Genomic DNA, 71,658 nt, shown 5'->3' with positions numbered 1-71,658 from the left:
GCTTCGTTATGTCAAACTAAAACATCATGGAAATTGAGTTTTTCAAGCCTGACGTTTCTTCAGAATAATCCTTCCAGAGCGGTAATTGTTCGTCCGGAGTGTCTCCTTTTCACTGTGAGATTTAACAAGCTATTCTGTGAATGTCAGGTTGTCAATAACCTGTAGTTGTAGTATTAATGGGGCAACATAAAGGATCAAGCTCAAGTTATTTTAGATTTTTATTCGCCACACTCGCAGTATTGCACTAGCGAGGGCAAAGCCCTTTGGTCCAGGTACGAGTGGTGAAGTCAGTCACGATCCTTGAGATCATAATTTACTATATGAACATCATATAGTGTTTAATTAAAAATACTTATGACAGATTGAGATATATTCTTGTTTCTTAGAGAAGTAGGGTTGTTTTCTCGTAGACTTCCATACAATCAACCAGAGGAGTCGCCCCCTGATGGACATTAGAGAGAATGCAAGTTTAAGGCACTTCAGCATCGGCTTCATTTCCCAGAACCGGAGGTTGCCGTCTGTACCCAAAGGATGTAGCTTACAATTTCAATCAATTGCCCCAATGAGATTGAACTTTTGGGTTCTGAATGATGGTCATGATCCCTAGAGGGGGATTTCTAATGTGTTTTCATGTTAGCATTTAGCTTAAAGCTAAACAGTGCTAAATACAGATATAGACTCTTACTCTTCTTTTTAACAAATATTACAAAGCCAGATTACTAAACCAGAAATAACTTTAAAACATGTTTTGTCTGTGTAGGGGCCTTAATAAATACAGAGCCCCATACCACTCCAGTGTCATCCACAAACACATAAAAAAGCTGTAAAGTTACTTAAGGTGTCACCATTATATGGGTGTAAAATGCCTTCATTAAAACAAACATGGCAAGTGCAATAACTTTGTTGAGTAACACCTGAGAATGCAAATGTGACAGTATGTCTTTTTTTGCTTGTTTTAATGGGATTTGTTTGTCCCACAAGCCTTATCCTTTAAATGCATCCATTAATGCATTGTATTTGACACTAAAACCAACTAAAAATAAGCAAAATGTTCACTTTTTGTAAAAATAAACACACTCACTCTATATATTCTGATCATGCCCACTGCCACTCAGTCTTTGATAAGGTCAGGACCCTTTGCCTCCCCCTCAATGTTTCCGCACTTCCACGATGATCAGCATGCTAATAGAGCTAATTGCCATTTCTGGTTTGGGATTAGCATTCAGAGGAAAGGACTGGCCAGCAGGGCTGACAGCTGTGAGGGCTAAAGCTAACGCTAGCTCCGATGTTCCAAGTATTTCAGTTAGAGACCAACAGTTAGAGACCAACAGCAGCTCATAAAGACCACCAGACACATTTCACCAACTACTGTCTGTTTGTCGGTCAGTCCTATTGGATGGACTGTAATGAGATTTGGTTGACATTCGTGTTCCCCAGAGGATGAATCCTGATGAATTTGCTGATCCCTGATTTTTCCTTGAGCACCATCAGCAGGTTGAGAAGATAGTTGTTTTTAAGCCAAATATCCTCATAACTACTGAATGGATTGGCATAAATAAATGTTGTACAGACATTCATGTTCCCCAGACAATGTACCCTAATGACTTTGGTGATACATTTTGATGTGTCCAATACTTTAGTAGTCACTCTGCTTTACATAAAAAATAAATAATAGAAAAATATTATATATATATTGATAATATAAATCGTTATATTCTGTAGATATTCTTCATTTCATTATTATTATTATAATATACTGATAAACAGGTGTGGGTGTTGTAGTGCTGAGGCGTGTGAACCTTGAGGAACAGACCAGCGGATGTTTCTCAGACAATTCTTACAGACAACATTTGTTAAGCTGACCTCGCACAACCTGAACTCTTATAGACATTAGGGAAGCAGACTGGTCGTTGTGCATCCCAGCCTTGTGAGAAAAGATGAGGACACGATTCTCCTCCTTCTAGACGGGTTAGAGCCAATTAAATGTTAGATGTTCATGACGGAAAACCGCGTATTAAAGAGTCGAACATCCGGCTGTTCGGGGTGTTTTGGATGGTCAAATAAATTCAGAGAACAAGAGAAGTTGTTTGGCTAAGTTCTTCCGGATATATATATATATATATATATATATATATATATATATATATATATATATACCCCATAAGAACCCGGACCCATTTCTCCTTCAAGGAACATTATGGGGGACATAGTACAGAGTAAATAGACCACATAGAACACATTTCTGACATTGTTTTCAAAATAGTGTAAAATATTTGAAATGCTACATATATGTCACATTGGGCGTTAATGGTAAAACACAATATATATTAATAACTAAATAATTATAACATGATTTTTTTTTTTTTTACATTTGTTTTAATATGCTTTGGATTGAACAATATAAAATATGTTAGCTAAATATCATTGAATCAGCCAAATTAACTGAGCAGATCATAATTATTTTTAGGTTACGATGTGTTTATATCAGTTTCTTCAAGAAATGTCCTCACAGCAGGTTCAACACATTAAAGGACATGTTAATTAAGCATTATATAATTATAAACAGGTAAATCTTACCTTTAACAATGAAAAACAAGCTTTTTAAATTGAGCACTTCCTTCAGATATGTTACAACCTGGATCAGCCATCTTGGAAAGGTTGTTACGGGAACATAACATCACATGACCCTGTCACATGACCCACCAAGATGTTCAGTAGGTGTCACTTAGGCACTTCATGAGTTAAATCAAGGATAAAGATGTGGAACTTTCCAGAACATTTAAAGGACGTGCGATACCTGTGTCACCATGAGTCCTTATGGGATACACATTCAACACATAGCTTAAATTGGATTGATATCAGCTTAATAGAAAATAAATTACATCTGAGGAATCAGGAGTTTTTCAAAGATATTCTCAAGGTAGTTGTAGAGTCATTGGTAGTCATGGGATGTGTGAGATCTTTTGAGAAACGCTGTGAAGATGAGGCTTAATTGCTTTTCTTTGAACCTGATTCACAGACATGGGCTCTTATAGGTGTCCTCGTCAACGGGGAATAGAGGGCTGTGATATAAATACTTCACGGTACAGCGTGAGTCATGATTTATATTATACCTGAAGTTCGACAAGAGGGAGTACCATTAATGAGTCCCCTGCTGCCCCAGAAGAATCTTTCACTACACGGGATAAACAAGAAAGATTAATCAAAACGAAGCAACTGTAAAGCTACAGTGCAAGATGCAATAGTTTCCCTTTCCTTTGTGGGTGACAGCATAAGTTCATTTGTGCGTTACGCATGTTTCATTGTTGTTAATATTGTTAGTATCACACTGGCAAACATGGTTTAAATGGGCTTTTAACCCCTAAGTGCAGCGCAAGAACAAAAGTTGCTGGTGTGCGTTACAATGAGCAGCAACATGCATTATTGAGCTGAGATAATTTAATGAGATTGTGGAAGAACAGAAGTGATCTATATGGCATCAGATATAATGAACATGTGTGTCAATGCAGTCAGATGACTCCAAGAGTTGAATCCTAATGGTGGCCGAGGTGTGGTCAAATTCTAATTGTATGGATTATTTAATTGATGGTGAGAGCGGTAAAAGAAATGGACAGATAAATGGATATAGAAGATCATAAACATTTGTTATTATATAAATAAATGCAAAAAAACATCCAAAACAAGACAGAGAGTGTTTGACTGAGAAAGAAAAAGAGAGATTAATTAGGGATGCATAGCCCAGATGACGGTTCAGATATATCTTCTAGTTTTAATGAAGGTTGGTAAAACCAGTTGTTTTTTTGTCTCACCTAATCAGACAACAATTCAGTGTGAACTCCTCATTACTGGATATCAAACCACAGATCAGAATGGAGCTACAGACGAAACAGTATTTGGGGAACGTCACTGATACGTGGGTGTAATCTGCAAGCCTGGTTCAAGGATTAAGTATAAATAGGGATTCATAGGATCTAAATTGGCATACATTTGCAGAAAAGTTGAGTTTAACACTCTCTGTCACTTATTTGAAATACCTGTTAGAAGAGTTGGAGGTATGATGTGAAGCAAAGAGTCAAAGACACACTCATGTCCGTCTGTAAATATGAAGCTACAGCGACGCAATAGTTTGCTTAGCTTAGCTAACTGGCAGCTAGCATGGCTCTGTCGAAAAGTTTAAAGTAATCCCCCTACAAGCAACTCTAAAGCTAAACAATGAAGACAGTATCTTATTTGTTTAATCGGTCCACAAAATTAAGTTTAAAAACAGTCATGTTTTGGCTAGCTGGTTTCCAGTTTCCAACCTTCAAGCTAAGTTACGCTAACTAATGCTTAGCTATAGCTTCAAACGTAAGGAACATACATGACAGTGGTATAAACAGTTAAGTAGGACGACGTACTGAGAGTCAGTTTCCCGTCTGACACTAAAATGGTATTTTTCAGACACAAATCAGGAGAAAATGTGTTTGTTCGAGACCTTTCTCGGTCTCAGAAACACTCTCTTGCAAGATCTGGCGACTAACCAACGCCTTCGCTAGCTCACTTTTGTAATGCGAAATAGCCGATGGCTATGCAAATATCACATTTTCAAATATCACATTTTCACAAATGAAAATACAAGTACATTATTCTATCATCCAACACTTCCAAGCAAAGTGGGGGAAGGGAGGATGCAGGAAGTGTGAACCATTTCAAACCATTGGCGAAGCTCGTGAAGTGTCATCTTTGGTCTCCTTCAGGAACAAGAACGCAATGAATCTTATTTCTAATGCCAAACTATTACTTTGAAAATGGATTTTTAGAGATTCCTCGAAAAACAAAGCGCCTAGAAGTCATCCTCTTTTACCTCTTATTTGTAATTGTTCTATTTTCATTTACCAAAAGAAATACAAAACAACAGCTGGCGATCATTTTTAAGAAACTAACACTAAGCTGTGAGCTCGCTGGCAATTTATCTTATTTAAATCATACACGGATATAGTTAAATATAGGCTAAACACATCAGTCAAACACTGAGGAAACGAGCAGGAAAGAGGATAATACCTGCTCCGCTTCCCCTTTGTAGTTTTCGGTGATTGCGGTCGACAGGCCGACAAGCTTAATGTCCCCGTGTCACGGGGAGATTTCCCATTCTCTACACGTTGTGCTAATATGACATGCCACTTTGGGTTTCAGACATATTTTTCGGTCTTATTAAAGTTCTCGGCTGAAGCCTTTTAGGACATAATGGTGAGAGCAATTAAAAGTCACATTCCCAGTCTATTGGAGGAGAAGGTCTCCCCGAGGTGTCTGAGCTACTGTACTTCTAACATTCACCACGGCTTCCACAATAATAGTAGTACTTCTTCTACTACTTCTACTACTTCAAGCTGAGTGCATGAACGACAACATCATGCAAATGTGTCTTCACAGTATGAGGAAATATGACATTTATATTCATGCATAAATAGAGATTATTATGCCATTATGTAGCTAGCCTGGCTGGAGATAGCTTGTGTATGTTCACGCTCAGTCTGAAGGAAAACAGCTTCACAGGGAATGAATAACTTCTCCATGAATCTTGATTGTTCCAATGTGTTCAGTCTCTAAATAAATATAAAGTCTAAATAAAGTCTGCATGTGCTTTTGTCTTCATATTCAGAAGTTGAGTAATTCAGAGACTCCAGAAGTGAGCAGTTTCTGCACACAAAGAGAAGCACTGCACAACAAAAACATGTATGTGTCCGTACAAACACGCACATGCACACGCACACACACTCAAACGATTGGTGACAGCTCTGACCTTCCCAATGACAGCGGCCTAACACCTGCTACATTCAGTGCCTTGTTGGGTCAATTAATGAGCAGGAAAAAATGGGGAATATAAAAAAGGGTAGGAGGTTCCATCAGTCAGCAATTACAGCAAGTGCTTACGTGCATGTTTTGTACTTTTAATGACATGCAGATCTATATCGCCTTTCTACGCGGAACTCACAGTTTCGGTTTTGTTTGTAAAGCCGGACGCAATCCCAGAATCCCCAGAGGAGAATTATCAATTCTTACCAATTCTGTGGCATCTGGCTGGTGAAAAATAAATATACTAAGTATATTTAATTGTAGCATACTTATATACTGATTTCCCTAAAATGTATACTTGAAGCCCTACTAATCATAAGTATACTTAAAGAGTGGTATTTTGGAACAACTTATTTTGTACTTAATATATTTTATTTTTGATTAAGCACAACTTGAAGAATATTTACTATATTTGTTGTCACTCTCTGTGTGTGTGTGTGTGTGTGTGTGTGTGTGTGTGTGTGTGTGTGTGTGTGTGTGTGTGTGTGTGTGTGTTCTCCTCTCCCGGATGTTTTAGTCAAAACTAAACTCAAGCCACAACAAAGTTGCCATGAGGTGGTGGTGGTGGTCCCCATCTTTCTTTCTTTCTCCTTAGCTCAGTAATAAATGCCAAAAGAAATTGTCCTCTGAAGGCGATGGTGGTAACTAAAAGATAAATCAATGGAAACGTCCACCTAGTTTGTCCCCGCAGAGCGAGGTAACTGTCGGTTTGGTTAAAACGGACACAGAACGGAAAGAAGATTCTCACAAGTAAATAATGACTCGAGGACGTACGTCTTATTAGCAAATCAGGAGCAAAATCAGTTGATTAAAGTGCACGTTTGAGACGTTCCTTTGACACAAAAATCGTGATGACAAATTTTGGAGGTAGTTGTACAGTTCAGGTAATTGGGAGTATCTGTCTGTCCCTCTCTCTCACACACACGCACACACGCACACACACACACACACACACACACACACACACACACACACACACACACACACACACACACACACACACAAATGCAAACAATGCTGTGCAACAAAATGAGCAATCTTGTTATCATTTTCAGGCCTATTCATTTATTCATGAATTGGCTCCTTAAGGGGGCTACGGGACGAGCGGTTCATCAACGATGAATCCTTTAATAGAGAAAACCCTGCTGAGAGCAGAGGAGTGACGGAGGTGTGTGTGTGTGTGTGTGTGTGTGTGTGTGGAGACAGCAGGTAATTTTGCTGAGGGCCATTTCTGGTTATGTAGGACTCAGCAAGTGGAGAGGAGTTAGATGAGAAGAAGAAGTGCAAAGGCATGGGGGAGTTTAAGGAGGCTTATTTTTAGATGTTTAAATGTGTGAAGTACACAGATATCGCTCACGAGTCATTTTTTTATGATTTCACACAGCAAACAGATGTGTGCATCTGGAAAAGCAATCCTTTGCAACTTGCTTGTGACAGCGGAGACAGTGTCTTATTTTTGTTTAGTGGTCTTCTGCCTAAATTGGCCTCACGACAAAGAATTTCCGTGCAGATTCCTGCTCCTTATTAATGCATTTTAAGTGTATTCTTCTGCACATTTCTCGGAGCTGTATGTATAACGGTGCTACATTAAAGGAAATCACCTTGCCTACTTGGTGCATGGGAGAGGAGGACAGGCGGCAGAGAAGCAGGGATTGTTTGTGTGGAGGAAAAAGAAGGTGTGACTCCCCTCTCACTCCGCTGATTACAGATGGAGAGGACTCTGTGGAGTTCTGCTGCAAGTTCCTGCTGCCTCAGTGTTGAGTGTGCCTAATGCTCTCTCCTCTCCATTACAGCCCACAGACACACAGACACACACTCACTCACACACACACACGAAACAACAACCCCTTGCTATCTTTATCTCTTAAATACTCTCCTGCATATGTCACACTGCCTCCAAACAATATGAGATCCAGCCCGGCCGTTCTCTTCGTAGATAATGTAATATGTGTGGTGGCAATGTCTGTCAGCAAAACCCTGTTAATGAATAGTTACATGTGAGCAGACCATACGCTAACGGTGAAAACCCTCAATTACTGCCCGTGTATGAGGAGAGGGACACTTTCTCCTGCGGAGGCTGAGCTCCAGATCACTGAATGCTTGCATAGATGATTCTCTTAAAATCCTAGATGTATGGACGATGTCTGCTGTGTGTGTGTGACCGTGTGTGTGCGTGTGTGTGTGTTTGTGCAGTATGTTACATCTCTGCTTAAACACACAACTTCCTCCTGCAGCCTGTAGAAGACCAAAGGGCTGAAAGTTAATTAAAGGCACATTTTCATCCACGGGGAAGGCACAGTTACATGCCTGATATATAAAGCAGTCACATATGACGTCGATTTGATTCCCTGGTCACAAACCTCACAGCCATCAAGGGGATTAGATTGTCTTCTTTATCAAAGCAATCTGCAGATTCAAAAGAGCGGATTCTAACGCGAAATCAAGGTGTGTGTTTCGCTTTCAAATATCCACAAAGGGGATATATCTGAAATGATTCAGCGGACAATCAAGATCTCTTTTATTCCGCCCGTGCTGGTCATGGCGAGCATCTAAAACCCAATCTGAGCTGAGATCAGCTGTACATCCACATGAGCTCAGTTACACCTGCAGCCGCTCCGTGATCTGCAAACAGATCTCTCCCTGTGTTTGATCAAGCAAATGCATGGACACAGTGACATATGAGAGTTGAGTTATCATTTTTTTATTAATTCAATTTGAAACCATACGGACAAGTTTTGAATTCATGAAAACTGCGACCTTAAACTGGTAATCTGAACCTTATGTTAGCGGCGTTACGTTAGCGGCCTTACGTTAGCGGCCTTACGTTAGCGGCCTTACGTTAGCGGCGTTAAGTTAGCGGCCTTCCGTTAGCGGCCTTTCGTTTGCGCCACTACGTTTGCGGCGTTACGTTTGCGGCGTTACGTTTGCGGCGTTACGTTTGCGGCGTTACGTTTGCGGCGTTACGTTAGCGGCCTTACGTTAGCGGCCTTACGTTAGCGGCCTTACGTTAGCGGCGTTACATTAGCGGCGTTACATTAGCGGCGTTACGTTAGCGGCGTTACGTTAGCGGCGTTACGTTAGCGGCGTTACGTTAGCGGCGTTACGTTAGCGGCGTTACGTTAACGGCGTTACGTTAGCGGCCTTACGTTAGCAGCGTTACATTAGCGGCGTTACGTTAGCGGCGTTACGTTAGCGGCGTTACGTTAACGGCGTTGCGTTAATGCCGTTCAAGGTTTAGAGTAAAATAACAGAAGTTATGTGACAAATAAATCAGCATAGATTTCTGGTTACACGCAAGATACAAACCGTTGTCTCCTGTGTGAAAAAAAAGGTGGGTAAACATTTTTTTACTCAACCTTCCACCCGGTCCTCCTTACGACACAGCGTTTGTTGCTTTTTATGCTTCCTGAATAGATTTTGTGGTATATATATCGTATAACTATATATACGATATATATATACACAAATTTAAGATCATTCCTTTCCTTAGGTGAAGCTACGAATTGTATGTGAGAACAGCCTGAATATTATTGAGCTTTGAATCTTTGAGTCCTGAGTCGTGTGTCGTGTCACAAAGTGGATAAAACATAAACTTTCTATTGCATTTGTATCCAAATCCGGTATTGTTCCTATTTGTGGAGTCAAAACTGGGGGTGTCGATCGTGTTCGTACTGTTCATTCAGAGGTTAAGGGTGTCTTTAGAGAACCCATTTGGGGCTGGTGAGTCAGCACGACTGTCAGCCTCGTTGTTTCTCAGCTCCATCAGTGTGGCAGGGCGGCAGGACGGTGACAGCGGCGTCTGACAGGGAGCGCAGAGACGAGGAGGACGGAGCAGAGGGCTCGAGACCGGTCACACAAGAGCATGAAATCTAGACCTTTCCTCTTTGTTAGACCAGTAAACAACAGAGGACAGTGTGTGTATTGTATGTCAGGGGCATGACAAATATGTTACAACTACAAGCATTTTCTAATGGCCATGCAGTCGCTCTTAAAGGGACAGTACACCCCACAATCTGAAATATGTATTCTTCCTCTTACTTGTGGTGCTATTTATCAATCTAGATTGTTTTGGTGTTAGTTGCCTAGTTTTGGAGATATGGTTGATCGTGAAAAGAAAACAAGTGCCATATAGTTCCATTATATTGGAGAATAGGAAGACATCTCTATGTTTGATTTCTCCAAAATTAGAAAAAGTCCCACAATTAGATTGATTAATAACACTACAGGTAAGAAGGGACATTTGCATTTTTTTATTTTGCGGTGAACTGTCCCTTTAAGGTGACTAAAAGTTAGAAAAAAAGACTCAACTTCTGATTTGGTGATTTTCTCTATTTCACTCATTCCTTGAAGATAATTACGTGCTTTGAAACCCATCATCTCAACTCTCTTCTCTTAACGAAAGTCCATCAGAGTTCTGACAGCAGACTGAGAATCAATCTCCGCGGCCTCGGAGAAAGACTTGGAAGTCTCTCATCTTTGGGCACTGGACCCGATCGCAAAGCTATTATCTGTGAAAGCACGTAAACTGCAGAGAAGAAACTGTCCTGAACTTTACAGACAAAGTCCATATTCTCCTTCAATAAAAACCTAGTTTAACAACACAAAAATGAAAAACCCCAGTTTGGAAGCAGGAGGAAAAAATGATGAAGGAGGTAAAACATGAAAGGAATATTAAAAGGTCCTTTTGACAGATTCAGGATTTATCTTTAATGTGACATTTGAACCGTTTTCCTCATGGGAGTAACTGCATCCTGCATAGACAGGGGTATAGGTCAGCCACAAGTAAACAAGACACCACAGACATAATTGATTTTGAGCATCAGTTTGAGCCAAACGATTGATCCCGGTGCTATTTAAAAAAATAAAAAAAGATAGAAAACCCCATTCATAACATCAATCTCGTGAAACTGTGTGTGTTGCTTTATGAGCGCGTCTGTGGAAAGCTGCTAGAGCGAACAATAAGGAAGCCACCCACACTACAATCACCACACCATTATGTCTTCTTTCCGTGGCTCTTTTAGGGAAATCAGCTTACTTTATGTGCAGCTCAATAGTGTTTCAGGAGCCACAAAGGACCTGAGTAGAAATGATTTTGTGATTCAGTTGACTCACACGTGATGCGATCCCACCTGTCCCACTTTTGTCAGTCTTCCTCCTCTTAACTTCCTGTTGCCCATCTCATTCGCCCGGACAAAGCCTCTGAATTAATCAGCCTTTATTATGAGTAGCCATCTTGAAATAATGCTGTTTCGCACATTCAGGTGCGATCCGACGTCCTGAATATGCAGATGATTGAGAAAAAGACTCGTCCTGTTCTGATTTTTTGTTTTGTTTGTGTCAACAAATCAACAAATCTCATGAAAATCCACAATGAGCTGATCTTACTTCCTGTGTCGCTTGCTAAGACTTGATGTAGTTTATTCCTTTGTGCCATGGACTTCCAGTGATGTCCCAAAGCCCTGGGTGAGATATTCCTTCATTAAGATGGGCACTTGTTTACTTTGAGGCCTCTCATTCTCTAGGTGGTGAGGTCCAGCAGCACCAGGTCCAAGTTACCTATTCTACATGCAAACTATACATGAATAATATCTATGAATAAAAATCTACGCCCGCCTCTCAAATCCCACTAGCTGCCAAAGCAAACAAGTTAACAACCGATAAAGGCATATGAAGTAAAAACTGTACGACCATGTTTTCCAAGCATGGAGGAAGAAGTGAAAGAGAAGAGAAGACAAAAAGTGGGCAATGAATGTCTGGTTTCGTCACAATATGACCAGAGATGTGATCTAAAAGGTGATGGTGCTAGATGAGAAGTTAGGGAGTCACCAAAGTTATTACAATTCCTCCCGAGGGGAACGTGCACGTCTGAAACAAATTTCATGGCAATTCAATCCAACATTTGTTGGTAAATTTAACTCAAAACCACAAATGTAAACCATATCGTTGCGTTAGAGGAAAAGGTCCGGAGATCCCCAACTATTCATTCATCGAACTCGTCAGCTGTTTTTAAAGTTTTACTAGGAACCAATGGGTTTGCCTATTGGGTGCCACAGAAGATGGAAGGTATTGAACAATGGACCATTTAGTTTTGGTGTTTTCATGGGATTTGTTGACAGTAAGAAAATATGGAATAACACCACTTATCCTTTAACGCTGTAAAACAGGGAGAACAGAGTGGTGGTCCTTACTGCAAACACTCGTCAATTACATGAGTCAAACATCCATTGATGGAGGACCATTACGTTATTCCATTTGTCGAATATCAAATTTCAAGGAAAATGTTGCTAATGACTAGCTCGCTAATGCCTTTGACATGAAAACATATTGTTTCACTCACAGCGAGGCATTTCGGATGAATATTCTCCGGCCCGTGTCTGACTTCCGAGGACACGCAACTCCATTGGCATCTAACGGAAGTTCAATCGACACAAAACTTGATTCTCCGCCCCTCTTGGATCAACTCTTTGCAGTCTGACCTTTCCAACCTCTCCAAACATCGCAGAGACGCAACGGTGTATCTTCATGGGGACAATTAGGTTGGTGCAACAGATGACCCTGTCGGTGCTGCTCTTTACTGTTAAACAACGTCTGATGGGTTACAACCATAACGTGGTCTAAATTCAGATGAAAGGACGAGAGCAAACGAAATGGCAGCGAGTCTATACTGAACACAACCGCATTAGCAAAGATAAAGCATGAGAACAATATAGTTGTGACCTAATGGGTTGTGCTTTTGTTGGAACCTAACGTAATGAAAACAACGTTATTAGTACTGATGCGGGCGCGTCTCTCTCTACAGCAAATGAAGACGTGGGGTATTGTTTTTCGGCTGAAGCTTCACCAAAACTGACAGAGCAGACGGCATCTTCCCATCCTGTCTCCTGGGAAAAGGTCAATAGTGGGAATCACCACCTGCTGCTGCAGTCGCATACCTCTGTGAGCCAATTCACCGCCCAGGTGGTCTCTCCAAGAATGAGACACCGTGAACGGCAGGATAAAACTCTTGTATGTGTGTCTATGCATGCTAAAAAAATTTTTTTAAAGAAAGTTACAAGACAAGATGATAATTCAGTCTTGAATCAATGGTGCAGTATTATTTTCATCGAGCGAGTTAAGATTTCCCCTGAGAGAGCAGAACTCATTATTCAAGTTGTTCGGAGATTCATTTTCGCTTCTTGGATTGGTTTCACATCTTTTCTGGGCTTTCTTTGATTGTCTCTGTCATTCTTCAGCTTATCTAGCCTGATAAATCGTGACCCTCTAAACCCGAGCAGGCAACAACCTCCGGGTCTGAAAAGTGAAGCCAATGCTGAAGTTCCTTAAACTAGCATTCTCTCTTCTGACCACCAGGGGGCGACTCCTATGGTTGTATAGAAGTATATGCTTCATGTGTTAAAGCTGCATTCTCTTTTCTGACCACCAGGGGGCGACTCCTTTGGTTGTATAGAAGTATATGCTTCATGTGTTAAAGCTGCATTCTCTCTTCTGACCACCAGGGGGCGACTCCTCTGGTTGTATAGAAGTATATGCTTCATGTGTTAAAGCTGCATTATCTCTACTGGCCACCAGGGGGGCGACTCCTCTAGTTGTATAGAAGTCTATAGAAAATTACTCTTCTTCTCTCTTGATTTATTCCCTCAGTAAACATTGTAAACATGAGTTTATGTCTCAATCTCTGGTTTCAATTCCTCTTCAATACAGCATGATGTTCATTTAGTACATTATGGTCCATTTTGAGTCCAATAGACCACAAAGCAGGGTACGCTTTAGGGCGGGGCTACAAGGTGATTGACAGGTCTCTACCAAGGTGTTGTCCGGTCTGGGTGTTTTCACTTCATGAAAGTTAATTGTAAACGTTTTAGTCGCCTAAAAATGTCTCATTCAGTGTTTCAGTTGTACTTTATAGCTCCACCCTTTCGTGTTTCTTCTGGCTGCAGACAGAAAAAGCTGCTCGGACTCAGTTCTTAAGAGTCAATTCCCAGTTTTGTCTTGTCAAAGCAAGTCTAAAGTCGAGTCACACATCCTCATGAGCAAATTGCAAGTCTTGTAGTTGTTAGTGATATAGTGTTATCTGTCTTACTGATTTAATACAACTGTGTCCATTTCTAGTAATTTACTTTAATTATGTGTTTAAGTTCATTCATATGTTGTTATTCCCGTGTTTGAGTACAAATACTGACTGTGAAGGGAGGAAAGTATTGCATTGACCCTTTAGAAGAGAGCACTGTCTCTTTAAGAGAGAAGTTAGGAAGACGTGCCATATGGAGGCCGAAGACGAAAACATGTGCTTGTGTTTAACCGTGGATTTGTTTTTAATAAAAGTTGCAAACCAAAAAAAGGACAGTTTGTTTCAAGGGTGCAACAGTATTGGGATGGGAGATAGTTGGGAGCCACCGCGCCAACTTTGCACCGAGGCATAAGCGAACTAAGCGGCTTCTGAAGACCCCAACCAGAGGGCCCCAACCAGAGGGCCCCAACCAGAGGGCCCCCAGGAGCGTTTGAAATATCCCACAAGAGAGCTTAAAACAAACCAGGCGGCCATATACGCCAAGTCGTGTACACAAGGGCTCACAAGTCAGGGACACCTGAAACCACCTTAAAGTCTTCCACTGCTGGCCGACCGTTATTATTTACGGAGCGATATTGTTTAAGCATCCCAGTTAGATGATGTGAAACTCACATTAAATAAATAAATAAATCCTGCTCTTTTTTTAAAGCATACAAGTCTGGACTCGTCATAAAACCAAGAAGTGAGTGGTGTAACTCTCGCTCCTCTGGTCTCCTGCAAAGTACGTCGATGAGCTCCAACATGCCCACAAACAGTGCTGCCCGTGAAGTCGTGCACACCTCTCTCCCCACCACTATATCACGTTGTCTGGGTTTGGATGACGCCGCCTCTCTGCTTCACACCAGTCTCTCTCCCTCGAGGACGGACACTTGTGGAGTTTCACATTGTTCTTGTAATTATTGAGCATTAAAACAAAGCTTTCTGTGCCCTCAACAGTCCCTTTATAATCTTTTAATCTGGCTGCCCTTTATGATTCATGCTAGCGATTACTGATGAGGTGAACGCAAACTCATGACAGGTATTGTGGGGACATTTTAACCTGGAGGAGAGCAAGCTGGTTTTGGAACATCTTGGGATTTTGCAGCAAGACCTGAAGGATGTGACTGCATGGGGAGGAGGGTCCTATCACCATGGCAACCAGACCAGAATAAACCGCAGAGAATAGACGTGTAGTAGCGGTCGCGGTAGCAGTGACAGCAACATAAATTGCCTCATGAACTTTGAAGTTGGCTCATGAAGGCGATTTTTGACGGGCTTTTATTTTGTTATTCAACATCAGAATGTCTTGATTGTCTCTGAGTGACATCTTGAGGTCGTCAACTATTCATCTGAAGTGGAATTAATTTGTAACTATAGGTCATTTCATTAAAATTCGGTCTGAAATTTGACATAAATTGACTAATGAAATTATTTGATGCTAGCTCGCTCATGAAGCAGATTGTGAAGGGCTTTTATTTTGTAATTCAACATCAGAATGTCTTGATTGTAAGTGACATATTGAGGTGGTCTACTATTAATCTGAAGTGAAATTACTTTTGTAACTATAGTTCATGTTCTTTCTAATCTGAAATTAGACATAAATTGCCTCATGAACTGATTTGAAGTTGGCTCATGAAGGAGATTTTGACGGGCTTTTATTTTGTAATTCAACATCAGAATGCCTTGATTGTCTCTGACATCTGGAGGTATTCTACTATTAATCTGAAGTGGAATTAGATTGTAACTGTAGGTCATTTCATTTAAAATTCATCTGAAATTAGACAGATTTTGACAGGCTTTCATTTTGTAGACATAAATTGACGGTTTTGACGGGCTTTTATTTTGTAATTCAACATCAGAACATCTTGATTGTCTCTGAGTGACATCTTGGGGTGGTCTACTATTAATATGAAGTGGAATTAGTTTGTAACTAGGTAAAAATAAATAAATATCACCATGAAACTTCCCTAGGGTACTGACATTTTTAATTGAGTTTTTTGGACGTCTTCTTACAAGGACTAGTTCCATTTAGCTCTCCATTTTATTTTCACAATTCGTCTGAATCTCCAGTCCATTAATCCAAACGGCTGAATGAGAACAGATGTGATTCAGCTAAAGCTTCATGTCTCTGAACAGAAATATTTAAAAGCCTCCTTGTGTTTTTTTTTTTTGGGACACGATGCAATAAAAACGACATAACTGCTCCATCCTGTGCAGGGAGACATGACGACGAGGAAGAAAACAGCATTTGCATGTTGTGGAATTTACATTGGGTGATTATTTATACTTTTAATATGCTTTTCAGCTGCCAACAATCCCCCCTATTAGATTAAGTGAGCTGAAGGATGCTCACAGAGGTTCTGTGTGCGCCTGGTTACCGACACAAGATGGATGGTTCACACGTAACGGCTAAACACTTCACCCTGCAGTTCTTCTATGTGCTGATAGTGATAACCTCAATAATGTCTAAAGTTAAGTATTGAGTACAGGGACCGACTGAAGACACAGAAACCTTGACGAATAAATGAGAATATGAGAGCCTTGATAAACATCACATCTCTCATTTGGCAATATTTCTCAATGTTTTTTTATGCTATCAAACAAAAAAGACAAAAACTAAATATGATTGATGTTAGTTAGATATGATAATGATAATGCAGGGTCTCAGAAATGAAATCAGATTTTATTTGGCCACTTGGGGGCAGCAGATTCCTACAAACTTACTGAAGGTGACATATTTTTTATTTTATATTCACGGAGCTCAGAAAAAACTAAATTAAGGTCGTACATTGATGAGAACAAAATATTGGATATTCTCTGAAATTAAGTTTTAAGATAATGAAGTCGTAAATTTAAGAAAAAAGTGCATGTGAGGCCTCAAAGATGAATAAACACGTTTTCTTTCTATGTTCTTTCCTTGTTCTTTTATGAACATAAATAAATACTAATATTGTAGTAGAAGACAGGAACTCTCAGCGACTCCAGCTTTCTCAAGACAACTTTTATTACCTTTTAAACTACCATTGGCTGCCCGCTGACTTTTCTGTGTGTGTGTGTGTGTGTGTGTGTGTGTGTGTGTGTGTGTGTGTGTGTGTGTGTGTGTGTGTGTGTGTGTGTGTGTGTGTGAGAGAGAGAGTACGTCACTGCCTTGCACTGCTCGGTGAATTTTTGCATCAGGTAAGCTCGTATGAAATATCTGCATTCATTGCTGCTTGTTCTTAAGTTTTAATGAAGCGTGTCTTACGGCGCCTTACAGCTCGTTTGCGGGGTTAGCCAGCTGTGGATTTTATTCCTTCAATCACGAAAACACAGCAGCGGTCGTTGCAGACACACCTGGAGAGGATCTGCACTCTACTGAGTACACATTTCTTTCTTTTTACTCCATTTCTTTTTGGAAAACAGGGGTTTTAGAACTCAATTAGAGACCAAATAGATGGATAAAATGGCGATTTTCTTTCCCTTCCTTGAAATATTTTCCTTTTCATCACTCCTGAAGGACTGAAATATTTAAAGTCTCACATCTGCCATTTCAGCCGGTCGTGAGGCTGAAAGATCAGTTCAATCTAGCAGGATTACGGCGGGTCCCAGACACTACCTGGCGGTGATGGAGGGCTGCGAAGGCGAGGGAGGACAGACACGCAGGCAGAGAGAGCGAGCGTGATGATAAGTGAGTTGTAGCATGTGGTTGTAGTGCACTAATCACGGTCTCCGGCTGCGGAAACACACCGGCGCCTCACAGGTTATTGAGAGATAATGGGATTCTCAGGGCAACAGACACACAGCTAAAGATAGATGAAATTTGAAAATAAATTATGCAAAATACTCAATCTCTCTTTCTTGCTGTGTGTGTTTGGGCCCATGTGTGTGTGTGTGTATACTGTGACTACCACTAACTGTTCTGAGTGATGAAAAATGAGGAAATAAGGCATTAGTCATAACATCTGAACGGAAAACAAAGCCAGCTTTCAGAAGACTGATTTTAGATTCCTGAGGGATTTTCTGATCTCGAACGACACTCATGACCGCAACTTCTGGATTTGGCACTTTTGAGAATATGCAAAAAGGGAATATCCAGTAGTACGAGGAGAGCTTTACTTGCGGCCTTTATTTAAAAAATAGTTTTTGAAATCTTCCTCTTTTTTTTTGCAGGGTTTGTTGTCACTTGATGCCACGCCCCCTGGACCGCCGTTCTGGAGGTGCCGTGTGCAGCGTCGTCCCCGCTGGGACGGATCGAGGTCCTCAGACAGTTGTTATTTGTACAAACAGCTGAAGGGGGTTTCTGTCAAATCCCCCACTGTGTGAGCCCTCTAAGGGCCTTTTTTGATATTTACCTTCAGCGTATTGTTGGTGCATATTCACTCTGTGACGCATGTGCACCTGTCCGTCATCCCTCATCCTTTCTGACGGTTTTAATTATTTGCGTAAAGTGTGAACGATCACCTCGGCTCACTTCGCACTCTTTTGTGTGGAGTTATACAACAACAGAGAAATATGACAGCAGTTTGAATGAAGGTCTGCTGCATGATTTGTCTTTTAAAATATTACAAAAATGCATCTATTGAAAAGGGTGGACAGAAGTAAGAAATGCATTCGAAACCCGAATCAGAACAAATATTTGATGTGGAAAGAATCGCTCATGAGCGGCTTTGAATCTCGGCACGACGCTAACATTAGCATGCAAAACAACGCCAACTAGCTGGCCACCGGTCCCTCTTCCTGACCTGTGACACACACACACACACACACACACACACACACACACACACACTTCCAGCCAGCCGTCTCCCTGTAAGCTGTCACTCATTCCCCTCTGCGGTGACCCCTGTCAGGCCCGTGTCACTTCCCGGGGTCAGGGTTATCACGCCATCCACACGCACTCACTCTTATTTATTTGTTGGTGTCGTTTCCCGGCGGCTGCCTTCATCCTCTCCTCTCGGACGCCTCGTCTTTTAACCCGCCACCTCTGGCTGTTTCGCCCCCGAAGTGTCAGTGAACACGGAGGTGTTTGATTCCACCTGTCTGAAGAGAACAATCTCCACTTCCATTGAGTTTCACTGAACTTTTGTGAGATACTTTTTTTTCTGAACTCATCTGTTTTTATGCAACCAGAGCATCATTCATTCTGAGCACTGGGAGAAAATATTGGAGAATTATTGTGCCGTAAGTCATGAGAGGATGTGTGATCTCAGAGCTGAGAGTCATCGCTCAGCCCTGCAGCTCACGGCAGTTTTTAAACAGTCCAAACATCATGGCTGCTAAAGATTGTTTATTGAAAACAGCTATAATACATATTTTTTAATGGGTCAGATGACCACATGTACAGATAATATTCAGGACTTCACAGTTCCCCTCAGTTCTACTGAGTGTTTCAACATCATTCAGCTCTTAATTTGGGTTGAAAATACGTTTGATTGCTGTTTCTGACCCAGAGTCAACTTTCTTTCTTTTTTAGACCAACGGTATAATTACTAGTCGGCTCCTAGAGAGCTTTATCAACTGAGTGTCAAATATATTTAACGCGGCACTCGCTGAAATAACTCATTCTGTAGTTTTCCTCATCCGGAGAAGAAGCTCTTGAACCCCACACTGCAGAGACCTGCTCAGCACCAACCGACAGACGGGCAAAGTGAGCAACTCATGGTGGACATTGTGGAGCTTTTAACAGCTGAAGAGACAGATGTTTCACAAAGGAGTGGAGCCCCAAATCAGAGCTAAAAGGACCCAAGAGGAATGATGATAACAGTGGTGCAGGGATGACGTGTTTTTGGAGGTCAACCCCGGACGTGAGGAAAAAAAGAAAATGGGATTTTTTTTCCATTTGATTTTGGATTAATGCAGAAAATATACTCTGTGGCAAACAGCTTCTTCATAAAGATCCTCATTTCAGTCGGCCTGATGACGCTTTGTAGTCTCATTTAGCCACAGGTGGCTAAATGTCCACAAGAGGGGTATCTACTGACGGATTTCCTATCGTAAAAAATAAAATGTTAAAATTTCTGAACTTGTGTTCAGACCAAAATCACATAAAAAACATTGACCATGAGGCGAGGAAACCGGAAGTGCAAAACTACCGACTCATTTCCTGTTTCGTATGACTCATTCCTGCAGCTCTCTATGTTGCTGAGTGTGAATAAGCAACAGTTTAACCACATCAACTTCATAAAGTGATACTATGTGTGAAGAACTTGTTGCATCGTCCCAAAACGGCAAAAAAACAACTACAATTATTTGTTTTTTTAAATGGTTAATGCCGTTTAAATATCTGAAAGCCACTACGTGACGGAGACGAGGACCAGATGTTTCTGTTTCATATTCATCTCATCTGCAGCAGATGTTTGAGCTCTCGACCTACTTCAGTGAGTCACAAGAAATGGAACATATCACAAAAACTAAATCACATCCCAGGTGATGAAAGAGAGAATTTAACAAGAATGCAATAATGTGAATTCTTTGTCTTGTTTTTGTTGCAGGAGCCAGTTTCCTCTGAAACAAGTTTCATCTGAATGTCTGAACCCGTGTCTCCGGTTCAGTGTTGTGTGAGACGCTCATGGTGATATTACACTGCGGTGGGGTTTTTATTCCCCTTCACAGCTTTGACTTCTACGTACTGAAGCAGAGAGGATTACCTGCAGCCGGCAGGGATCATTAGGCGCCATTAAGCTCCGTCTCATGAGCGGCACACACCTGGGAGGAAGGAAACGGGATCGGAGGCTTGTGTCACTCGGTCTCTGCGTCACCGGATTCACTCACACTAACATCTTTTTATTTGGGATCCGGTTCGGTTAACTCTGGGTTTTTAGAGCAGTTTGACACAGTTGCTCAGTCAGCAATGATTTGTGTTTGTTTGGAGAAACAATGACTGTATTACAACTCTATATCTGAAGATATTTGCTTTTACATTGTTGCACTGTTTGACATGCATGGAGGTGTATTGTGTTGGCCTGTTGCTTCCCGGTGTGATTGCCTGTTGGTGCATGGCGCTTAGAAAGAAGATGATGTACTTTTTCATGCAAATAAACACTACAGATGACTATAATGAAGTTAAAGGATTATATTTACAATTTCTGATGGTTTACACTGACTTCGGGGTGGTTGAAATACATGTTTTGGGTGGTGAAAATAAAATAGTCTGTAGTCTTGCATACAAGCTGCTATAATAAAACAAAACGACAACGATCTCTATCGGCAAACGGTATCGGCGGCAAATAAAAAGAAAGCTCTGAAGACGTGCATTTCAGAAACTTCTCTACACTGAAGAAGTTCACCAAGACTTAAAAAAAAAAGGTGTATAATTCACAGGAGCAAGAGTAAACAGAGGACGGAGGCTAATGAGTCTCATTATTTCCTCGCAGCGCACAGGGTGTATACTTAACCTCTCCTCTTCCTCAGTACATGAGCTCCTTCATCCTGACCGCAACACTAATTGTTATGATTTCCCAGCTAGACAGCTTTTCTTTTGTTTTGGTGCAGGATGAGTGAGAGTGAATCAAGAGAAAGGAGGTCGTATTTTAAATCACAGATATACACAACCTCAGTGCTACACAGCGGTCATCCCATCTACATATATCTACATATACATATCTACACATCTCACATCTTCAGTATCAGGACGCCATCGGAGAGATTCAAAAGATTTCACTCAGCTGCATGCTGGACTTTTTTAACTGCTTAAAATCCACCATTCATATCTTCCCAGACAATAATCTGGTTCCTTTGAGTCGTTACACTCAATATTTAAAGTATCACACACTCGTTCTGAAGGAAACGGACACAGAGTTCCTCTTGTGCTCTGTCTAATTTCATTTGATCCAAATGGACATTGCTATTATCTTCATAATCTGTTGTATTTTCTTCAGATGGCATTTATTACATAACTAATAATGTTTTGAGAAGAAAAACGTTTTGTAATGATGGTTGTTTATTCTTGGGGTCTCCAGAGAGTCATCCTTGTATGTTAAATATGTTAGTAGAATGAGGATTAAGAGATGTTACACATTAATTTAGTTAAATAAAAGTTAAAAAGTTAATATTCTCAATATTTATTCAATTTAATTTGAATGTCAAACAGAAATCTCTACGTTTCCTCACAAAGGAAACAGGACACATCATATTAAAGCTAAAGATGAGCGACAGATTTATGACAAATATGCACAAATAAAAAAGATGCGTCATAAATCCCACTGTATACTCATTTCCACCGTGGTATTTATGTTTTAATGCTCTGCAGGAGTCTAAAACCTATTGAAGTATTGGACATGACAGCTCAGTGGAAGCAGTAATTACACTTCATTCACGCCGAGATTCCACACTGACTGAATGTTTCCCTGAAGAGAGCAGAAATACTCACACAGGATGATCTGAAGGAAAGGGGACTTCTTTGTACAACTTTAACCTCTTCACAGTGTGTTTTCTGTTCAGTTCAGAGCCTTAAAAATGTCTTATTCAGCATTCGGTTATAGCTCGCTCCACCGCTGCTGGTTCCCTAAAACCATGGGGTGACGTCCCGGTGACACTTTAACAGTCTCTGGTCACCGGAGGAAAAGCAGAGATGCAACTGAAACAAAGACGACTGCGTCCCGGTACGGTGAGGCCGGCTCTGGGACACTTAATGGAACTGAGCAACTCAATGTGTTTCACTGGTTATACAGTGAAAAGTCAAAATGTCTCCATGTAAAGGTCCATTGATGCCTGATAGCTGCACAGATCATTAACCCCATAAACAACTAATTGTGGTGAAACTACTGAGGTTCTTTGTGTGTTTCAATGTGATAAAAAAAAAATACTGTTCTGCTTTATGTTGTAGAGAACAAATACTGACACAAATATGTCAAGTATGCATATTTCTACAACCTTTGTTAGTGATATGGTAATACATGTAAGTATTCATCAGAGTTCCTTATATACAATTTAGTAAACTTCAAGAGACTAATGTGACAACATTATTTGTCAATAATTTCACCTTTACGAAGGGTGGCGCCCCACAAATTGATTTAATTTAAATCCAAGGCTGTTATTCATTATAATCAATCATTATTTGTGACTATTACTATTTGATAGCCAATGTAATGTCGTTTTCAGGTACTGCAGTGGTGACCCAGTATCATATATACCTATTGATAACAACTAGACCTGCTCAACAGAAACCATAAAATGTTCCAATATGGTCAACTATCGAAACAGTTGTCGATTAATTGTCTGATAATTGACTAATCCATCATTCATCATCAGTTCTCATTGTAAATATTAAAGCAACCAGTAACTCCAGCTGCCAGTTGGAGTTTGATAGTTTTTCTGTCTGCTTTATAAAACTCACCAAGTCCAAATGTATTGTCTCACTACAACGTGTGACGCTCCTCTCACACGTTCAGCCGTGTTGCATTGTCAAAGAAGCGGATGCTCCTCTCACTTCTCCCTCCTGTGACGTCACCGCAGGGTGCTTCTGCATCTCTCTGCAGCCCAGTGGAGACGCACTCAGAAACTCACACCACTTATTTTGTCTGAGGAGCAAACATCTTTTAGTGTATTGTAAAAAATAAAAAATAAATGAATAAAATTAAATGGAAAAAATGAAAGATGATTAAACTTTAATAGAACATGCATGATACAACTTCGGTCTCCGTTCATAAATGCACATTATCTGTGAAGTTATGCATCGTGTATATAGTGCCTGCTGCTTCTCTCACACTCAGCTTGTTTGTTGTTTTAAATCACAACCCCCCCACATCGGGCAATCATTCACCAAATCCAGTTGCGCACGACTCGGTGACATCAGCGGGGACGAGGGATCCTGAGAACCTGTGACGCGAGTGACCGGCGAGTATAAAAGCTGACACGGGAAGTGATCTGCTCATTCCTCCAGACCTGGTCCATGCGGGTGCTGCTGCAGGCTGAGAGCAACTACGTCACCAGAGTCTGAGGAAGAGGAGAGCTCGGCTACTGACAGGTGAGGCTGGCGCACTTTAGTGTTTACTTTACTTTACTGCATCACATATGGATGGTGCAATGCATTAATTATTATACGGCCTTTGTGTTAATTTAGTTTGGGAAGTTTTTAGGGCAGCTTGGCGCTTAGTTTACATCTTTTTTTTTCTGTAAAACTGGTTTAAATTGCTGCTGCAGTGAAATGCAGATTTACTTTTTATAACAACCCTAACTGGTCATAATTGAATGTGACAGGCTCTCAAATTGCACTGAGCAAATGATTAATCTTTTATCTGATATATTTGGTATCGACCATACTCTGTTTCTTCATCAGAGGACCAACTACATGACCATGAAGTCGACCTGCCTGCTCGCCTTGGCTTTTCTCGTGGTCTGCAACGTCACCGTGTCTGGAGGACAGGGCCTCCCCGCTGGAGAGGAGACGGACGGGAGGACCATCGATGACATCCTCCTCCAGAGAGCAGAAAGCCTTCTGCTACGGTCCATTCTCAAAAAGATACAGGACGAAGACGGCAGAAACGGTGCGTAAAGTGTGTGTGTGTGTGTGTGTGTGTGTGTGTGTGTGTGTGTGTGTGTGTGTGTGTGTGTGTGTGTGTGTGTGTGTGTGTGTGTGTTGGATCAGTTGGACAGGCAACGGGTGATTTGATGCAAAATGGTGACATAAAGTATAGTTTCTCAGTCATTAAATTACATTCTCCGATGCCATGAGATTGATAACAGGGCAATTTGTCTCGATTTTAAGTTGAAAGTATTTAAAGTGAAAACATGTTCTAGAGTTTGGGGCTTAAGGCTTATACATGTGGGTGTTTCCAGTTATACAATTACAAGTAATCATACAAAACCTTATTTTTAAAACAAGAAAATGGAAAAGAATCTTCCTCCAATTCCATACGATGCAGAGGAGATGGATCACCCAAAACTCGTGTGTGCGCAATTTACGCACGGCACGTCCAAACTCGGGAAGCGGGGATATTTATAATAGACTTGCTACTTGAAGTAATCTAAATACTGATTTCCTTTCTCCAGAGGGATCTTCCTCTCAGGCAGAATGGGTGACCAAACGACAGCATCCCGGTAAGAGGTACGGAGAGGACTTGGAGAAGCGGCAGCATCCGGGGAGGAGAGAAGAAGAAGAGGAGGATGATGATGAACAGTACCTGGATGTTGAAAAGAGACAGCACCCGGGGAAGCGCGAGGAAGAAACGCACTCGTTCCCGGAGCTGCAGAAGAGGCAGCACCCGGGGAAGCGCTTCGCGGTGGGACGCGTTTCTGAAAACCCCGGGACGCTCCTGAGGGAACTTTCAAAGCGCCAGCATCCGGGGAAGCGCTACCTGGTGACGCACAGCAAGCGCCAGCACCCAGGTAAGCGCGACGGGGACTGGGACGCGGACGGAGAGGGAGACGACGACGACCTGGCGGACTTGGAAAAGCGGCAGCACCCCGGGAAACGGTTTTGGGATACCTTCAGTCCGGATTTAGCCACAAACAGTCCGTGTGACGTATCGGACCCTACGAGCTGCAGCAAGTCCAGTTTGCTGCTCGACTTTTTAGACAACATTACCAAGAGCCACGCCGAGGAGAAGCGACAACACCCGGGGAAAAGGTTCGCGCCCGAGGAGGACTTAGAGGAAGGAGAGTAGGGTCAGCGCTCAAGTCCGGTGTGTGCTGCTGTGTTGTAAACAAATAAACGTGTAAATGAAGTGACCACACAATGAATTATTAAAAACGAAAAAAGAATTTACACCATTTAATCTGTATCATCGTCGCAAAAAGAAAAAAACACATGTATCTGCTGTTTGTTTTGTTTGGAGAGCTTGTGCGTAATTGTCCTCCAAACTGATTGTATTGGGTTTCGTGCCCTATATCTTGATTTAATTCACTGACATTATTTCGTGTGTATTCCGTTGATTAGGCTACTTGAATGAAAGCATGAGTCTGCTGGCTTGTCGCCTCTGTGAGGCGGCGCGCGCTCTTCAGCCCGGCGGCGTCATGCTGGAAATATGATCGATGGAAGTGGCCGACAGTTTACAGCTTTTGATTTGTGTTTTCATTATTTTCTACTTATGTATAATATAATTAATACCACCGCAAAATAAAATGTCTGATTATTTTTCTATACGTATTATTGCATGGATTAATGATTTAACTTATAACGTTAGGAAGCCTTTGCCTTAAAGTCAACCGCCAATGGTTTTGTTGGACAATAAAACGCATTGGTAGTATTGGTTTGCTTCAGCAGTAATTCGTGCACTATTAAAGTCTATTAAACTGTTTATCCAACCCAGCAGGTCTAATTAGTGTGGAGTCCAACAAAGCAGTCACTCGTGATGTGATTCAATAGACAGAGTGTGACAGGTATCTCCTCTCCTCGCTTTAATTGGGCTCATTGCATCAGAGCAGCTGCCCGCGGGCCGGATCAATATGCAGAATATTCATCAAGAGCGTGAGCTACAGAGTGATGGAGACTTCGTGGTGGAGAAGCCCGATTGAGGTGCGCGCGCAGCTTTCAACTCCAGCTGCATAATGTGCTTCAGAGGATTCAACAGGATCAATCAGGAGGGAAAGATGCACATTGTCTGCACTGGATGAGACATTTAGATGAAGAATAAATAGACTTATCGCATGCACAAAAATATTTGAGACAACTTGAATTGCCTCGAGAAATATTTATATGTAATTTAGCTGAAAAGTGTGTGGCTAATATTTCGGTGAAGCTGTAGAAAGTGTCTTTAAAAAGAGACACAACAGTGACAGCAGTGGCAGGCCGTGGATTTTTTACCTGTGCATTCAGTGGATCAAGTGTTTAACAGCTGGGCACCAAAATAAATAATACATGAGCAAATAAAACCACACAACCAATAGCATATTCATAATCCTGAACAGACAATATTAATTTCTAAATGGTCAATATATCAACATAGCTAATAAACGATAATTTGATCACATAAAAAGGATTGAGGTCATGTCCATATATTGAACGATGAGTCGATTATTATTTCGACCGCTCATCACAAGTTGTCCTATTTATCTTTACACAGTTTCATTTGAAAGAGTTTTATCATCCTATCCAGGATGTTATGATACAAAGGCAAAAGTCAGAGAAAATGATTTACATTAAACACAATTTTACATAGAAAAGATTATAGCTATTCAATCATTTTTACATTCATGTTCTTGACCCACAAGATTGAGAATGGTTGAGCCTGTCCAGCCAATTATACTTTAATTTGCTCATGACTGACTAATAGGCGGCCTCAGCGGCATAAATGAGCTTTGGGCCCAGTTGACCTCAAGGCTTTAATACTACACGTGGCATCTTGATTGTGTTTTACCAAAAAGCCCCAGAAACAGAGCTGTGGGCTAAAATATAAAATTTATAAAACTATAAACAACCGAGGTTGGTCGAACGGTCTGATGACGAGGCCACTCTGCAACACAAAGCTTTTATTATTTCTGGTCACATAATCCTGAACAAATTTGCTACTAGTGAAATTATCCCAAACCAGCTGACGCGAGGTGAACTTATTAAAGCCGCGGCGCTGCTTCTGGCACTATATAAATGTCACTATAGCCGACATATAGGCCCCTTTTCCCAGAGCAGCCATGTTGACATGTCGCAGCAGAGTAAACACAGGGGCCATTGATCACATTGATTATGGTCCTGTTTAATTTAGTGTCACAGCCATTCCAGTGAGCCAGCATGTAAAATACCTTAAAGGGCTCTGGAATGGAACAGGACCCTAATTAATGTAATTAATTACACCTGTGTGTGTTGGTGTTGCCCTGCAATGGCACCTCGATAAGGCTGTTTCACTGAGACTGGAATCTTGAAGGTCACTCATTGGCCTAAACAGCAGACAGGAAACACAATTATGTACTGAGGCAGCGGTCCAGTGTCGTCATGGCAGCGTCAGCAGGTGAGGAAACTACTTCCGGGATGGACTTCCGGGAGTTTCTGATCGGGACGATACTGACGGAAGTTAGAAGTGAAATAAAAGATGGAGGGAAGTGATAATAAAAGTTGAGGAGTAAACATTAATAATAATAATTATAATAATAATAGAGTATGGAAGTGTATCTCTATTTATTTTGTAGGAAACGTTGCGGAGGGAGTCACGAATGTGAAGTACCGCGCCGCCTGCAGGTGAGGTGCGGTACTGCAGCGGGAAATGTCAGCGCAGAAGAAGAAAGTGGAGGCAAAAAGATGGGAAGGTGCAGTCAGGTAATTAATGACAATGTAATAGAGAAAATCTAATGACCTTTATTGCAAGATTAAGGATTTAGTTCGTATTAAAAGCAGTGGTTCACCAATTTGAGCTGACTTGGGAGATAATCTGCAGCCAAATTTAAGAAACGTATGTTTTAACTTTTTATGTTATTTAATCTCTTTCGTAATACAGTGCTTTTCCTTCAAAGGGCAAGGAAGGGAGGAGGGGGATGGTGGAAGGAACTTGTTAATCAAGATTTATAGAGCACTGGGTAAAGGTCAGGAATATGTTGTGGTATATGTAAATCAAGATGGTGATCATAGATTATTCTAATAGGCCTACGTGTGGATGGATGGACAGGTTGCTGATAGATTAAGTCGCAGAAATGGAGAACTCGTAGAATGTCTGTAGAGTCAAAGCAAAGAGATTTAGACAGTTTAATTGTGAAGACTGCCTAAATAGCAGAAGTGTGGAGTGTGATTAAGAGGATGGGCGGGAACAGAAGAGAAAAGGAGTCTGAAGCAGAAGTAAGTCGGGTCAAGACTAAAATTATGGTGAAAGCATTTGATAGCAACATAGTTCAAGATGTCTGACTGAAGAAGGAGGGAGAGGGAGAATTAACCCAGAGAGACAGCACCATGCAGGAGCATCAGTTAGGAGGAGGCCAGGGCTCCAATAATGCTTGGTGCTCAAACACAGTCGATGGACAATGTTTGGCAAGATGTCGGCCATGTTATCCGCCCAGAGAATCGTTTCCAATGTTTCCAATTGTGATGCAAATTTCCAGAATGACTTACATGAATATACTACTGGTTTTGTTTATCATGCATGCGTTTGTTGTGAGCTCCCACTGAATTTCATTGTGCATCCCTGTGTTGCATCATGACAATACATGATCCTTGAATCCTTGTTGTTATCCAGTGAATTATCTATTTAGTTTAGAAAAGACCTTTGTATTCAGAATCAGAATCAGCTTTATTGGCCATGTGTGTTTACACATACATGGAATTTGACTCTGGTTTCACTTAGCTCTTCGTACTTATATACATACACAATATACAATAAACAAATAAATATAAAAAAGACAAAAAAGACATTACAGACAAAAAGACAATTAAGACAACAGTAGTCAGAGTAGTGAAAATACTGCAGATGGAGGTGTGTCTGATTAAGTGTTCAAATAATTGCCGACATCTCATGGAAAAAGACCAAATTTATCACATTATGATGACAATTTTTGAAGATTCATGAACAATGGTTCAGTTAGTTAATTAATTAAAGCCAACAAAAGCATGAAAGGAGGCTTTCATGTTTCCTAAAATGATTTAATATCTAGTCCGCATCCCGAAGCAGAAGGTGGCCGAAATGCACAAAACACAGGTGTTGCTAATCCACCGTTAAAATCATATGTTTGACCAAAAGAAGGAAAATACTAAAACATGTTTTGTTGAGAACTAGGCGGGTCCGGTTCCTACGCGTTTCGCGTCGTTTGTCCCTCGTCTCTTCCCGTACCGGCCGAATGCTAACCACATGATCAGGCAGGGCTGCTGCTGCTGCTGCTGCAGCTGGTGTTGTCGAGCTGTCAAAGAGGATCATAACTGTCAACCACGCAGCTATTATCGGATTCATTTGTAAGTACAGCAAATAGTGTTGATTATTCCGCGAGTTTTTGTTAGAGAAGTTTGACGTTATTCGCTCCTCCGTGTTTTTCAACAACACGGTGAGAGAAATAACGAGAGCGGCTGTTAGCATTCTAGCTGCTAACATTAACGTTACATAAATACTCAACAGCAGAACTTAAGCCGCCGGGTGGTTAATACACAAATATCGCATATTTTAATTAAAAGTAAAGGGTCCGAAGGGTAAACAACACGTGGTTCCCCGGACTGAGAGGAGGGTTAAGTGTGTAAAACACAGACGTCACCTGGGAAAAGGAAACAATTGAACTTCATTTATTTGAGATCGAGAAAGCATATCCAACGTCAAGTCACTGGGATCGTTGTAAAATAGATGTGTGCAACTTACAGAACTGTGTGCAGTGATATTAATATGTTAGCTAGACTTTAAAATAATGCAGCTCTCTGTTGTGGACCAGATTTGAGTTACATGTGAACCCTTTAGGAGCAATATTCAACAATCATTAGCTTCAATATGTGCAGTAAAATTAACATGTTAGCTAGACTGTTGTGGACTAGATTTGAGTTACATTTTAACCCTTTAGGAGCAATATTCAACAACCTTTAGCTTCAATATGTGCAGGTGTAATACACCAAGTAAGACATAATATCTCTGCTTCACAATCCTCTCTAATTTAGTGTCTCTATCACACATTGACTTGTATTCCTTCTTACTTTAATCCCCTAAAAGTCACATTATTGAGTTTGCATGAGGGTGAAAGAGTATGCTTTTAAATCTGTGTTTTGGGGGACATGATCGTAAAAACATTTCTAGGAATTCATTCGTGAAATATGTGTCGCCTCAATCTGCTTCCCAGGGTTTCCTCTGGTGCGATGGAGCCGTCTTTGTGGGGGTCACACGCCCCGTGACATGCGGACCGCAGCGAGACTCTCCCACACTGCATCTCTTCCCCCCACTGAACTCAGCCCGCCATCGTCATGGCCTCCAGTTATCCGCCCCCCTTTGAGGGCACCGGTGAAGTGAAGGAGGGCTTCCTGTGCCCGCTGTGCCTGAAGGACCTGCAGTCCTTCTACCAGCTGCAGGACCACTACGAGGAGGAGCACTCTGGGGACGACCGCCACGTGAGGGGACAGCTCAAAAGTGAGTCGCTCACAGCTACGGGGCAATTTGAGTTGCAAAACAGAGTCTTAAGACTAAAAATAACTTTATATGGTCTCGTAAAAAGACAGTGTGGCCTTCTTTAAAGCAGTTTAAGGGGTACAAATTGATGTAGATACAATGGCACTGCAGTGTTTGACTTGGTGGAAATTGTTGCCAGGATGAATTGGCAACATTTTCTGCTGCAGGGAGGGAAAGTAGATGATACCGATGAACTGCAGAGGAAGAGTCCGGTTTGAAAACGGAGGGGGGAGGGGGGGGTTGCTCTCTGATTTGTTCTTGTTGCCTTGGAGGTTTACATGTTTTCTTTGTGCACAGGTTTGGTTCAGAAGGCAAAGAAAGCCAAAGACAAGCTGCTGAAAAGGGATGGAGACGACCGACCGGACACCGGCAGCTATGAGTCCTTTTACTACGGAGGAGTGGACCCCTACATGTGGGAGCCTCAGGAACTGGGTGAGACTGTGAAATAAACCGGCATACCTTTTGTTATTTGCTGGTATAGTTTGTCATATAATTTTGGATAGAAACCAGACAAGTATTGATAGAATTTACGAAGACACGCTGAACACTGATGATGGCTTCCTTTCCTCTTTGCTTTTGTAGGAGCAACCAAAAGTCACCTGGACTACTTTAAGAAACACCGGGCTGCTCGGATCGATCACTACGTCATCGAGGTCAACAAGCTCATCATCAGACTGGAAAAGGTTCGCTTCCAACAGCGCAAACCATGAATCTCCTCCTCCTGAAATTACACTTATAACTGCCAACTCATTTGCCATGAAATCTGTCTTTTTTTTTAGCTGACGTCGTTCGACAGAATCAGCTCCGATGCTGCCAGAATCAGAGGTTTGTGTTTCCATCACGACTCCTCCTCCTCTCACTGCAGGTCAATGAGTTCACTATGAATGAATGAGCCTTTTCCTCCTCCTCTTTTATAGCCATCGAGAAGTCAGTGGTGTCGTGGGTGAACGACTCGGACGTCCCGTTCTGTCCCGACTGTGGAAACAAGTTCAACATCCGGAACAGGCGGCACCACTGTCGCCTCTGTGGGTCCATCATGTGCAGGAAGTGCATGGAGTTTGTCCCCTTACCGATGGCTCGTACGTATGAAGCTAAAAAACCTCATCGCATATCAAGTTTTGCCGTCCGTGTCTCAATACGGCGAAACACGTGCCTTTTCTGTGCTCACAGAAAAGCTGATTAACGGGACGCGAGAAGCCCTGTGTGTACCCGGAAGCCCCGTTCATTACCCGTCCCCACCAGTTGTTGGCGGCGGCGGGATGGGCTCCAGAAGAGGCAGCATCAGCAGCCTGAGCAGCGTTACGTCCATGCTGGAGGAAAAGGACGACGAGAAGATCCGCTGCTGCCGCCACTGCATGGACACGCTGCTGAAGACGCAGCAGAAGCTGGAGGAGAAGGACCACATGCCGGATGTAGTGAAACTCTACGAGGTCGGCACAGCAAACTATTGGTTCAAATGATCAAGAGAATCTATACATTTTACAGTCCGTCCCTTCTTCTGTTCCCACTCGTGGCGCCGGTGATTCTGTGTTTTGGTTTTCAAGCTGCCGTTGAGTTTACACTGTCGCATCCTTCCCGTCATTCAGTGTTTTGTCTTTTGGGGTTTCCTGTTGTTCAACTCGCTCAAAACTTGTTCTTCCTGCCAGCGGCTGAGGATGTGCATGGAGAAGGTGGATGAAAAGGCTCCAGAATACATCAGGATGGCCGACTCGCTGAAGTAAGACCCGTTAAAAAGCGTTTATTTGGGAAGCATCTTCTGATGCGAGGGAAATAATCGTGGCTGTCTGACCTCACAGTGCCGGAGAAACCACGTACAACCTCGACACTGCCGGCGGACTGAGACTGGAGGTGATGAAATACTACGAACTGATCGATGCCCTGAGGTAGATGCCGGTGCTAATTGACAGAGATGTCATTATCGAGCCAAAGTCTGTCATGTTTGTCGATATATGGAGTTTTTAAGCTCAACTGGAGTTCTGTGTTTTCTTCTCAGTAAGAAGATTTTAACACTAAAAGCAAAAGACGATCCACCGCCGCATCCAAAGGCCCTGCAGCTGCAGAGGATGATCCGTTACACGGCCACGCTGTTCGTCCAGGTGAAGTCAGAACGCTGCTGCATACGTCTCTCCAATTTGATCCTTTCCTTCCCTGAGCTCACTCATTCTCCGTGTCCTCCTCGTTTCAGGAGAAGCTGTTGGGCCTCATGTCTTTACCCACGAAGGCTAAATACGAAGAGCTGAAAGAAAAGAGAAAACTGGACCAAGAGAAGCGACTCCAACAGGAGAGACTGGTGAGATTGTTGTACAGCTCGTTCTCTTCATCCTTTACCATTCAGAACTTGTCACTAAATGTGTACGTCATCTCATTTCAACAGGTATCCCAGGAGACCCTGAAGAAGAGGCAGGAGTCTGAGAAAAGCCGCCCGGCTCCCAGCTCCAACGGAGAGCTGCCGCGGGCCCCGCGGGCGCCGCACATGACCAAAGCCGGCGGGTGGTTGCCCTCGGCGGACTCCGTCCACACGCGCAGCGAGCTGGAGGACCCCCTCCTGCAGCAGATCGAGAACATCCAGTCGTTCCTCCGGCAGGCGCGGGAGGCCCAGAGGATGGACGAGGTGGCCATGCTGGAGGAGAACCTGCGTCAGCTGCAGGACGAGTACGACCAGCAGCAGACCAGCCTGGCCATCGCGCTCTCCCAGAAGCTGGCCCAGGAGGCGAGCCTGCAGCAGGGGGAGCTGGATCGCCTGGAGGCCCGGGAGAGGGCGGAGAGCGAGGAGAGGGAGCACTGGGGCCCCGCGGTGGCCAGCGCTCAGCCTCCCATCAGCTGGGAGGGGTCTCTGGATGTCAGTCCGGCGGGCGGCTTCAACGGAGAGGAGGACTCCGACGCGGGGGAACTGACTCCGAAAGCCGAGAGCAGCCCGGCCTCTGCCAGAGCGTTCCCGGCTCTCACGAGCCAGGAGGAGTCGCCGCCGAGGTTGAGGAGCTTAGGTGGTCACGTGACGCCCCCCGGCGGCGAAGCGCAGAACAGCGCCTCCCTCAACCCTTTCGATGAAGAGGACTCCACTCCCACGGAGGAGGATCCGTCCAATCCCTTCTTCGAGGACATAAAGAAGGAACACAAAAAGGTCGGCGGCGAGAAGAAAGAGTACAACCCCTTCGACGAAGAGGAGGAAGAGGAGGCGGTCGAGGCCGCGTCCGGAAACCCCTTTGACGACAGCGACGCGGCCGCCGGGAACCCGTTCCTGGAGGCCTCTGGGAACTCCTCGGGAGCTTCGACCAACCCCTTCGACGTGGACGACGTGGCGGAGGACTTGCCCGACGTGGACATGATCGAGGAGGAGCTGCTGCTGCAGCAGATCGACAACATCCGGGCGTACATCTTCGACGCCAAGCTCAGCGGCCGCCTCGACGAGGTGGAGCTCCTGTCGGCGAACCTCAGAGAGCTCCAGCACACCTTACAAGAGCAGAAGAAGAAGAAGAAGAAGCACTGACCCCGCCCACAAACCCCACCCCCACTACTACCTGCTACTTACCAAGTCCTGCAAGGCTAGCTCACTTTACATGAATAATGTAAACCCACTTGGTTTTAATCTGGGCGTGGTCGGCCGCGCCACACAAAGACTTCGTAAATCCCAAAATTAAATATGTACTAAAGCTCAGCAGACTGGAGTGACTCCCTTAATTTCCTAAACCACTCGTCCTGTACAGGGTCGCTCTCAGAGGGCTGGAGGCTATTTCAGCATGCACAGTTTTTAAGCACTTGCAAGAAAAAAGGTCTGTCTGTACAGTTTGCATGTTGCTGTAGATATCAGCCCTGTTGTATCAGGAAGAACAAACTGAACGGCATTCAAAATATTCTTTTTTTTTTTTATATATATATAAATGGGACATGTCTGATTGTTTGCTTCGAGTCTGGCTGTGGAAGTCATCGTAGCCTCACGCGGTCCACACACGTCTTCAGTACTTTCCAGAATGTTTAAAATGTTCAAACTTGCAGTCTTTAGCTGTCGTGGATGCTGACTCAAGTGACATCACGTGAGGAAATTCTTCAGACTTTGATGTGTGAAATGAGGTAATTGAAGCTCAAAAGAACCAAACCTGCCCCAAAATACCCATCTGGTCATTTAATCAGACGCAAATTGAATTTAGACTTTTACGACCAGCCTGTGATCGTTCAGTAAAGTTGTTATTTATCTAAATGTCATCACAGACTTAAATTATGAAAATCGGTCACATGACTTTCTCCCCTCGTCGTTGCAAAAAAAACACAATCTGTGACCACTTTGTGTCACAGATTGAAGACACAGACTCCGAGCTTTGTCGTTGCTCCCGTTGTGTGACTTTCGCTCGTGACTATGACGTTGTTATCGGAGGCTTTTAATCCTTAATCATACTATAAATAACCACGTGAATAAGTGTTACTGTTCATTTCTGTTTCAGTGAAAGTTTCTTTTTCTGTAAAACTGGATTTAAATGTTAACCCCGTCTCTCTGCTCCTACTGGAGCAAATCCACTTCATCATTTATTTTGTGCATCTCGTCTGTGTCACGTTGCTTTTTTAGATTTTTTTTTTTTTTTTTTTTTTTTACAGCATTGAACCAAGTGAACAAAACACTTCCCCTTCAGGGTCGTGATCCCATCGTTGACAGAGGCACTACAGATCCAAGCGAGCACTCGCGGTTGCACGACTCTAATTCTGTTAGCGGCCGCGCCCGTCTTCCTGCTTTCTTTTTATACATTTGGACCGAGTTCAGTGCCGTCGGCCGAGAGCTAAAGCGTGTAATTAATTCAGCAGTTTAAACCAAGAAGTCCATTCATCCAGCCAGCATTCACCACGGACGTATAAACGCCGTCTGCGTCTTCAGATAAGGCACCAGAATCCACGTCCCCATTTCTAAAGATCAACTAAGTCCTCGGGGTCAACGCAGCTTTTTAAACATGTTTTTGTCAGATTAATCAGCCACTACGTTACTGCCAGCAAGTATTATCGCAGTGCTACTAAGACATGTCAGTGCTTCTGCAGCCAGTCCGAATGTCCTTAATTGTCTTCACAGACAAAAAGCAGTATTTGTCTGTTGATCTCTCACTAATATTTGGTGTCAAATAGAAGCGAAAACGTGGGACACTAAATGTTGTGTGAGTTTGAAAGACTCCAGGAGCTTCTTCATGTGTACTAGCGGTTGACTTTTTTTTTTTTTTTTTAGGTAATTTGCTAAAACATTTTTGATGCACAACATTCTCATCTCTGCACCAATAAAAAATAAAATAAAAAGTTGTCTCTGTAAAACGTTTCTCGCTCTTTTGTGGTTATGCTTACTTAAGGTTGTTCACACAGCGACGACTGCAGCCGCACAGGCAGGCAAATCCGTTTTATTTGAATGTTTACATTGCAGTGTTGACCCTTTGCTCGACGTGAAACTCTTCCCGATGGGAGGATTCTTCTTCACGAGGCCGGAGAGCCCGAACAACGTCGTGTTGGTGGTTTCCTGCTGCTCGGGGTTCAATGGAGCGCCTCAGTCCAGCCAGCGACAGCCGGATGCATTCAGTCACTCGGATCTCCAGCTACCTTTTCTTTTGCGATGCCGTAGTCCTTTTTTGTGCAATCGTACAAAATCAAAACGTGGTCCGGTGAATGTACAGTGCTCAGCTCTCCTCCTCGGCTTCTCACTCCTGCGCCGCCGCCGCCATCCGGGCTCGGTATTTCCCCGTCATCTCCTTGGGCAGCGGCGTGCTGCCGGGACACGGCACCTGGCCGTCCACCTGGCAGATGCACTCCCTCAGGCAGTACTTCTTGGGCCCGAAGTTGGCGGGGTTGGAGGCCTGCATCTTGGCCTGAGCCTCGGCTTGTAACACGTCTCTGAAAAAGAGAGCGGATGCAATCAGTATCTGGTCTAATGTGTATCTGGTCAATATATACATCTAGTATCTGGTATAATATATACATCTAGTATCTGGTCTAATACATACATCTAGTATCTGGTCTAATATATACATCTAGTATCTGGTCTAATATATACATCTAGTATCTGGTCTAATATATACATCTAGTATCTGGTCTAATATGGTGACACTCTAGATTTGGTGACTTGTGGAGCGTGTGTTGCCATCAACTTTCATAAAAAAAAAAAAAAAGCTGTAATAATATTGAAAACTGTCTCGTACTCTTGCTATTTTCTCAAGATTACCAACCTTTAATGTTATTACGAACATTAATTTCCTACTTTGAGGTCTTCCTACTTTTTGTTCTTTTTAGTGCTCTTGTTCTTTTAAGTGCTCTTATAACGTCCATCAGAAATACATTTATTTAATATATCAAATATATATATCAAATATATAAAATATATATATATTTATTTTAAAAGAATATATATATATATTATATAAATATTTTTAAAATATATATATATATATATATATATATATATTATATAAATATAAAAATATATATATATATATATATATATATATATATATATATATATATATATATATATATATATATATATCAAATGGCCTCCACAGTCACCACATCTCAATCCAACAGAGCCCCTTTGGGATGTGGTGGAACAGGAGATTTGCATCATGTATCACGTCTATATGGACCCAAATATTATGAGTTGTGTTACAGCTTTCATAATTACTCTGATGGAATTGACGTGTGATCTCTGAATTGAAATCTATCAACATAACTAGTCAAAAGTATCTAAACCAGGAGACTCTGAATATTTTAGAATATCTTACTCTGATTTGCCCAAAATCATCTTCACGTGTTGTGAAATTTGTTTGTGGTCCTTCCCTTCCACATCCATCAGAACTTGCTCCCCATCATCTGCAAAGGAGAGAGAACATATCAGCCCAGGCTTATTACAATACACAACAATAATATTAATGATGGTAATATTAATGCAGGTCAAACGAGCACAGGAGAAGTTTCGCCTTCTTGGTTTTCTGCCAGAAATCTCCTTTTGGTTTCGGCTTCAACCCTACTTTCAATAAATATCCGGTTTGGGGTTAAAATTAACCTCCAGGCAGAAACACCTGATGGAAAACTTCTCCTGTTTGCATCAAACAGCGAGAGAATAACAAACCCAGGTAGAACTTCAGGAACGGTGACGGTGTCATATTTTTGAACATCATTATTTGGAGCCACTGGTTTTTGTACTGAATCTGAGGAATATTGAAGAACACAAACTTTCTGCAAAAAAAAAACAAAGAACAAGTAAACATTTAAAAACAGGTGGTCTGAATTTATTTAGTTTAGTTTGGTTCTGAATGGACCAGACTGTGAGCGTTTCATTTACACTATTCCATATTATTGTGTCATTATTAGTTGTAATAGTTATTATATATAGTTAAACTGAAAAAATAAGTCCACATTACTCAGGATTTTTTAACATTGTTTTATGTATCTTCTGTAACAGCTATAGTTGCAAAATATTGATCCCGTACTTTAAAGATTCACAGATGTATGCATGTCCACTACAGCCGCCTGTGTTAAGTGGTGTTTTTGCGAGAAAACAAACAGATGCTGGTTCTTGTGCATGAAATTAGAAGTGACATAAAGAAAAAAAGGCTTAAATCTGAAGATAAAATCAACTAAACAAAGTGAAGCTGAAGTGATTGGCGGATCGATCTATTAGTCAATTAACAGGAAATTAACTGCCATCTATTTTAATAATAAATGCATTGCTTATGCAAAAATATCTCTGTTTCCAACTTCTGTAATCTCTGAAATATTGCTGCTTTAAAAATAAGTCGACCTGGGCTCCGGAGAAATTATAATGTGCATATTTCACAATTTTATTTAGCAAACAATTAGCTGATCTAAGGACTAATGATCACTAACAAATGGAAAAAAACTGAACATGTCAACACTAATGACTGAGCTCAATAACCAGCTATACATTAAAATACATCAACGGGTCTAAAACGACAGTTAAACGACGAGGAGCAACCACATTGACCACGAGTGTTATCGTCTCCATTCTTTAAGCGTCTTCTAGAGAGTAACCATCACATTTACATATCTACTGTAACCGATAAGGTTTCGCTCGCTTGGAGCATCCGGGTCCTCTGACCTTGCTCCGTCGCTCAGCTCTCCCTGCGTGTTGTAGTTCACCGTCATGATCTTCACTCGGTTCTTGAAGATGATGTCTCCCTTCTGGAGGTACTCCAGAGTCCTCCGGATGGGGAACCGTCCTTTCATCGGCATCTTGCAGTCCCTTTTAGTTCGTTATTTACGAACCACCACACCGCGGGAGTCCAGCAACAGGGAGAGGCGCTTTCTGATGACGTCACATGAGCGACCAGGAGGCTGGCAGCGTTTGACAACTTGACAAGTACGAACAAAACAGTGCATACTTACATGTATTATTATTAATACAAAATTAAAAATAAAATATATATATATTCTAACTCAAGTTGATCAAAATCAAAATCAAATGCAAAAATAACAAATAAAACTAAAATAAACCTTTAAAAATGAAAATGCGTTTCCTTCTTTATTTATCATATTTACCAGTGTAACATTGTAGAAAATATGCAAATGAAAAACTAAACTAACAAATATATAATATATAATATTTAATTAATATAAATAGTAAAAAATCCAATTCATAGATTTTAGTTATATTTTATTTAAACTGCTTGAAATTGTTTTGTTGTTGTTTGTTTTCTCTTTTTTATTAAACAGCAATATATATATTATATATATATATATATATATATATATATTTGTATTTTTATTGCTATATATATATATAAAACAATAAAAACACAAATAAATTACAATACATAAATTATAAATAATACACAATATAATAAATTAATTCAATTTAAATCAAAAGTTAGTACAGTCAAGTTCAACAAACATAATCCAATTGTATAATTTACATTACTCTGAAATGGGCAAATCTGGATACGTCACTTTTTAAATTAAATGATATTAGTGTATTAATGAATGTACTTTCCTGGATGTACATAATACAGTGAGTGCTTTGAGAGAATGAGGTGTTTATAGACTCAGTTTCTACTCTACAAATTAAATAGATATTTGTTGTGGTGTGTAAAGCTTTATTTACATGAGAGGATTCTGATTCATATCTCATAGTTTCACTTTAGCTATAATATACAGGTTATTACAGGTATTAACCATCGCTCAGACGCTTCCAGCATGAAGAGACTCAGTCGTGTCGTATTTCATACGTAATTGTTTATTTCTTCAATAGCGCGCGGCCTCGGAGAAGCCGGCCTCGGCGACTGGAAGGCCGATACAGGAGCTCAGTCGTTATTACATCTTGTTTTATATCGTCATCGGTGTGAGGTAGAAATGTGGGGCTGCGACAAAACTTGAGCAAAACATGAGTGTTGTTTCTCGATCTCAACGCTTGAAGAAAATGCAGAAAACCAAAGTACATTTACATCGTATAAAATCTCAAAACATAGGATACTCAACCCACAAAGCTGACGTTTTCTGCTCTAATATCCTCTAATGCGTTAGCTGCTCATGATTAATATTTTAAAGCCACGACATTTAAATTAACATTTTTTCATACAGCATTTAATAAAATGCACTTAAGCAACTCCGTCATGCATTGCGATGCACTATAAAATTGATAACAATGCTCCTTATTAGGGCAGACAGCGACAAGATTATAAAACCCGGCTTAAAAACATCATGCACTCATTTTAATGAAACTACATGTACAAAGGTTATTTCACAACAGTGCCTTTACAAACAGTCTGTGTGGGTTTTAAACCCCCAAATATAACAAGTGACATATAATTCACGAGACATAATCCTTGTTGACGTCTTTACATTCCCGTCATCATTCGTGTTGCTGCGGATGCGTATTCTGAACCGTCGACGCTTCCCGAGAGAATCGTGTTTGTTTTAAAAAGTACTTTAAGTACACTTAGTATGCAACGAGCAAATTTGTTCACAACAAATTAAAGTTTTTAGAAAACACACAAGACACAAAGTTTTAGTCAGCATGAACACAAAGCTGATTGATGTGCACTTAGTAGAGGACAAACACAAGTACAAAAACGGTAGCATGGCTACACATACGCAACATTTATGAACACAAAATCTTGAAGATAATCTCGTTCCTTAACAGAAATAAACGACATGGATAAATACACGATATATAAAATGCGGATACTGGGGGGGACAGAAGGAAATAACATATAATTGATTGTCGTAAAAAGGGAAAGTGATGAAGCGATTGCACGGGTTATATTAGCAACATATCCATGATAATCCAGACATAAATGTACTCAAACATGAAAACCCAGAGATAAAATCTCTGAGATGTCATTCCGTATATATATATATATATTTATATAAAGACGTGGTCAGTTTAACTGGCTAATTTGGCTGATTTAGTTCAAAGTGAAACAGAAAGTGGGATGTTGGTCATGTTGTAATGCACTGTGTGGTAGAGAAATGCCATGAGAGCCGGTCCTGATGAATACAGATTAAGGATCAATTAGTTGAGGTTCGAGATTGTTTTTGTACCTGATTGGAGTTCTTATTCCAACTATTATTTAAATGTATTTAAAAGTAAGGAACTGTACATTAATGTCTCGCACCTCTAAGGAAGTGGCATCTGAAAAAAGAGAAAATAATTTCGAAGCCTTGAAGGATATTCAGAAGTCATTCTGGTACTCAGCCTTTGTAAAAGCCTGAATTCTCAATTTAACAGCACGGCCACTGAAATACCTTGTTTGTAACGCGCCAATGTTCCCAAATGCAAACACAAACAAATAATTTACAGCTGTAAAGCACACTTGAAAAGTAAGTACTGAGATTTACTCTCATCTTTAGACTTTACAAAGAAGAAACTTCACCTCCTCCTCGTTGATGCAGCTCATCTGTTCTCTGCTAAAAGATGTGTGTGATCAACGTGAGAGCGCGTGGAGGCTTAGAAAAGAGTAAACCCATTCATACGTAATTAGCTTGAAGTGCCATTAAGACATTAAAAGGAGACAAGCGCAGCTGTAGAGGATTCCTTTTCCGTTCAGCTCAGAGCGACTGAGTTCAGAGCCAGAAGATTCCAGAGTACCGCGCTGCGTCGGCTCCGGAAAACATTCCCACTGTCATCCTGGCTTTTCCATCCCAGGTTATCTTAATCTACTGAGGATTCCTGAATGACTTTGCAAAATGCGTCGTTAAAAAAAAAAAAAGCAAGGATTTGGGCCTGAGTACCTGAAGTGGAGACTCGCTGGTCTTTCATGCCGGGCGCCGGGGTCATTCTGCAGGGTCAGAGTCCTGGCTGTTATACTCAGCCGTCTCCATCTTGAGGATGTAAGGAATGATGCTGTCGATAGACACGTTACCTATCAAGCCGGTGAAGAAGAGCTCCTCCGTGATGCCAGAGTTCATGAGGCGCAGGGCCGGCAGACGGGTCAGGATACGGGTCAACCTGGGGACGCGAGCACACGACAGTTCATGCAGAGTCGCGTCTTTAGTTTCTTTTCTTTTGCGGGTAAGGGGTTTTCGGATGAGCGCAGGGGTCTCGCTCCTTTCTGGAGATCGTTTTCCAGGACGTATTCGGTGATGATCCAGCGAGTAAGACAGACAGGAGAATAACAGAATCCTCTCTCTGAATGTCTGAGTCTACATCCTGTCCTCTCTCGTAGCAGAATGTGAGTGAATCCCATCAGCAGAGGACAGGAGGAATGAATTATACTGACTTATGTCTGTTTCCTTATTCTTTATAATCTTCATAAGATTGTTATTCATTTCATTGTTCTTTGTGTGATTTGTTTCCAGTGAGATATTATTGACTTTATATCTTGACTCTACTGATGCTGTTCTAAATATTTAGTTAAATCTAAATTATGAATACATTTTAATCCTGTTCTGAATTTATTAGTTTTTTTAATTATTGCATGTTTTTAATTAATTTTAGTTATTATTATTTTTCCCATTGTGTGTTTTATTTTATTATTGTCTGAAAAAACTTTTTTTTTCATCTATGTATAATGTTGTTATGTCTAAATTAATCCAAATTTAAGTGAGAAAAAACAAACAATTAATTAGTCAAGAAAAATAACTGAGTATTTATAAGTAGTAACTTCTTGTAGTAATGAAATCCTAATTCTAATGTTTTGAATTGATTTTTTTTTTAAATAATATATATTTTTCTAAATAAATTCTACAGTGTGGATGCTGAGCTGACTGGTTAGACTGGTTAGACTGGTGAATGTACCTGTAGGTGTCCTCTGGGTAGGTTTTCTGCACGTAGTCCTGCAGCTCCATCAAGGCTTTCTCCTGGAACTTCTCAATCTGCCCGCTGCTGTCCACACCGGGGTGATCTGTCAAACACACACACACACACACACACACACACACACACACACACACACACACACACACACACACACACACACACACACACACACACACACACACACACACACACACACAGGTCATTCATTCAGACAATAAACCAAACTCTGCCTTGTGATTCTTTTTATTTTATTAACTTTATTAACTTGAGTAAGGAAAGCAGACTCACCCGGGCTGAACAACACTACGGCCTTCAGGTAGGCGTATTCGTAGCTGTCCGTCTCCAACCTCGTCATGCTGTTACAGAACTCCTGGAACTTCCAAATGTGCTCCATCACCTGCTTCACCCGCTCCCCCGAAAGCTTGTCTGCGAGAGAAGGAAATGTTTGAGGTACTAAGATGCAGAATTTACTTAAAGCTTTATCGAACCGGGAAATTAACTTAAACAAACTGGAATAACGGCCTCCAGTTGTACGCCTCTGCAAAGTTGCAGTATGTCATAATCATTTTTATCCTATCCTAGACGTCGTCACAATGACGGCAGCTGATGGTTTGTGGACTCGAGTTCATTCTTTTGGCCGTCGCCATCTTGCTTTTTGAAAGGAAGTTATCATATTTGGACTGTGGAGGAGTGACGTAGAGACGCCTTATACGCAGCATCCTCCTCTCTATGGTCTATTTTTCTCTAAACTGGACCATAACGTACTAAATGAACATCATGCTGTATTGAAGAAGACTTGAAACTAGAGATTGAGACATAAACTCATGTTTACAATGTTTACTGAGGGAATAAATCAAGAGAGAAGTAGAGTACAGTCTTTTCTTTCCCACCAGAGGAGTCGCCCCCTGCTGGCCAGTAGAGATGCTGCAGGTTTAAGCTTCACTCTTCAGAACTGGAGGTTGCCGCCTGTATTAGACAGGACACAGCAACTTTGAACACCAAGCTCTAACAATTTCCTCCTTAAGTCTCTAGCTGGATGTTTGTGGCAAATTTGAGAACAAATTCCCTCAAAGCCTTCCTGAGATGTCACGTTCACGAGAATGGGACGGGCGTGAGGTCACAGTGACCTTTGACCTCGTCGTCGTTACGTCCTTGCCAGCATTGAGGCATGAAAATACCAGATCGCCATCAAAATGACAGATTTTGACACGTTGCAGTTGCCTTCGTCTTCCTCATCTTCATCTAGATTCAATCTGTCGTATCTGAGCCATCACGTATGACACGTTGACAGCTGGCAGCTCTTCTATGCCATCGGTCTCGTTTGTCATGATTAATAAAAACAAAAAAATCACATTTCTTTACTCCCGTTTCAATGTGTGTGTGTGTGTCCTACTGAGAAATGATGGCGGTGGTCCATACCGTCCTGGATGCTGCTCTGCAGGTGGTTGATGATGGCAGCGAGGATGGTCGACAGGTTCATCTCGTGAGCGCACTGAGCCAGACCCAGAGTGAACAGCTCATTCCAGCAGGCTCGCACCAAACTGGTGTTTGCCTCCTGGCTGAGAGGAAGGAATAGATCGGCGTTGAGCAACGTAGACGGACGGCGGCGTTGCCGTATGAGTGAAGTCTATCTGAGTTAAACGCATTCTTACCCAAGAGCTGAGAAGGCAGGGATGGACCGAGCCCAGTGCATGGAGAGGAAGAGCAGTCTGGATGCCGACTCACAGATGTAGTGTACGTTCAGATACTCGGGAATGGGGCTGGGCATGGTCAGCTGGACGAAGAGGAGAAGACGAAAAATGACATATGAGAGAAAATTATATTTAAAAAGAATGTATACAGGACTTCCCAGAGATGAATGCTTTCACAGCTTACATATTTTCTTATACTATTAGCATTTATAGCCATGTTTTTTGTTACCTTAAGTTTATTGTAATTCTGTGTGTAAGGAGGACCTAGCAAAATATCTTTTCATTGTACGGAGTAACTGTCTGTTATCTGTGCATATGACAATAAATGTCAATTGCACATGACAACAAGCCACTTTCAGTTTCAGCTATATTTCACAGCTTCGGTTTATACACAATATTGAGGGTGTTCGGTGTGAGTAACAGCTTTTAATTTGTAATTGTTTTATTTTCATGACAGAGTGGCCCTTTTCTCACCTGACCAACCAGTTGTTTTGATGGAAAGAGACGTCTGAGAGGCCATACTTTAAAAAAAGAGATGTGTATGTGCGTGTGTGTGTGTGAGTAATCCAGCTGCAGTGCAAGGTGACCCCTTTCCCTCTCTTGTGGACAACTCAGTCAATTCATATCCCTAAATCATGAATACTAAATATCAAGCATACGAGTTGACTCCACCCACCTTGAAGCCGACATGGCTGTCTGTGAGCAGCGGTCCTTCCACCTCGATGATGGGGGTCTCCTGGTCTCGACCAATCAGCTGGATGGTGGTTCCGCTGACACAATGCGGCTTATCGGCCAGACTCTGCTCGGGCGGGTTGAACACTTTGGCCAGGGTGTCAAAGGCACTGTGACACACACACACACACACACACACACACACACACACTTAAATGACCTGCTTTGACAGAAAACTCTTGTTGTCTTATGTAATATTTTTGCTCAATTTGACATAGTCTGCTTCCAAAGAGGCCACTAGCTCGACACACGGTGCCAAGGCCGACCAAGAAAAGCCTGTTGCAGACTCCTCCCTCCTCGTTGTGCACCGCTCACTGACCGTGTTATCTCGCTGGCAGATTGCTCCTCGTGCTGGCTGTCTGAGGTATCGCCATTGTTGAGATTCTCTCTGAGTGAGTCGCTCAGGCTGGCCAGTGATGTCACCACATTGGCGAGAGTCCCTAAATCCCCCTGGCCAGGGTCCATCTGGAGACAAATGCAGATTATTTCCCACAAGAAACACCGCAGACACAAAATAGGTGATCCGAAACTGGAGCAAATCATTAAAGTGTGTTGCCTGCAACGACATGGAATGAGAGACGCTTCTTAAAACATGCAACAGGCACTGAAAAGATTAATCCAGATTTTAGACTGTCTTGCAGTTTGAGCAGTTCCACGGTTTCCCTCATTATTTTATTATCATTGGAGGAATATATGTGGCTTAAACTGTAGTCTCCACTCCTACTGCTGCGATATAAAACTGAGCTCCACTGCGGAGCAGACGGAGCAGACTGTCGGCATTCTTCCAGCCATCTGCAGCTCCATATTTAGCTTTTCATTTCTTCCCACTTTCTGTTCATATTAGAATTGTGAGTAATGCTGCGTTTCTCTCGGGGCTCTGGGCTTACATAGAGTGTAAACATCAAAGTTGCATGTTCTGGCAGAAAGAGATTAAAACGTGTACTGTGAGTTAATACACAGTATATGATGAATAAAACAGGTTTACAGATTATATTTAGTTGACCCCGTAAAACAGGCCACACGACACAATGCAAGAGCAAACAAACCCTTCCAAGAACATCCACAGATCCTTCAGGCAGATGTTATATTTACTGTAACTGCAGTAACAGCTGTACCTTTGAGTCAGTGGCCAGCAGCAAGGTGCCATCACTCTGGATGACCGGCTGCTGGATATTAACCAGCATGCCCTGGTCCAGCAGGCTGGACCTGCACATGACACAGAGCATCATTAAAAAACAGTTCACGCAACAACACCAGAGCCGGAGGTTTGTCTGCAGGTCCGAGTCCCACTGACCTGGAGCCGTCTGTCTCCGTATCGGAGATGAAGGTTGGCGTGGCGATGAGCGGACTGTTCAGGTCCTTGCGGATGTAGATCTTTTGGGTGGAGGCGGCGCAGTTGGCGTGCCTCTCTCTGGGCACTACGTCGATGGGCTTTCTCTCACTCTGGACAGCTGAGAATAGACAAAGAGAAAACAGTTATGACTGCTGTTGCGAGAAAAAAACGACCCCAGTGCGCTTAGTCAATGAAGACAATGACTACTTTTTCAGGCTTTTTTTAGGAGGGGAACTGAATGATTCTTTAATTTTCAAGACCTGCAGATACTTTGATAATACCTGATCTGTTTTTTATCTACATGTTTTCGTAGAGTGTCCTGGATTTGGATGCAAACTCACAGTCAGTCTTCATCCCCATGTTAATGCACTTCGTCAACCGACAGAACTGGCAGCGATTGCGGTGGTGTTTGTTGATGACGCAGTCCTGTTTACTGCGGCAGCTGTAGGTCAAGTGCTTCCTCACGCTCCGCTTGAAGAAGCCTTTACATCCCTCACAACTGACCGCTCCGTAGTGACGCCCTGAACACAGAGAGATGTGTGTCAGATTTGGCATCCGGATACATGAGCCCAAAAGGTAAAACACACAGATCCACACGTCAACAGGTGATGCAACTGTAAGCTTTAGTACCTGAAGCCTTGTCCCCACACACCACACAGTACTCCACCGGTTGCGGTCGGCTCAAGTCCCCCGACTGCCCTAACAACCGCTCCATCGACACCGGATCTGTTACGATCTGAAAAGCAAAGTCACCCACAGGACGTTAATCTTGCGTTTCACCTTAACTCAATGTCAAAATCACTCTTACTCTTACAACAATGCTTGAAAATGATAACAAATATCGAAACTAACATATTGCCATTCGCCGATGTGTACCAGGGGGTGACATGACGGGTGGGGATCTGTACCTGTATCCTTCCGGGCATCAGGCTGTCTGCAGCAGTGAAGATGAGCTGCTTGGCGTTGTGGCTGTCCGGAGAGGCCAGGATGACCTTGCCTGCCCCCGAACTGTCAGCCGTAGTCAGGATGAACTGCTGTTTGGGAACGCCGGACGGCTTCATCGCCGTCACGATCTGGATCTTCTGACCCGTCTGCTGGTCAGTTACAATCTGAGGGCCGTTGGACGAGGGAGACGGAAAGAGAGAGAGAGAGGGAGAAAGGAACCGGCGCCGACGGGGGGTCGAAGTTAAAAAAAGACGAGAGTGACATTGGAAGAGATACGTCACACGCTGTGACATCAACTTGCCCGTCAGTGTCACATTCTCAGAAGCCAACTAATGTGGAGAGAGTGCAGCGGTTACCTGTATTCGCTGTGGCTCAGCGGAGATGACCTGAAAGCGCTGCGGAGACTCGCTCATCATGGAGTCTGAAGGAGAGGATGACACCTACGATTTGAAACACATTTAAAACACACACAACTTCTATGTCTGCGACACACATCTATTTTCCTTGAGTCTGCGTAAGGCGTAGACATTTCATTATACAATAACACTTTGTCTGAACTGACAAAGGAAGGTTTGTCTCTATGGCAACAACTAAAGAAAGCATCCACAGACAAGGAAAGTAGCACCCCAGTATATGGGACAACTCAGACTGCCAGCAAACAGTACATCATGAAGGTCCCCCTCTGCACGCTCACCTCTGCCTCGTGCTCAGAGTCCACTTTCTGCTGAGAGAGCAGATTGAGGTTGGTCGTCATGATGATGAAAGGTCATTAGTGAGGTCTGTTTGGAAAGATGCCACAGATAGTCAACCACAAAAGGTGCAAACCGTCACAGAGAAGCAGGCCGACGCTACGAAGGCTTTATAAATATAACGCTGCGCTTGTGGATAATAGAGGACATGCAATGATGTTGATTGAAATGAGAAGTTTTACATGTGACGAAATCTTCTTGATGATTTTGAGGGGACGTTCTGGATGATTTATGTGATAAAAAACATATGGAACACCAAGTTTGCACATGCCATCATATAATTAACACATATCTATATTGTGTCATTAACATCAGGTTGCATATTTTCTTCCACATCTAACCTACTTTAATCTTCTACCTTTGGTAAAAAAATTCGCTCAACAAATCCAGCCGTTGCATACCTGCAGGGACGTTACCTCAAGTCAAGTCTATGACCTCTTAAATCCGAACTAGACATGAGATTTGAGAGACCGTTCATAACCAGATTACACGACAGTCTGGTGGACCCTCATGTTGTCCAGTGTGACATTGTAACAAAGGCAACTGATAATGTACGACCTTTAACATGGACATCCCGACGTCGTGGCTGCTTTTCCTGCTGTCTTTGCTTCCATTTTCAAGTAATAAACCTGGTGTGTCTCTATTTCACAGATTATAGAGTCAAAATTGATGCACCCACACCAGATAATATATTTTACTGCATTAAAAACTGTGCGATAAATGGTTTGTGTATGTGATAGTTGGGTAAAAAGCAAAAAGAACTACGAGAAAAGCACCACAGATTACTAAAAGCTAAGTAAACACATGTGATTTTTTTTAACAAAGTTGGCAGAAGTGCATCAAAACAGTGGCTGAAGCATTATCCACAGATTCACACTATTTAAATGTATATGTATACACAAAATGGTATATGTTTGTTTGGTTAGATCTTTGCACTATTGTTTTGTTAGTTAATTTAATATTATTCTATTTTTGTTATATATATATCGTGCATTTTTATATTTAATATTGCTTTACTTGTATGTGTAAATGCTGCTGTCGTGAAAACACTTCCCCTTGCGAGATTAATAAAGTAACTATCCATCTTTATGGGCCATGGAAACATCCCATAGTCTATAAATGAATTCATAAGCCTATAAAACTGTACACCAAATGTGAGTGACAATGCATTTGGGGATTTTTTTTGGCAGAATTAAGTGATGGCATATATTCCTTGCGCACTAACTCCATCTTTTTTGTGGTAATTATAATAGAAGAACACAATTTGACAGCATAAGTGAAAACTGATTGATGTGCCTGCAGTGGCTCGATTCGCTCAGACCCCAAAAGGGGTGGAGCCCGCTGCTTCGTATTCTGTACCGATTGGCTACACAGAGTGTCAGTCAACGCCCCCCCTCCTCTCAAACGAACGCGTCACAACACCGAACAAAATGGACAATCTGGCAGGCAGCCAATAACCCCGGAGAGACGAACCTTATATGAGAAATATATTTGGAGCATTTTTTTTTTTTTTAGAATGTTGACATCCTGGTAGTAAATTTAAAAAAATGTAATAAAAAAATACGAGCTTCTTTAAATATATTAATTGTCACTTCAGCACACTTTATGTGCACCGAGAAGGTAAAAGGGTCGAGTTCATCTCGCCCTCCGTTTAAACCAACTGCCTCATCACCACGAGCAACCGCAATAAACGGCTGCAGCGCGAGCCGACTGCACACGTCTCTCCTCCGAGACTCCCGCCCGGCGCTTCGCGGTCCTCGGGCTGCCGGAGTCGGGCTGCCGGAGTCGGGCTGCCTGGAGGCGGGCAGGAAGGGGAGCTCCGCATCGGCTAGCTAGCAAAGCTAGCAGGGGAGAATTAGCTGCGCTCCTTTTCATCATCCGGTATCTCACGAGGGCTTTCTACGGTTTTCAACCCGGAAACCGACACTTACCTCCGGGAGACGGTGGACACGGATTTCGGGCTCTCCGCTATTTTATAAAAATATTTGTTTTGGTTTTCTTCTGTTAAAGGTCATAGTTCGTGACCCCCGCACCGCCAGCGCGTTGATGATGGTTGAGTTTTTTTTTTCTATTTTTTTCTTCTCCTCCTTCCTCTCTCTCGCATCCTCCAACCGCCCCCCCTCCCAACCTTGGCGCGAGCCAGACAGGACTGACGTCATCGTGTCTGACTGTCTGTCACTTTTTAGTAGCTTTTTTACTTTTGAAGAAGGACCTTTTCTTTTATGTGTATATATGCATTTCTATCCAAAATTAATAAAAATGTAATTACCAGGACAAAAAGATATTTGCTTCAGGTTTGTAATTACAGTGATTAAATCCAAGCAATTTACAGTACACAAAAAGCACATTCATCAGTTCCCTTTACCTTTATTAATATGTGCACTAATTTGAGATAATTTACAATTAATTTACATGACATTTGCACAAATTATGCCACACCCATGACAGACAAACAGCCTTTGTCTGTTCTATCATGCAGTTTCAAGAGACAGATATCTAAGTGTAATTTAAACACACAAAGTACTTCATATCGTCCATGTATGTGCAAGTAGGAAGAAAAAGGCACGTTATAACTTTTATTTGTTTATTTAAATGTTAAGAAAACACAAATGCAATCTGGTTACAAAAATACGTGTTAATAGTTGTTTTTTTAATGACATTAGGGTTTTGTTTTTCTTCGTGGAAAAACAGTCATCAGACACACAAAGCGGAGTATTTTTGCCCTCAATGAGTCTTAGTCTTAAGACCCCAACACTTTATTTATATGTGGAAAAACAGCTGACTTATTTGTCTCAAGATTTGCAACAAATCTTTTGTATTTAAACAAATTGGGATAATGTGGTTGTGTGAACGACACTGTAATAACTGCAAATAACATAATGAATAAACAAATTACTCGTACATACTTTCTACGTCTATTTCTTTTGGTCATATCTCTGCGGTAGAGAATCCCTTCCTATTTGCCTGCATTTACATATCTCTCATATTGTATGGAAATATTAGGACTTTATGGGCCACCCTCAGCAAACATAAAGTACCTCTGAATGACCACCAGATGTCGCCCTGCGCCACCAGGAGAGGTATAGATGTGCAGGAGAACTAAAGGCGCACGGCGGAGATTCACGCCTATTCAAATGAACCGTGACGGAGAATAACCTTAATAACACCTAATCAAATACAACATGTCTCAGTTGGTCTGTACCCTCACACACACTAGACTTAATATTAATAATAGGAGTGCCTAATTGGCTACGGTTCATCATTTATGTCCATCCCTATAAATAAATGCATCGCCATTATTTGCCCAGGCTCTATAATCGGAATCTGAGGCTTTAAGCGAGTATATAATAAGGTTTCACATCTATAAATTACATTTTCTCCGCAGTCCAAATAGGCTAAATAAATTATTTTAATATTCCATATTTTAAAGCCAAACAGGGACTTCTAATACATAGTAAATGCGGGGCATGCGAACAAAAGCCCTTTAAAGGTCAACATTTGTCGATAAGGAAAGCCAATATTGATTGATGTGGATGTTCAATAGTGGATGAGCTATATGGAGCACTCGGCTTGATGACCGGAAAACAAAACTGCTTATGAAGGAGTATGAGTCTTGTGCGTTTGGCACATTCATCTTTTTTCCTCCTCCTCTGATGTCGCAATCGACCTCTTGAGCAGCTCCAGCGTTGCATTGTACAGAATCAGGGCAGGAGCAGCTCCGGGGGCTGCTGCCGAGAATCGACCGTTTCATTTGCGCATGAACGTATCCCGCTTGTGTTAAAAAAAAGCAGCATCAACACAAGAGCCCCAGCTTCTTCTCTCTTTCTTTTTTTTTTTTTTACCGCATCCTCCACCCGACGCTGCTGCGCGTTACGCTGAGCAGAGGAGTCGCAGAGGAGACCCAGCGTGTGGAATGATGGGGCCGGGATTTTAACCGTGGAGACACTTCGCAGGGCCGGCGAGACAAGGGACGAGTTGTAGCCTCTCTAGCGGGTCGTGGAGGTTTGGCCATGATCGGACGCGGACCATGGGTATGTAAGCCCCGGTTTGGCAAGCGAGGGAACCGGCTCGGGGTTCTGTATTATCTGTGCGCGGCGGCAGCGAGCGCGGCCCTGCTGGCGCTGCTCTTCGTGGACTCCATCGAGTCGTGGGTCACCTCCATCGGCATGAACACGGCGGTGGAGCCGCATGCGGGCATCATCCCCCCGCAGAGCGTGCCGCCCACCCGGCCCGAGGAGTTCCTGCTCATGCCCAGCCCGCTCGTGTGCCAGCGGGCCAAGCCATACCTCATCACCATGGTCACCTCGGCGCCCGCCAACCAGCGGGCTCGCCAGGCCGTGCGGGACACCTGGGGAGGGGAGGTGGAGGTGCGGGGCCTGCGGGTCATGACCCTCTTCATGGTGGGCGTGGCGTCGGACCCCGGCATGGCCAAGCTGCTGATAGAGGAGGCCCGGGAGCGAGGGGACCTGATTCAGGGACGCTTTCTGGACACCTACTCCAACCTCACCCTGAAGACGCTGTCCATGCTGGGCTGGGCGCGCCGGTTCTGCCCGCAGGCTCACTTCATGGCCAAAGTGGACGACGACGTCCTGTTCAACCCCAGCGCCCTGCTGCACTTCCTAAACAAGAGCCGGAACCCCTACGAGCAGGGTGACCTGTACCTGGGCCGGGTGCACCTCCACGTGGCCCCGGACCGCGACCCGGAGAGCCGTCACTACCTCCCGTCAGGGGCCTACCCTCCGTCCGTGTTCCCGGACTACTGCAGCGGCACGGCCTACGTGCTGTCCCGCTCCGCGCTGCTGAAGGTTTCCCTGGCCGCCTCCGCGTCCCCTCTGTCCACTCCTCTGCCGCCAGAGGACGTGTTCGTGGGCCTGTGCGCGCGCACCGCCGGCGTGCTGCCCTCGCACTGCCCGCTGTTCTCCGGGGGCCCCGGGGTGCCGTACGGCCGCTGCTGCTACCAGGCCATGGTGTCCGTGCACCACGTGCCGCCCAGGGAGATGCTGCACTACTGGGCCGACGTCCACACGTCGCTGCCGTGCTCCTGGCTGAGTGTGCGCGCGTCCCTGGGGTTCTGCAAGGTCAGGGCGATGCTCGGGGACGCGCTGGGCCTGGAGCAGGGCTTGTGATGTCGGGGGGTTTGAGAGGAGAGGACGGGGACTCAGTGGGGCCGTGCCTTGCTTCAAATACTGTGAACAGCACAAGTGCTCTTCAGGCTGTAAAATGTCACTTTATTTTTTTTAGAGCTTTATTTTTTATAAACACTTATGTATTTATTCAGCTTTTCTTTTTTCTTTTCTTCCTTTTTTGCAGGAAACATGGTTGTACACAGTAAATATAACACTATTGCCGAGTGTATTTGGTCCCAATTAGAATTAATTGGTGTTAAATTAACTCTTGCCTAAGAGTTAACTCTGTATAGAGTAAAAATGTTACACTACCTAACACCATATAGTGTTAATAAAATTAAACACTACAGGTTAAATAACTCTGGAGAGTGTAATTATCATTCTCGTCATCGTTGACAATTGAACTCTTCTATGATAACACATCAACTAATTGAGTTTAATTCCAATTGTATATGAATAATTGCCACGGTAGTCTTTCTTTCATTATTACACTGACACATTTTGTAGATGTAGAACCAACAACATCGGCATGCTGATATGTGTTCAGTGAGGAAATACAGCCACTTATGTGAAGAACACACACACACACACACACACACACACACACACACACACACACACACACACACACGCCTGAGATCCAGAGGCTGCAGCCCTCACACACCTGTAGTCCATCGCCATGCAGGTACTTCAAGTGTAGATGTTAGCCTATAAGACGCCTCAGTGCATGATGCTCCACATAGAAGAATAGATACGAAACCACAGGCTTCATACACCCAGTAGGGAGGAATAATGCATATAAATATATATTCGCTGAAACCTTTTAATGTTCAAAACAAAGCGGATGCACTTTAAGCATTGTGGGTTTTTTTCCAGTAGTAATAAGAATGGCATTAGGATAAGTGCAGCCCGCCATTAATTAGACAGTTTTGAAATTAGAGGCAGTTCTGGGAAAAGAAAGAGACATTTGCTATTCCATATTTGGAGGTTTGGTTATTCTGCTGCCTCCATCCACTAGAACAGTGGATCTCAAATGGTGAGATTTAAAAAAATAAAAGTAACATCCATTAAAAAATCCTTTAGAAATTGATATTTAATAAATATTCAATAAAATATAAGTGTAAGTTCATAAACATAATTTAATATGTTCTATATTAAATTAGACACTGATGGCACAGCGCTGTGTATTACATCTTTTCAACCGCGAAGGCTTTGCGCTGGTTAGGAGAGACTTGGCTGAAAAACATGTTTTACAGGAAGTACATCATGGAGAAAAGGTTGAGCACCACTGAATAACATACATGTGACGCACAGCTAAAATCCTAATTGTATTAAAATGTGGGATAAAAATATGTTGGACTCAAATGCTGTCTCAAATAAACCGCTCCATCATAAACTAGGTGTGCCTGATGTCCTTTTTTAATGTTTATTTGCATACATGTGCACACCGGTTTGCTTTGCTTTACTAGTTCAGTGAATTGTTCTATGACACCTGACTAACAGCAGCACAGTGCGTCAGAAGAATACAGTGATGTATTATCTCGTAAATCCCAGAAAGGATGTGGGTGACTGGTTCTCCTCTGCACATTCCATCTTTACTTAAAGGAGCAGTTCAACTAACATCTAAAAATTCATTTTTCTTTTCTCTTATTGTTAGAATAAGTTTTTCTTCTAACACTTATCTATTATGTATTATTTGTCAATTTACATTGGTTTGTTGCTTTCTCTGCCTAATAATTAAACTATACGGCGCTCGGCTTGTGGTTCTCAAAGCGGACAAAGAAAAGAAAAGAAAGATACATAACGGACGCGATGTCCCTTGATATAACTCATGAGTCATGACCCAGTTACTCGAGATAAAGCACCGGCTTTGTTCTCAGCAGTATCCTGTGGAAGCTGTGGTTGAAGGAACATGTATGCATTACATGTATTTATTTTGCGCGCTGAGCGCATGCCGGGTGTCATTCGGGTCGCGTTATATTCGAGAAGGCAGACGTCTTTTACGGCCGATACCAATAAAAACTAGTAGACTCAATCCAAAACAATCTGTAATAATAATAAAAACAGATTTTGGGGCGGAGAGTCCCTTTAAACTCCTCCTCTTTCAAATCAATAATTAATGCTTGAAGTGGAGCAACACACCGTCCTCTAAAATGTTTGTGACTTTTTTTTTGCCAGAATCAGTTAGCAATTAAGTGTCACGCCGCAGAGGCTATTGTTACAGGTACTCGGATTGGTACCTGGGCAGCAGATAATATGTTCCTGCAAACAGGACACAGAGATTACACAACGACTTTTTCACGTCTGTTCACTGCTTCGGTGCTTTGCATTTAGCCTGTTGAACAGCATGAGGCATAAACAAATGATAACTTACATTTCAACAGCATTATAAAATAATAATATCACAGGAAACATTCATTGAGCCAAACAACATGCAATCTTGATGGACGTGACGATGTGGCGCCATTTTTGCGCGCGCCGTACACCGGACAATTAAACTGAGCACTCACTCACACACTCACATATTCATCAAAACAGTATTTTCATTCAAACAACCTCACACAATTCTCATTATTCTCACCCACCTGCAAACAGGACACAGAGATTACACAACGACTTTTTCACGTCTGTTCACTGCTTCGGTGCTTTGCAGAATGAGGGAATTCGCGCCGTTGTGGTCGTAAACCAGCTGATTGCCGTAAAGCGTCTGACTGACGTAAAACGTCATAAACCACCACCCTGTTCCTCTTTTAAACAGTATTAAACAGTATTATTTTGAATACACAAAGCTTACTTTAAACCCCATATGTAAGCACATTGGTGGGCGTCACACACTCCCCGACAAAATAACAAAATGGCTCCTGACATTTCCAAAACTCAAGTCTCAAAACTAACTTTATCAAAATACATATAACTCACAATTTCTTTCAACATCCAAAACTCCCTTTAAAATCAATAAACCGGTGTAATGTATGGCATGTTTGTTGGTGGCATGTACGGTGCAGGTTGGTATGTCAGTGGGAAATGAAAGGGTGTACCCCAAAATGGTAAGTACGGTGCACTGTAAGCCCCGACTACGTTAACTGTAGGGTTCGGTTGTAATGAAGGCTGGCCAAGTGTGTCTCTTCTCTGCACAAAGAGGAGTTTCAACAGGTAGGTCGCTCACAGGGAACAACAGGTTGCGATGTAGAGTTCTCTTTTTCAGCTTATCTCCAGACTCTGGATAGACAACATACACAGGATTTTCGGATACCTGTTCCTTGACTATGTATATGGTCTTCTCCCAGTAGGATCTTAGCTTCCCGGGCCCTCCTCGCTCATTGAGGTTCCTTACCAGCACTCTGTCTCCGGGCTGCAGGACTGCTCCTTTCATCTTGCTGTCTTAATAGGACTTGCCTCTAGCGCCTGACTTCTTGCTGTTCTCATTTGCAATCTGATAAGCATCAGACCTTCTCTTTGCCCACTTTTGTGCATATCCCTTGGGTGTGACTACATCCGCATCTCCCACCCGGCCAAATAAAAGATCGATTGGCAGGCGTGGATGATGTCCGTACAGCAAATAGTAGGGCGAGTAGCCAGTGGACTCATGTCGGGTACAATTATACGCATGTATAATTTGTGGGAGATGGTCCTTCCAACGCTCTTTCTCCTTGTCGGCTAGTGTTCGCAACATCTGCAGTAGGGTTCGATTGAACCTCTCGGCTGGGTTGCCTTGTGGGTGGTATGGCGACGTCCTGGAATGACCCACCCCTGACACCTTCTGGACCCTGATCGTGGTGCAGATTTGACGGGTAACCAAACCTGGGTATGAAGTCATTATATATGCGTTCCGCCGCAGTCCATCCAGATTTGTTCTTTGTAGCATAGGCTTGGGCGAATCGTGTGAAATGATCAACTACCACCAGAATGTATTGGTAGCCACCTCAACTGGTCTCCAGATGCAAGTAGTCAATACATACAAGCTCTAAAGGGGAGTTAGATGTTATACTACCCATGGGGGCACGTGTGTGGGTGACAGGTTTCTTTTGTTTTATACATGGGCACTTTCTTGTGACATAGTCCACTATATCTCTCTTCATATAAGGCCAATAGAACCGTTCCCTAGCCAGGTGGATCACCCTCTCAGTTCCCACATGTCCCATCTCATCATGAAGATGTTTCAATGCCACCTGTTTGTATTTTGCCGGCAGGACAAGCTGCTGTCTTTCATCAGTCCGTCTGTACAAGAGCCCATTTTCCAGGTGTAGATTGTTCCACTCATGTAAGAGCTTTCTGGTGAGTAGAGTTGCTGCTTTCCGTGTCTCATCAGTGGGAATTACGTTTGCTTCCTTGAGCCTCACAACCTCTCCGATGGTGGGGTCTTCTCCCTGTGCTCGAACAAGCTCATTGTGACTTATTGTTGGCAGGACCGTACGTGGCTCTTGGCTTGTGTTAAAAGAGGTGATCTGCAAGGCAGCAATCCAGGCAACATCCTTTCTCCGAGCTGCTTTGTTTCCCTCCCAGGTTGTGCAGACAACATCTTGGGATAGCTCCTCAGTGCAGGCTGTGATATATTTCTCAATATCCAGCGGGATACGAGACAATGTATCTGCATCTATGTTAACCTTCCCAGGCCGGTACTTCACATCAAATCGGAAATCACTGAGTTCTCTTACCCAACGATGTCCAACAGCATTTAGCTTTGCTGTGCTCATGATGTAGGTGAGGGGGTTGTTGTCTGTATATTGGGAAATGCGGGGCATAGTACAGGTAATCTCTGAACTTCTCGCACACTGCCCATTTCAAGGCAAGAAATTCCAGCTTCCCACTGTGTAGGTTGTAATTTTTCTCCGCAGGTGTCAAAGTTCTCGATCCATAACCAATGGCCCTCAACTTCCCTTCCTGCTGCTGGTAAAGGATGGCCCCGAGGCCCTGCTCTGATGCATCAGTTTGCAGTACGAATGGTAAATTGAAATCTGGGTATGCCAACACAGGTGGGCTTGTGAGCATTTCTACGAGTTGCTCTAGTGTGGCTTGATGTTCTTTTGACCATTCTACAGGGGCTCTAGAGGACAGTTGTGGTCCCTTGGATTTTCCTCTGTGTATTGTATTCCCTGACATGCCATGTTTCACCTGCAGCAACTCGTAAAGAGGCTTTGCAATCCGTGAGAAATCTTGCATGTAGGACCGGTAGTAGCTTAGGAAACCAAGGATCCTTCTGATATCACCTACCGTCTGTGGTGTCTTGGTTTTGAGCAACAGCACCACTTCCAGGTCTTTTGGGTCAATTTTCACTCCTTCCGCAGATACCAGTCGTCCCACGTAACGGACCTCACGCCGGAAGAGTTCACATTTCTCAGGCCTTAGTTTTACCCCATGGCGCTGGAGAGCGCGTAAGACCTTACGGACTCCCTCCACGTGCTCTTCAAAAGACCTTGCATAACAGAGGACGTCATCGAGATATGGAATGCAGTACTCGTCTCTAAGGGAGCCAAGCATTTCCTCCATACTCCTCTGAAAGGCTGCAGGTGCATTAGAAAGGCCAAAAGGAATACGCACCCATTCGTAGAGGCCCCAGGGTGTGATAAAGGCAGTGAGATGTCTGGATCCTGGGTCGATAAAACCTTGATGGTAGGCTTTTCCCTGGTCCAAGATACTGAACCAGGAATAACCACCAAGGGTGTCAGTCAGGTCTTTAATCCTGGGTAGTGGATGACGATCCGCAACAGTCTTTTGGTTTAACAGACGATAATCTATGCAGAGGCGTAGCGTCCCGTCTTTTTTTCGAACGCACACCACGGGCGCAGAGTAAGGAGACTTGGATTTCACAATCCATCCCTTTGCCAGAAGGTCCTGGACGTACTCCTTGACTTCCTTGAGTAGTGGCTTTGGCACAGAGCTGTATGCTCTCTGAACAGGAATATCATCTTTGAGATTGATCGACATCTGCAGACTCGGGATACAGCCGATATTGTCACTATCTTGTGCGAAAGCTGCTGACTCCTCATATAACATTTTCTTTACTGCCTCTTGCTGTTCCTCTTCTAAGTGGCTAATATCAACTGGTGGGTGCCAGGATGATAGGTTCTGACCAGTAGATGGAACAGTGGCACTGTTGATCATCACATCCTGTTTCAAGTGGTATTTTGGTTCTTGGTCAGGTGAGTAAGTTTCAACTACTTTAGCGATTGGTTGAATATTACCCAGAGCTGTCTTTCGTGGCAGGATGATGTCATGTTTTGTTTTGTTCCCTACTGGCACTGCTAAATATGGTCGCTTCTGGTTTTGTACTTCAAGCAAGCCTTCACCAACATCTAGCTGTTCTAATGGCACGCTATTTTCATCCGTTTCAAACAAGACAAGGCGGTCAGCTGGATCCATGTTGGATGGAACTCTGCACTTTATCCAGGCAACCTGGCCAGCGGGAATGACAATGTCTTGTTGGCCTACTCTCAGGCGTCCATGCTGTATGCTGGGCTTTGTGGTGGACATGCAGCTCACTATAGCTTCAACTTTGTCGGTTGGGATTGAGATGGCCCCACTTAACAGGGTAATCAGTGTTGGAATGATTTGCTCTGGTTGTCCTAGGATCAGTTCCTCCACCACGTTGAAACCAACCAGTGGTCTCTCTAGGGGTAGACTACTTACTAAAAAGGGTACACTGATCAGTAGGTTGGGATTTTCATTCCCAGGCAAGTTCACTGTTATTGCAACCCAACCATCAAATGGAATGAGACCTCCGTTCACCGCATACACTTCCAGCTCATCGTCTTCTTTCATCAATTCAGCAATTGGTCGGGTCTCAAGATGAGGTAAGTGTTTGTTTTTCCAGGACCGGTCAATCATACTGACTTGAGCCCCTGTATCCAGCAAAGCATGCACAGCTAGCCCGTCCAGGTAACATTGGATTATAGCTTGTCTCCCAATTAACCTTGCAATTTGTTCATTTCGGGGGTTCAATGGTTCCTGTGGTAGCTCGGTGGAGATCCCGCTCTGTCCATTTCCCCCTTTTGCAAAAGATACTACTGGAGGAGTAGATGGTGTGTTGTTTGTCTTGGAGATGCTCCTTGCTTGAGGCTGGTTTCCACTGACATCATTTGGCTGGGACGTTTGAGACCTGATCACTGGGCGTCCCGCTGCAGCGACCGGTTCCAATTTCCCTGATGCTTGGGCTTTTTGAGACAGCCTAAAGCCCTGTGACCTTCTTCACCACAGTAGAAGCAATGGTTACAGTTAGACAGGCCCTGCTCAACACATCTAGGACAGCCATTAGTTCTCTCCCTTCTTGGGTTAGTCGTTTTCCTCATTGAGCATTGGCACATCTGCTCGGTTTTCAGTGACTGCATGGGTTGTTTCATTGAGTCTACTAGTGATGTGTCCTTTCGTGTCGAGGCTTCGATGGACGTGTTGAGTAATCCAGGTAGATTTTGGTGAAGCGCGTATCGAGGCTTGTGTCGATGACGTATGTGGTGACGTTCGAAGCCTCGCGAGCCGGCCGTACCACGTGACTGATTCAGAAAATGGTTCGTGGGTTTGCCGTGCGATTTGAAATATAAGGGGCAGCGAAACTCAATGGATTCCCCCCTCCTCTCTGTACCCAGCTTCATGTGTGCCTGTGAAAGGGTATTTTATAAAGCAGGCGAAATAGTCTCAAAAAGCCCAGCACTGTGGAAAAGTTCTTATTTTTACTTAAAAAATTGGACACATCAACATGGACTAACGGAGCCGAGGATCGAAACACCGATCCTCTGACTGAAAGTCGGATATATCTAACCACTGACCCGCAGTCACATCACAACCCTCTCCCAATTTGTTTCGACTTTTGATTTTGACTCCGCCATTATATCATAAAGATAGACACAATATGTATTGGCGTCACAAACATCATTTATTAAATTTAAAGCTTCACACACCAAAGCCATGGTGTCGTTATGATCACTCTGCTTGTTTTACATGTATTGTCCACTTGGTGGCGCAGTAGAGCAGATGAAGCTCCGTGAAGCGTCGGCCCATTAGCGAACCAATTGGATGGAAAGCTTCAATGCGTCAGGAAGCTTCATCTCGCCATCACTAGAGTCTACTACTCTGGTGAGTGCCTCAATTTTGGCTGAGAGTTGTTGTATTATGTCCATTCCAGCTGCATCTTCGGTGAGCTGTTGCTTAGCACACTGTTCTTGTGTTGTCCTAGCGCCAAACTGTGCACTGCGAACATTAGTTTGGTTTTGGCGAGGTGTTGGGCCTAACCTCTGCTGTCTCTCACTCTCCTCAATGGTTATTCTCATCACGTGTCTGAGAATTGTCTCATCTTTCACATCAGCATCTGAGAGAAGAGGTTTGACCTCCCTGTATTTTGAATTCTCTTCGGTGGAGATATGAGAGTTCTCTGATGGAGACCACCTTCTCCAGTGGTTGGAGAGTACTGGGTTTAGACTGGGCACTACTGTGTAATGTCTCTCTAGGTGCGGCTAACTGTGAGGGCCGTGGGGAAACTGCCTGTGTAGTAGGTGTGTTAATACACTGCATAAGTTTCTTACTAAGCTCCTCATAGCTCTGCAGCATTCTCTGTAGTTCACTATTTGGTGTGGGCCCCACTGCACTAGTCACAGCATCACTAGTGTTTTTAACTACTGGAACAGTGTGATTTGTGTTCACTGTAGTTGTGTCGTCTGTGTCAGTGGATTGGTCAATAGTGTGTCATGGACATTATCATCATCATCATTCACAGTTCTGTCAAAAAGTACCACATCTTGATCCTTAATAACATTATCAACAGTGTCCTTTAACATCAACAAATCCACCATACCTTTGTCCTCTAATTCAAGAAGACGCTGACTGTTCATGAAATAGCTGATGTGTTCGAAGCAACCCTTGAGATCTCCCTCTTCTAGCACAGACTGGTCTTTGTCTGGCTTTGGACCCACCATTTTGGCAATGTGAAAGAGTTCATCCGCTGACAAAGTGAGTAGGCTCTTCCTAATGTCCCACACTAGGCTCTTCCTCTCACTGTCCGACATCGCAGCTCTTTCCTTTCTCTTCACGTGCGGTTCCACAGTCCAGCAACTCCGTCTCTGTTTCAGTTCACCAGTCTACGCCCACATCCGTCTCTTTTCTCCCACAGCTTTCATGGATTGTAGCATCAGCTCAGTTCTGGTCCCACATTCATATATCACTGGATCAGCTCCCAGCCTTCCAATGGCGCCGATCCCGGACGAGCCCCCAAAAATCTGTTACAGGTACCCGGATTGGTACCTGGGAAGCAGATAATATGTTCCTGCAAACAGGACACAGAGATTACACAACGACTTTTTCACGTCTGTTCACTGCTTTGGTGCTTTGCAGAATGCACATATTATATATATGTATATTATATATACATATATATAGCCTGTTCAACAGCATGAGGCATAAACAAATGATAACTTACATTTCAACAGCATTATAAAATAATAATATCACAGGAAACATTCATTGAGCCAAACAACATGCAATCTTGATGGACGTGACGATGTGGCGCCATTTTTGCGCGCGCCGTACACCGGACAATTAAACTGAGCACTCACTCACACACTCATATATTCATCAAAACAGTATTTTCATTCAAACAACCTCACACAATTCTCATTATTCTCACCCACCTGCAAACAGGACACAGAGATTACACAACGACTTTTTCACGTCTGTTCACTGCTTCGGTGCTTTGCAGAATGAGGGAATTCGCGCCGTTGTGGTCGTAAACCAGCTGATTGCCGTAAAGCGTCTGACTGACGTAAAACGTCATAAACCACCACCCTGTTCCTCTTTTAAACAGTATTATTTTGAATATACAAAGCTTACTTTAAACCACATATGTAAGCACATTGGTGGGCGTCACACTATCATTAAACGTCCTCAAGGCACAAGGAGCGTCTCTTAAAGCTTTATAGAGCAGATACTTCCAGCTATTGTGTGACTGGAAACCACTTCAGAGCTGGTATGAGGAACTTTTAGAGACAATCAATGACGACGTGCCACGTTACAGCAGATTGCTGCAGAGGGCACGACATTTCACCGAGTATGACCCCTGCGTTTAAAAAGTTCACCGTATATGAATTATTGTCCTTTACTTCTCATTGTCACCGCCGGCTGTAACTCCCCCAAATGCACCTGCTGACGAATTTTGGAGGAATGCAATCTGTGCAAAAATAAGTTCCTTGTTCCAAGTCTTAAGTCTTTCATTCCAAGACAACCAGTATCAACTCGAATGTATGAGGACGTTACAGTCGGTCGGAGTATTGAATAACACTCTGAATTCAGAGGTGTGGTTTATTCTTAGAACACACATATATATAAAACATTTGACATGTCAGGCCAGCCACCAAAAAGCCCCTCTATTGCTCCGTTGGACAAGGTCAAACATTTGTTAAAAAATGGGTTTTTATCAGTAGAGGAAAAAGAAACAACTTAACACAAATTCTGGAGCCAGAGCGCCTCACATCACCCACACAGGAAGCGCTGCAGGCTTTAAAACAGAAATTGCTCTTTCAATGCACTCGACATTGATTACAGACGATCCGCCACCCGTTGGGATGAGTCTTCATTAGCGGGACAGCATTCGGAATATCTGCGTCTCTTGTTTTGTTCCCCTCAGTGGAGAAATGTGTCGGGAAATGTGTGTCCTTTATGTTGAAGTTCAAAAGGTCACGCCCACAGAATGCCACGGGGTTTCGGGCTGCACAAAGGGTCCTCCTCTTCTATTTTTTGAATCTGTCCAGAGCGGATCTCTGGCTGGACAACACCTCCCTTTTCTTCTCCTTCTCCTTTCTCTCTTTTTCAAACTTCATTCTGTCCTCGGTAGTTTTCTGGATGTCCTCCTGGGTAAATAAGTCGAGAGAGAGATGAGCCAAACACAGCAGATGTAGCACGAAAGATCACAAGTCATCACTTTTCTTCTTCTTTTCGTCTTATATTCTGGATTACTTACCCTCAGATCCTCATGAGCCACTTGTCTCTTGCGCTTTTCAATATTGCCGGACTTACTCCGACCCTTTTTCTTATACCTGGGAACGAATTTCTCTTTGGCAAGAGGGTCAAAGCCCTGGGAAACAAAAGAAAAACAAGCTTTTTAGAAGGGTGTGACCAGTAAAATACCAATCAACAAGTCAGTATTTCTAAATGTTTAGTTCCGTTTCCTAAAATAAAGTTAAATGCTTCCGGACACTGACCAGAAATTGGACCCTGTCCTGGTGCCTCGTCTCAAGGGTGGCTTGGTCGACCTTGCCCAGCTCGGTGGGGTCGAGGCTGATGAGCTCTGGCTGGATCTTCTCCAGCAGCGCCTTGACCTCCCACTCCTGCCTCTGCGTGGCACTGCGGTACGGATTTGCATCCAGACCGTCGAAGTTCGGCTCTCCTGCACCTGTGAACGTAAACAAGAGACGGACGGAGATGGAATCGGTGCTGAACGCAAATAAGAACAGGAAAATTAAAAAGGCTATTCGGCTTATTGGTGCCATGTGCTAAAATCCAGCCGGACCTGGTATGAGCATGCTGGTGAAACCGTCTCCGTGTCCCACCCCGAGGACATCCTCGAAGGGGCAGAAGTGCATCCCCCACACCGATTTTGGAACTCTGTGAGCCATGTAGGGTTTAGTCACTGGGTCGCGCCACACGTCTCTGTACACCTGCAGGGAGACAGACACATGAGGTGAAATGATTGTGGAAAGAAAAACACCTATACACAAAAGATATGTCTTGTGCATTGTCTTCGGTCATTTAAATAAAACATTTCAGCTTGTTTTTATTCTTTCGAGATGTCTCTGGCAATGTTTCCTGTTTTGAGGAGCTAATAGACTAGTCAGCAAAAAGAAAAAGAATTTCTTGGACATTTTACATGCGTCTGACTTCTGAGAAGGAAATGCTTAAAACATAATTAAAACACTAAAAAAAAAAATACAGCAGGTCAGCTGGAGTTTCCAATAATAAATAAAGATGAACGCTGGAATGAAATCCATCTGCCTCTGTTTAGAGCTTGTACTTCCCCTATAATTAGAACCAGCTTGCACAGCTCTTTACAGGAAAACATTCGCCATCCAGCGATGTCACCAATACTGGGACATTTGTTTTCTCTCATATCATTATATATTTAATGTGTTAATCAGGTTACCACTTTCTCCACAAGACGATGCTGTATTTGCTGATCCAGCTGTGTTCACTCACAACAAACCAGCTCCCAGAAGGCACCACTTCCTGTGAGCCAGATCTTTTTTTATATATATATATATTTTATGACAAACCATGAACAAACAGTGAGGGAATAGTGACCTGAACGATGTCGCCCGTGGCCGCAGACAGCAGCCCCTTCTGGCTCAGAGACAAGCAGGACGCTCCGGCGGGGAGGAAGTAGGACTTCAGGGGCTTGAAGGCTCTGATGTCGTACACCTTCAGCTTTTTATCCATTCCAGATGTCACCATGTATCTGCCAAGAGGAGAACACAGCAGATTGCTCTCTGGTGAACACTAAGGGAACTGCAGTTCAGGAAAAAAAGTTATTCAACCTGATAAAGGCGTTTATCGTTTATGGATCTTTGACACAAATTGTAAAATTTCAACCACCCGCTGTTCTTTCTGGGTGGACACTGGCACTATGTATAATTTAGAGACAATGACAATGGAACGCTGGCAATAAATGGTTCCGATTTTGATATGCGATATCCTTATGCATCAAAAGATTAGAGTCTTTGTAGTCATTTTCAAAAGGACATGCCACCATAAAAACAATTCTTCAATACGTTTACAACCAAGCTAATAAGACGCTCTATCTATGAAGAACTTTGTGCCCTAGTACACAATTAAATCATAAACACATTGCTTGATATGATGCGGCAAAAAAGGCCCCTTGAAAAAAGCACAATAAACGAGACGAGGACCGTGGTGATGGTGGCTAAAGTCCACAGACCCGGGAAGCAGCGAGGTCCAGGCGTCAGAGTTAATAGGAGGACAGGAAATATAATTTGTATTTCATATACTACATATGAAGTGGCCGGGTTTAACCTTTGTTTTTCTTATCTAAACTAGCTCAGGTGACACGTTTGCTCTCCCAGATTTTAATCTAAAAGACGGGTTGCATCCGTCTGTGCTTTTCATACATAATAACTGCCGTTAATCTATGAAAAAAACAATAAAGGATATATTATATACGATATTAAATATTTGATTCGGATGCACAAAGAGCAAAAGGCGCAGAATCACCTGTTGACCAACGCAGAGAAAAAGCTTCACACAGACACTGTGACCTTGCATCGAATCGGCCGGGCATCATAAATCCTAACAATCCTTGAAGTTAATTATTATCGACGGCCTTTGGCGGGCGACTGTGGCTCAGTGGGAGAGCCGAGTCGTCCTTCAATCAGCGTCCCTTGGGCACGACGCGCACAAATTGCTCCCGTATGAATGTTAGTTACCTGATGAGCAGGCAACACTCTGCATGCTACCTGCCATCACCGTTAAAGCGCTTCGAGTGGTCGAAAGACGAGAAAAGCCATTTCCCGTTTACAGCAAAACAATCTACACACAATCTCCATAAGTACCCACAGCTTCCTGCCTCGAAAACAAACCCAACATGCACGTTTCCTACACAAGGAGAGTAAAGTTTTACGGCGACTCACGTGCCCGTCTTGTCCACAGCGACCGAGCGCACGGCGCCCTGGTGACAGAGCATCTTGACCAGGGCTTCTTTCTGATTGGGCGACCAGAGCGTCACCGTGCCGTTGGAGTGGCCGAGGTGGACGATGGCGTTGTGCGGGTTCTGGCACATCACGTCCAGTCGGCCCGTCTTGGTGCAGATGGCGGCCACCTCCTTCCCCACGGACACGTCCAGGTACTGCAGGAAACTGGTCGCGCTCTGGAGGAAGACGGGGAGGTTCGTCAGAGCTGAAGGAAAGCCGGTGTTAAAGGACCTGGAACGCAACGCAACGGGTCCATGCGATCGATCTCGAGGTCAGTGGTCCCCAACCTGAGGGTCCGGGACCCAATCACAGCGGATTGTCAAAATAAAATGTGCACATATAAAACTAAAATATTAATATAAAACATTTTACACAAAAGGATATATTTGTATTGTTCCGTTTATACATTCATGTTTTCCTGCACAGTTGCTGATAAAAGGTCAGGCTACACTACTATTATTATTATTATTATTAATGAATCATTATTATTAGTGTTTCACTATTTGAAGAAAACAATTCCAGTGGTGGCTGCTTTCCAATAACTCCAGAGCGTTGTAGAGTTTAAAAGTTAAATATGTTAAGATGTCACCACTATAATTAAATAAACAAAAAGAAAAAAAAAAGGTTTTAATAATTAAAGAGAGTTTGTTTGAAATACTAAATCAATAAATCATGCTGATTTTGTTCTAAGATGTGTTTTTTTTTAAATATATATCTCTAGTGTCCTTTGTGAAGAAATCATAGAAAAAGACGCTCTTTATAACTCCAGAAGTTCTTCAGTATCAAAGTATTTCAGTGATAATTGTCAAACTTATATACAAGCTTGGAAAATGTCTCTTTCGCCTCCAGGGGGCGACACAGTGTCAGACTTTGAAAACCCCTCTTCTGGACAGTTTTGGAAACGCATACGTGTTAACTGGATATTGTTTACACTCTTTTGTTGCGTGCAATAAGTTGTCTGTGGAAGTTGTTTGTGGAACTATTGCAACAATAATTTAAAAACACCAGTCTTTGAAAAACTGACCTTTTATCTTGTTAGATTGGGGGAGAAATGAACTTTTAACCAAAAGAGAACCTGATGCAACACGTTGCCATTGTTATTGTGGCAATACATATATAATAAACTTTCATTACATCATGTTCAACGGTTTTAAATGCACCCACCGCTGTTGCGAGCAGAAAGTGGTAGGGCAGAAACTCCATGCGGAGGACGTCGTTGAACTTGCGGATGCAGTGAAGCTCAATGCCATTGGAGTCATAGATATGCAGCCACTTCTTCTGGGCCACCGCATACATGGCCTCGCTGTGGAGCCACCTGCACAAAAACACAGACTTTTATTTAGGATCATTTACATAACAAAGAGGTGTTCACAGACGCTGGGAGGTGAGGCGCGGTTGAAATGTACAAAGTGGTGTTTGCTGGACGACTCACTTCACGTCATTGACGGACTCCATCACGTTGATCTCGCACATGAGCTGTTTGGACTGCCAGTCGATGCAAGCAATGTGGCCTCTCCTCCCACCGAGCAGCAGGTGACTGAAGGGAGGAAACAAACAGTTAAAAAAACGCACACAAATCAAACCTTTAAATCGATATGTCTACAAGATGAGGAAGCTAAAGTGTGCAGTTTGGGAAAGCAGTTTTTGGGGGTTTATAGCTTCTTGCCCCAAGTGACTGACTCACATTACCAGCTATGGCAGCAAAGCCGAAGACAAACACGTCATACATGTATAGAGTATAGAGTGAGACACTGACCGTCCCGTGTTGCTGTAATCCATTCGATAGGGTCCAAACTGAGACAGTTTCAGGTCAAAATACTGAAGAGAGAAAAACAAATTAATAAAAAAGGCAGAAAGCCTGGGAAGTCTTGTTCCAAACAAACTGTAGTTTACTTGTCCTCTACAATTATGTATTATTACCTAAAAAAGGAATTAAACCCACTGGATTTGTCAAGCTAAGCCCCCACATATCTACTAATAAGTAAATAAAATAACGTGGGAACAAATCAACATTTAAAATTTATATTTGACAATAAAAAAGGTCAAAATATAGACATTTTTAAAGACTGAGGCCATCCAGCACTGGTCAGAAGCGACATCTTTCTACATCTACACTAGTGTTGCGTTAGTGTCCCACCTTTGTCTTTGATGTTATATCAACAGAATCGGCGATGTCCTCTTGAGAGATCGTACACGTGTCCTCGTCTTCATCTCCTTCTAGAAAGCTGAGATTAGAAGACAACACGTCGCCACCAGCAATTAGCGAGAGACATTAGTCATCATTTAATCTCCGTCACATTGTACACTGTGACATGAAGCAGCCAGGCAACATTTAGAAGAAATTACCCAGCATCCTCCGTGAGTAAGAGGTCAAGACGAGCCGCTTGTTTCTGAGCCATTTCTGAGGTTTCATCCGAGCGAGAGATTATGTCCTTCAGCTTGTAATGCTGGCCGCCAGTCTGTGACAAGAACAAAGGAGTGAGACGCATGTTGACTCCATGTGTTTACTGGACATTGTAAATATGAGACATCGGGGTGCTTACCTTCTTAGTTTTATTTTTCCTCTTGAACTTCTGCAGCCTGTCTTTTGCAATCGGAGCAGCTCCGGGGAAAGGGTCCGGCTTCTGAGACCGGAAGAAAAACACCGGATTTACTTTGTGAAACATCAAGATGAGGGTCAATTAATGCAGATCTGGAAGATGCAATGATGTACTGCCAACGTCAGACTGCGTCAAAAGATATTTTTGGGACTGTCGTATTGCAGAACAGATTAAACATCATTATCCTTTGGTCGTAACACCTGCTTCACAGTTTAAAAAAAAAAAAAAGACACACCACACAAGTCAAGTAGAAACTCCATTGTTTCATTCCACAGTTACAAATAAAATACTACTTTTATTCAGATTAACATCATACTACATTAGAAATGTACATTTAATGGTGTGGCGCTGTATTCCAAATATAAAAAAAAAACATAATATAGCCAGATTAATTTAGGGAAATGTTTATTAAATTAGGCACTATTTCCAATTGATTGAATAGAGCAGTCAAAAGAAATGTAAACGTATTGCCTCAATGAAGAGCTGGAACAAGATTATAAAGTTAATCAAGTAAAAACAAAAAGGAAAATGCATTTCATCAAACCGTGAAATTTGCGAGTTGTTAAAAATACTCTTTCCAAACAACCTTTACCTAGACACATGTATCTGTACTTCAGATGCGATGTTGTGCACACACATCCATATGCAACATAAATAGAAAGTAAATTTAAAAGTGTATATAATTTGCACCGTGGTGTTATTTATAAACACTGCATGTATGAACTTGTTCTTACTTCATACTGCAACTACTGCACAGAAATGTCTGCATCTAATCCTTATATATATATATATATATATATATATATCATTGTTTTGTATATGTATTTATATATTATATATACACACAACTATATTTCCAGCCTCTCTAAATGACAGACACAATAAGCACTTCCATTCACTCACCCATGATGGGAATTGGTTTCCATCTCCTTGATCTTCACTCTGTTTTCTTTTCTTTGCTCTCGGTGTCTGTTGCTCCGTCTGTCCTTCAGTCTGCGCTCCCTCTTCCCCCACTTTATTTCCATCTTTCTCCTCCTGCGGCTCGTCCCAGTAACGAGCTGGAGGCTGTTGAAGAGAAGGAAACGGGTGGCAGGTTAACGGCTGCAACTTTGAGAACAAGCCCGAGTGTATGTGTGTTCACAAGCGGCGGCTCAGCCTCCTCTCGGAGCCACGCGCCGCTCGCGTGAGCTGCGTGGCGCTCGCGCAGCTAACGTTACGTTGTGTGCGTCAGTTTGAAAAGCGCCGTTGCTAGCGCCTCTCGGCGGTTGACACCAACGGTTAGACACTCTTAATAATGATTTTAATCGTGGTTACCTTCTTCTTTTTCTCCACGTGTGCAACAGTTAACGCTTCGCCGCCGGGAGACGCCATCTTTGTTGTATACGTTTTTAACTTCCTGTGACGTCACTTCTGGAATGCGGCACTTCTACTTCTTCTTCTTCTTCTTTTTCTTCTTCTTCTTCTTCGTTACGGTTTATTGGCGGTTGGCAAACAACTGTTCGGTGCATTATCGTCACCAACTGGTATGGAGTGTGGATCAGGATGTCTAGCACTTGCCCTGTCAACAAATAACAATACTAAATACTAAATAAAATAACAAACAAAACAAAAAATAGTATGTGTATATACATATACATATATATATTTGTTTATGTATTTGTTTATGTATTCTGGGAGGTTGGTTTTGGTCAGTTATACCAAATATATACAACAATATATTTAATT

General features: G+C 42.8%; 6 protein-coding genes across 6 annotated transcripts; 3 read left to right on the top strand and 3 right to left on the bottom strand.

Moving 5' to 3' along the window:
• Window positions 1-24,146: 24,146 nt before the first annotated feature.
• Window positions 24,147-25,461, top strand: trh (thyrotropin-releasing hormone; the record flags this gene model as incomplete). The annotated part of the gene is made up of 2 exons (XM_079225660.1): window positions 24,147-24,342; window positions 24,848-25,461. 2 exons carry the CDS (start codon window positions 24,147-24,149, stop codon window positions 25,459-25,461), a joined length of 810 nt encoding a protein of 269 aa, XP_079081786.1.
• A 5,183-nt stretch (window positions 25,462-30,644) lies between these two features.
• Window positions 30,645-36,185, top strand: rbsn (rabenosyn, RAB effector; the record flags this gene model as incomplete). Its single annotated transcript, XM_079225950.1, has 11 exons — window positions 30,645-30,807; window positions 31,144-31,278; window positions 31,429-31,529; window positions 31,626-31,671; window positions 31,764-31,925; window positions 32,017-32,276; window positions 32,493-32,563; window positions 32,643-32,729; window positions 32,840-32,942; window positions 33,032-33,136; window positions 33,221-36,185. The coding sequence occupies 11 exons, from the start codon at window positions 30,645-30,647 to the stop codon at window positions 34,331-34,333; spliced, it is 2,346 nt and encodes a 781-aa protein (XP_079082076.1). The 3' UTR covers window positions 34,334-36,185.
• Window positions 36,186-36,187: 2 nt separating this feature from the next.
• Window positions 36,188-39,122, bottom strand: mrps25 (mitochondrial ribosomal protein S25). The gene is made up of 4 exons (XM_079225951.1): window positions 38,921-39,122; window positions 37,931-38,037; window positions 37,584-37,671; window positions 36,188-36,699 (listed from the first exon to the last, which is right to left on the bottom strand). The coding sequence occupies exons 1-4, from the start codon at window positions 39,052-39,054 to the stop codon at window positions 36,507-36,509; spliced, it is 522 nt and encodes a 173-aa protein (XP_079082077.1). The 5' UTR covers window positions 39,055-39,122; the 3' UTR covers window positions 36,188-36,506.
• Window positions 39,123-42,093: 2,971 nt separating this feature from the next.
• Window positions 42,094-50,595, bottom strand: nr2c2 (nuclear receptor subfamily 2, group C, member 2; the record flags this gene model as incomplete). The annotated part of the gene is made up of 15 exons (XM_079225956.1): window positions 50,460-50,595; window positions 48,474-48,558; window positions 48,136-48,219; window positions 47,743-47,943; window positions 47,465-47,570; window positions 47,176-47,355; window positions 46,796-46,952; window positions 46,617-46,707; window positions 45,821-45,966; window positions 45,446-45,611; window positions 44,731-44,852; window positions 44,498-44,637; window positions 43,367-43,504; window positions 43,058-43,163; window positions 42,094-42,268 (listed from the first exon to the last, which is right to left on the bottom strand). Exons 2-15 carry the CDS (start codon window positions 48,531-48,533, stop codon window positions 42,094-42,096), a joined length of 1,872 nt encoding a protein of 623 aa, XP_079082082.1. The 5' UTR covers window positions 48,534-48,558; window positions 50,460-50,595.
• Window positions 50,596-52,538: 1,943 nt separating this feature from the next.
• Window positions 52,539-53,654, top strand: b3galt4 (UDP-Gal:betaGlcNAc beta 1,3-galactosyltransferase, polypeptide 4; the record flags this gene model as incomplete). Its single annotated transcript, XM_079226281.1, has 1 exon — window positions 52,539-53,654. The coding sequence occupies one exon, from the start codon at window positions 52,539-52,541 to the stop codon at window positions 53,652-53,654; it is 1,116 nt and encodes a 371-aa protein (XP_079082407.1).
• Window positions 53,655-63,905: 10,251 nt separating this feature from the next.
• Window positions 63,906-71,337, bottom strand: wdr46 (WD repeat domain 46). The gene is made up of 14 exons (XM_079226847.1): window positions 71,248-71,337; window positions 70,837-70,998; window positions 69,877-69,957; window positions 69,680-69,792; window positions 69,471-69,558; window positions 69,090-69,151; window positions 68,766-68,870; window positions 68,498-68,648; window positions 67,274-67,509; window positions 65,931-66,084; window positions 65,143-65,290; window positions 64,835-65,025; window positions 64,594-64,707; window positions 63,906-64,483 (listed from the first exon to the last, which is right to left on the bottom strand). The coding sequence occupies exons 1-14, from the start codon at window positions 71,302-71,304 to the stop codon at window positions 64,364-64,366; spliced, it is 1,782 nt and encodes a 593-aa protein (XP_079082973.1). The 5' UTR covers window positions 71,305-71,337; the 3' UTR covers window positions 63,906-64,363.
• Between the last annotated feature and the right edge of the window lie 321 nt (window positions 71,338-71,658).

The sequence above is a fragment of the Taurulus bubalis genome, assembly GCF_910589615.1.
Source record: "Taurulus bubalis genome assembly, chromosome: 11".
Taxonomy (NCBI): Eukaryota; Metazoa; Chordata; class Actinopteri; order Perciformes; family Cottidae; genus Taurulus; species Taurulus bubalis.
The sequence above is the reverse complement of the archived record's forward strand: the minus strand, read 5'-3'. Positions and strand labels throughout refer to the sequence as shown.

Coding starts and splice junctions, on each gene's coding strand:
- mrps25 (XM_079225951.1), bottom strand. CDS start 39,054: ATGCCGATGAAAGGACGGTTCCCCATCCGGAGGACTCTGGAGTACCTC. Junction 38,038..38,920: donor GAGCTGAGCGACGGAGCAAG/GTCAGAGGACCC, acceptor TTTTTTTTGCAG/AAAGTTTGTGTTCTTCAATA. Junction 36,700..37,583: donor ATGATTTTGGGCAAATCAGA/GTAAGATATTCT, acceptor TCTCTTTTTCAG/AGACGTGTTACAAGCCGAGG.
- wdr46 (XM_079226847.1), bottom strand. CDS start 71,304: ATGGCGTCTCCCGGCGGCGAAGCGTTAACTGTTGCACACGTGGAGAAA. Junction 69,958..70,836: donor GAAACCAATTCCCATCATGG/GTGAGTGAATGG, acceptor TTCCGGTCTCAG/AAGCCGGACCCTTTCCCCGG. Junction 67,510..68,497: donor ACTTTCTGCTCGCAACAGCG/GTGGGTGCATTT, acceptor GTCTTCCTCCAG/AGCGCGACCAGTTTCCTGCA.